The 72,089-nt window shown below is 35.1% G+C and overlaps 5 protein-coding genes across 10 annotated transcripts in view; 2 read left to right on the top strand and 3 right to left on the bottom strand.

Moving 5' to 3' along the window:
• Positions 1 to 2,381: 2,381 nt before the first annotated feature.
• Positions 2,382 to 6,440, top strand: LOC130989380 (protein KINESIN LIGHT CHAIN-RELATED 2-like). Its single transcript, XM_057913343.1, has 3 exons — positions 2,382 to 2,909; positions 3,384 to 5,471; positions 5,898 to 6,440. The coding sequence occupies exons 2-3, from the start codon at positions 3,451 to 3,453 to the stop codon at positions 6,106 to 6,108; spliced, it is 2,232 nt and encodes a 743-aa protein (XP_057769326.1). The 5' UTR covers positions 2,382 to 2,909; positions 3,384 to 3,450; the 3' UTR covers positions 6,109 to 6,440.
• Positions 6,441 to 7,667: 1,227 nt separating this feature from the next.
• LOC130989390 (L-aspartate oxidase 2-a, chloroplastic-like) lies at positions 7,668 to 12,325 on the bottom strand. 3 transcript variants are annotated; one of them, XM_057913367.1, is made up of 9 exons: positions 12,185 to 12,325; positions 11,930 to 12,098; positions 11,382 to 11,527; positions 10,466 to 10,820; positions 9,956 to 10,198; positions 9,711 to 9,767; positions 9,507 to 9,587; positions 9,128 to 9,189; positions 7,668 to 8,868 (listed from the first exon to the last, which is right to left on the bottom strand). In XM_057913367.1, the coding sequence occupies exons 3-9, from the start codon at positions 11,513 to 11,515 to the stop codon at positions 7,869 to 7,871; spliced, it is 1,932 nt and encodes a 643-aa protein (XP_057769350.1). In that variant the 5' UTR covers positions 11,516 to 11,527; positions 11,930 to 12,098; positions 12,185 to 12,325; the 3' UTR covers positions 7,668 to 7,868. The 3 variants fall into 3 exon arrangements, with proteins under 3 accessions (XP_057769350.1, XP_057769351.1, XP_057769349.1); XM_057913368.1 differs by having other exon boundaries at positions 11,382 to 11,524; positions 11,930 to 12,325; XM_057913366.1 differs by having other exon boundaries at positions 11,930 to 12,323.
• Positions 12,326 to 32,084: 19,759 nt separating this feature from the next.
• Positions 32,085 to 39,848, top strand: LOC130989406 (uncharacterized). Of its 4 annotated transcripts, none has more exons than XM_057913389.1 (16): positions 32,085 to 32,199; positions 33,248 to 33,414; positions 33,509 to 33,629; positions 33,733 to 33,877; positions 34,490 to 34,557; positions 34,647 to 34,700; positions 34,794 to 34,877; positions 34,964 to 35,049; positions 35,166 to 35,249; positions 36,138 to 36,268; positions 36,969 to 37,010; positions 37,654 to 37,730; positions 37,828 to 37,918; positions 37,995 to 38,076; positions 38,424 to 38,496; positions 38,591 to 39,848. In XM_057913389.1, exons 3-16 carry the CDS (start codon positions 33,532 to 33,534, stop codon positions 38,757 to 38,759), a joined length of 1,284 nt encoding a protein of 427 aa, XP_057769372.1. In that variant the 5' UTR covers positions 32,085 to 32,199; positions 33,248 to 33,414; positions 33,509 to 33,531; the 3' UTR covers positions 38,760 to 39,848. The 4 variants fall into 4 exon arrangements, with proteins under 4 accessions (XP_057769372.1, XP_057769373.1, XP_057769375.1 ...); XM_057913390.1 differs by having other exon boundaries at positions 32,134 to 32,199; positions 33,291 to 33,414; XM_057913392.1 differs by lacking the exon at positions 33,248 to 33,414 and having other exon boundaries at positions 32,181 to 32,199.
• Positions 39,235 to 42,895, bottom strand: LOC130989426 (carbonic anhydrase 2-like). Its single transcript, XM_057913429.1, has 10 exons — positions 42,624 to 42,895; positions 41,319 to 41,380; positions 41,020 to 41,169; positions 40,871 to 40,919; positions 40,633 to 40,749; positions 40,481 to 40,534; positions 40,293 to 40,378; positions 39,921 to 40,029; positions 39,688 to 39,846; positions 39,235 to 39,451 (listed from the first exon to the last, which is right to left on the bottom strand). The coding sequence occupies exons 1-10, from the start codon at positions 42,795 to 42,797 to the stop codon at positions 39,410 to 39,412; spliced, it is 1,002 nt and encodes a 333-aa protein (XP_057769412.1). The 5' UTR covers positions 42,798 to 42,895; the 3' UTR covers positions 39,235 to 39,409.
• Positions 42,896 to 67,989: 25,094 nt separating this feature from the next.
• Positions 67,990 to 72,089, bottom strand: part of LOC130989392 (phosphoglucan phosphatase LSF1, chloroplastic-like) — a 4,537-nt gene continuing 437 nt past the window's right edge. Inside the window, exons 1-10 of the mRNA XM_057913371.1 lie at positions 71,944 to 72,089; positions 71,657 to 71,763; positions 71,041 to 71,500; positions 70,585 to 70,656; positions 70,304 to 70,425; positions 69,837 to 70,052; positions 69,531 to 69,636; positions 69,266 to 69,378; positions 68,654 to 68,798; positions 67,990 to 68,449 (exon numbers count right to left, since the gene is read on the bottom strand). The exon at positions 71,944 to 72,089 is cut by the window's right edge and continues 437 nt beyond it. Of these exons, the coding sequence (XP_057769354.1) occupies positions 68,330 to 68,449; positions 68,654 to 68,798; positions 69,266 to 69,378; positions 69,531 to 69,636; positions 69,837 to 70,052; positions 70,304 to 70,425; positions 70,585 to 70,656; positions 71,041 to 71,500; positions 71,657 to 71,763; positions 71,944 to 72,089 (1,607 nt within the window). The 3' untranslated portion in view covers positions 67,990 to 68,329. The remainder of the gene's footprint in view (positions 68,450 to 68,653; positions 68,799 to 69,265; positions 69,379 to 69,530; positions 69,637 to 69,836; positions 70,053 to 70,303; positions 70,426 to 70,584; positions 70,657 to 71,040; positions 71,501 to 71,656; positions 71,764 to 71,943) is intronic.

Here is a 72,089-nt window from a genome sequence, read left to right as displayed (position 1 = left end):
CTATACTAATAATATTGAATGTTGGCAGCAAATATTTCACAGTTTTATTAAAACTGTATACCTGATGTTTCTTATTATACATCTTATAATAGATAGACGTAATGAAACATGCTCCAACTTTTAATTTTTATATTTTTTGTTATTTTATTTCTAGCAAAAGAGAGAAAGACAAAAATATTCAAGAACATTTTTATTCCATATTTTTTCGTTTGCTAATGTAATGAATAAAGATAAGACAACAAACTATTGAAAAACGAAACAAGGAAAATAAGATATATAGTAGCTTAATTAGGTTGTCAACTTTCTAATGGAATCAAAATAGTATTTTCTTTGTCCTTATAAGAAGTATCTACTTTTAAATAGTACGAATTTTAATAAAATAATTGAATATGTTGTGAGTGTAGTAAGAGTCTTATTTTATTGTGAGTGAAAATTTACCAAAAATAGACTGGATACACTTTATAAGGACAGAGATAATATTTAATATAAGTATAACTATAACATATGCATGCACCAAGAAAAAATAATTATTACGTATATATATGCTATAAAATAATATAATTTTTTTTATTGTCTAGCTAATTAGTGAATGATTGAACTACTTAAATATTTAGTTAATTACAACTTACAAATAATTCATTCATAATTATATAATTTTGTATAATATAAAATTGAATTAAATTATTTCTTTAATACTTTATGTAATTAGCACAATTTTCATAATCGACAGAATAGTGATACTAATTATATAAACACATGCACAAACAGAGACTAACTAGAGCAGTTGTGAATACTTCACACAAAAATAAGAATATGGAATCAAATATTATACTTTCATAAAGGAAAAAGAAAATATTATTTATATATTTGTGACTATTATGTAAACAATTGATTGATAAGAGATTTACATGATACCATGATTAAACAGATAGATAACTACTCCAAAAACGTCTTTTTTATCATACCACAAAAGAAATAAAACAATCAAGACTGCACATTATTATTGATAGCGCTAAAATGGTTGTTCTAAAAGCGTGTCATGATTTTACCATTTTGAATTGCACATTAATGATACACCGAACGCTTTTAATACCCGAGACCAAAGATTTTGGGTGGTTCGAGTCCCATGTGACTCGGCCTTTAAATTTATTTATTTAATATTATTAATTTATCAAAAATATATATATAGTTATGATTTTTCTAATTAAGTAAGTATATATTTGTGGGAGATTGTAAAGTTTCTTGTTAAAGTATATTTTAAAGATTATTCATGAAAGGTGCAACAATATAATTTCAATAACTATAAAACTATGTACTCCCTCCATTCAAATTTTTAGTATTCATATTTTTATTTTAGTCTGTTTCATATTTTATTTCACATTTTTGTAGTCATTTTTATTTTTAATAAAAGTAGGTGGGATATTTACTATTCTTTAATTATTTTAATATTTATATAAAATGTGTGACTCTTATTCCACTCACAATACACAATCATTTTATTAAAATTCGCATCATTTTTAAATGGATACTAAAAATTTGAACGGTGAAAGTATTATATTTTTTTCAAAATGTACTCGCTTGCAATAACACCAAACATATGATTGTTTTCCCAAATATTAAATCAGATTTCAAATATGTCACCGAACAAGTTGATGATAAACAAGAATTATAAGATTGCATGATCATGTTGGTCCCCTTTTCCCATACAAAAAGGACAAATCGCAAAACTAATGTCATAATTACATGCTAAAATTGTCCCTTTTTCTTTAATTAAGGCTCACAAAATTAGTGTCATTCAATCTTAAAATTGTAAATGAGTACTAACTATGCCACGAGAAAAAATGATACGAACAAATCTTTATGGATTGAGATTCATTTACCATGTTTAATGTAGTATCACTTTTAATTTTATTTATTTTTATATATATATATTTCTCTTATTTTTAATTTTGTATGTTTTAATTTAATTTTGTGATTATTTAAGGTTTATTTCATCTAATTTGGGTATATGATGATTATTTTTATTTAATTTCACTTTTATTAATTAATAATGAGTTAGTAAATTTAAAATTATGGTATTTTAATTTATTTGAGACAAAAATTAAATATAATTCATAATAGTATAACAAATTTTATTTTTATAAAAAATATTATTAAAATAATAGATATTATTATAAACTATAATAATATACATAAAATTATAGGACACTAAATTTCATCATAAATCTTTATACAAACACAAATATCCATTTTAAGAAACATCATGGTAGCGTGCCCAATTTAAAATAAAATGAAAAATCAAAATTTAATATATCCAGCTCAGCATAAAAAAAATACTATTCCGTTTATCATGGAACTTATTAGACAAATTTTCCCATAACAAAAAAAGAAAAGAAAAAGACAAGTCACAATAAAATAAATAAAAAATATGATAGAAGAGACCAAAAATAAACCGAAAAATACAAAAACGCAATTTCGGCGGTTGCCAACGGCGGAGGGCGGTGGCGGTGGCGGAAGATGATAAGTCCTCTTCAGCGTTGGAACATTTCAACTTCTTTGCTCCCACCTATACATACACACACACACACACTATAATGTATAAATTTAAACTTGGAATTATCTACCTACATTTGTCAAAATTTCCAATCATTTGAATCTCAATCATCAGTATATAAATCTTTTATATAAACTGGATTCTCGATTATCCAATTCTGCCCCTCCCTTCGTCTTCAAACCAACCACCATTTCCGTTTCTCTTCATCTCCTCTGCCCATCAATCTATATATATATTTATACATAACGCATGTGTTAATATACATGAACAACAAACAATCAAGGGCAGAGACAGAAACGCACGCGCATTGCCAATCAATCAATCAATCCCTCCTTTGCGAAAATTAATTATTAAGGTACGATCATGTTAACTATTTTTCTAGTATTTTGTTTTTGTTTCGTGTTATGATTTTTCTGCATCATGCAAAAATTTTCAAATAATTTTGATGCATTTTTATTGTGTTTTTCTCTGTTTTTTTTTGTTGTAGCATCTAAGAAAAAGATGATTCCTTTTGTTGTTGCGTCGCTTTTTGATGAAGGGAATGGATTTTTCGTTAGGTTCAAATTTTATGATTAGATTGATATATAATTCCCTAGATTTCTGGATAATAATATTTGTGTGGTGCAAAAGGGAAAAATGAAGGAAAAAAGGAAACATCTGATCTATAATGCATTAAAGAGAAGAATTTTGCTGTTACATTCCATTTTCAATGCATTTGATGAATTGGGATTTCGTTTTGACCTATCATTAGTGTTTCTGTATCGCTGCAATTTCCTAATGAATATCCCGTCAAAGCTAACTGCAACTTGTAAATTTTAATCATCTATAGGAAATACCAAATTAAAAAAAAAAAAAAGGAAAATCCGAGTTGGAGTTGATTCTTGAATCGAGTCACAATGCCTGAGTTCAACGTGGAGGAATTAAACAGTGAGAGGTTCGCCAAGGAGCAGGAGGAGCAGCAGCATTATGTTCCTCGCAAGGAGATTTTTATGGAGAGGTCTCCTCGTAGCCCGCTGAGCACGCACAGCCCCCCAATGAGCTCAGCGAGCCGTGACAGCGACTCTCTCGACCTAGCCATTGATGGGGTGGTGGACAACACCATTGAGGACCTCTACAACAATGTGTGTGAGATGCAGAGCTCGGATCACTCTCCATCCAGGCGCAGCTACCTCTCGTATGGTGAGGAGTCGCGCATTGACTCTGAGCTGCATTTTCTTGCTGGAGGCGAGCATGGTGTGGTGGAGATGAAGAAGGAGCTAGTGAGTGGGAGTAATGGAGGAGGAGGGGGAGAGAGAGAGGGGAAGAAAGTAGTAGTCATGGATGACAGTTTTGGAGAGAGATTTAGGATCAATCCTGCCGGTTTCAGCTGTGGATCGCCTACCGCACAGTCGCAGGTTAGGCGCCTCTCGTGCTTGGAGCTCCCTTCGGAGGCCTCCAAGAAGGCGACTCTGAGGAGCAAGACTCAAAACGGGAGGCCCCCGAACGGGAAGCAGCCTCATGCAAAGGGTGTTAAGAAATTGGGGACGGCTTCTTCTTTGAAGATTGAGAGGGGTAAAGTGCAGAGTGTGGCAGAGGAGAATGGTGGCGAGGCAAAGTTTCTTGGTCCGTATCTGCTGAAGCAGGCGAGGGACATGATAGCAACGGGGGTGAATCCTCAGAAGGCTCTAGATTCGGCTATGAGGGCTATGAAGTCCTTTGAGGCCTCTTCTTCAAGTGGGGAGAAGCCTGATCTAGACTACGTGATGTGTTTGCATGTTGTCTCCGCATTGTACTGCAGGCTCGGGAGGCACAATGAGGCCATCCCACTTCTTGAGAAGTCTATTGAGATTCCTGCGATGGATTTAGGCCAGAACCATGCTCTTGCTAAGTTTGCAGGGTGTATGCAGTTGGGGGATACTTATGCAATGCTGGGGCAGATCGAGAACTCGATTCTGCTCTACACCGCGGGGTTGGAGATCCAACGGCAGGTCTTGGGGGAGAACGATCCGAGGTTTGGTGAGACGTGTAGGTATCTGGCTGAGGCACATGTGCAAGCAATGCAGTTTGATCAAGCGGAGAGGCTGTGCCGTATGGCGCTGGACATTCATAAGGTGAATGGATCAATAGCCTCGCCTGAGGAGGCGGCTGACAGGCGGCTCCTCGGCCTGATTTGTGACTCCAAAGGCGACTACGAAGGTGCACTTGAGCATTATGTGATTGCAAGCATGGCAATGGCTGCCAATGGCCAGAATGTGGATGTTGCAACCATTGATTGCAGCATTGGCGATGCGTATCTGTCTCTGCTACGTTATGATGAGGCCATATGCGCGTATCAGAAGGCACTCAGCACGTTCAAGGGCAGCAAAGGCGACAACCATCCGTCAGTGGCTTCGGTGTTTGTTCGTTTGGCTGATTTGTACAACAAGATTGGGAAATTCAGTGATTGCAAATCCTACTGTGAGAGTGCTCTCAAGATCTATGCCAAGCCAGCGCCAGGGAGCCCACCTGAGGAGATCGCGAGTGGTTTGGTGGATATATCCGCGATCTATGAGTCCTTGAACGAGCCTCAGCAGGCGCTTCAGCTGCTGCAGAGGGCCATAAGAGCTTATGGGAACGCACCTGGCCAGCAGAGTGTTGTTGCAGGAATCGAAGCTCAAATGGGAGTGCTGTACTACATCTTGGGAAGCTATGTTGAGTCTTACAATGCTTTAAAGAATGCTACAACCAAGTTTCGCCTCACTGGAGAGAAGAAGTCCGCTCTCTTTGGTATTGCTCTCAATCAGATGGGGCTTGCCGCCGTGCAGCTCTTCTCAATCAACGAGGCTGCTGATCTGTTTGAAGATGCTCGGGACATTCTCGAGTCTGAATGTGGGCCGTTCCATGCTGATACACTAGGAGTTTACAGCAATCTTGCAGGAACTTATGATGCCATGGGCAGGTATAGTCATGAAAACTCTTCAATAACTAACTTATATATGCCATAAAATAATGTTCATCTCATCCATTTTGATGCAAATTTCGATATCCATACATGAATTATGATAGATCAAAATGTGAATTGTGAGCTCAATATGTATAGCATGATTGTTGATGCAATTGAAATCTTGAAATACTTTGTTTATATATGTGACATAATTAATGCTTCTCTCATGCCTATTTTGATATCCACACATGCAGGGTTGTGCTAAATTTGTTATAATGGATCAAAATTTTAATTTGAATATTTTTTGTGACATCAAAACATGAATGAATTTTCTCTCACTCATATTTTGATATCCATAAATGAAGAGTGGTGCTAAATTTTTTATAATGAAACAAGATTTGATATTTGAAACTGTTTTGGGAACTCAAAATATGAATACAGAACCACTGATGCAATTGAAATCTTGGAGTACATTGTTGAGCTGAGGGAGGAGAGGCTTGGGACAGCGAATCCCGACGTGGAAGACGAGAAAGAGAGACTGGCTATACTATTGAAAGAAGCAGGAAGGGCCAGGACCAGAAAATCAAGATCATTGGAGACCTTGCTTGTCAAGAACGACGCTGTTCACGGAAGCATTATCGAGGTTTCCTAAAAACATGATTATCTTTTTGCTGATAGCTTTTCTGGTTTCCTTTGTCGCCTAATGTACATGTTGATACGAAAGGGTTTTAGTTGCTTTGTTTCCTTACGCCTTCTGGTTACAGGATCGACGTGTGAAATGAGAGTTTTGCCCGTTTTTTGGTTAAAAAATGTCGATATCACCGTAGATGTAGAGGGGCTTTTGAGATGTTGCTGTCCAGTGTGTTCTGTACATTTCCTTCCCCCACATCTGCAGGGGTGGGGGGGAAGCTGGATTTCTTTGTCACTTTCCATTTTATGTAACTTTGTGTTTTGATGAAGTAAAGATGGAATTTCATTTTCCTATTGTTGGTGCAACCACTAATGATAATAGACATTCAACTGCATTCTGTGATGGATCAAATCAAATAAATGTGCTTCTCCTTCTAGAAATTGGATTTGGATTAGCATTTGACATGTCATCTTTGTGAGTGTGACATGGGACTTGTATTAGATGAGGATTTTGTAAGGGACAAGAACTGCTTAATCATTAGTATTATTAGGAGAAATTGGCTTGTTGCTGTCCCACCTGTGTTGTGTGATATTGATGTACAAATTTGCATTGATGCAAATGGATTAACAGATGTGGGAAGTGACAAAAGTATGGTGAAATTTATTAATTTTGGAGTTTTTGTTTTTGATTAATCTCACCTAATATAATATTGATTAATCTCACCTAATATAATATGGGCTCGTTTGGTACGGATGATTAGGACGTATAGTATACCTACGACTCCATAATATCTTGTTTAGTACAAAACACTTGGTCCTTTATAAATCAAAAGTTCAAAAGTATGATACTGATTTAAGTGATTATTTATACCACCTGTGAGGTGACATATTACAAATTATAATTATAACCGTTAAAAGTACATCATTTTTATATACAAATTGTACATAAAAGTGACATATTTTTGGCGAATAGATGAAATATTAGTTATATAGAGGATATCATACCAAATAACGGGTTGAATATAATAGAGAAATCCGACCCGAATGATTATTAATTACAATAATTATATGGTTAGATATTGGTCACATTTCGCATGGCAAATAGCTCATTGGACAAATGGCCTAACATTTGCCAACAATTTTGCCTACTTGTCTTAAGTTGGGACAAAGACAAACAAAGTGTCTACATAAATAGTTTTGAGTTAACTTGTGTTTGGACAGGACTTTATGATGCAGTGTCCGCAAAATTTCCAAAATTATTACTCACCATTACACTAACGACACATATAGAAAAGCTTATATTTATTCATTTCAAAATTTTGCGAATGCTTGTGAATTTAAATATATGAGAGATAACTGCATATTTAGTATATTAAAATAAAGGGTAAATATCAATTATTGTCTCAATCATTATAGAAAAATGCCTCAACGTAAATATAAATTATAGAAAAAAGTACCGACGCTTTAAAAAAAATCACATCTGTATCCCAAAAATTATTTCCGCCACCAAGCATCTAAGATTAACCAACCAAATTATAAATTCAATGAAAGCAGAGGAAAGAAAAGGGAAAAAAAATAAAATAGCTAGTTAATTGGTGATCTTAAATAAAAGAAATTAATGACTGTATCATGTCTCTACAATAATTTCAAGTTGCTGCACAATAATCCAACCTTGCAATATCTTTTCTGTAACAAATGCAGGCCACCTGAAGTTTAGGCGGGAAAAATCGACAAATTCGAGTTTTATTTTTTTTCCTCTTCTTTTTCTAGTAATACATCTGGTTACCTGTGAAGTTGCCTTGAGCTCCATGAACTGCTTACCGGTGAAGATGGGAAGATGATAGTGGGCAACCTCAAGCTTTCCTCGACGTGGGGGTAGTCGACCATGTAGTGAAGGCCACGGCTTTCATGTCGCGCTAGAGCGCTGCTTAAAACGATTTTGGCACAGCAAAACAAATTCCTCATCTCACATGCCTCCAGCCCCACCATTGTAGGTTCCCAGCCATGCTGGAATAGGTAAGTCTCCCATTCCAGTTCCAGCTCTCCGATCCTCATCTCAGCAGTCTGCAGCCTCGTTGTTGATCTGACAATTCCCACGTACTTCCACATGATCGACTGCAGCTCTCTCCTCACTTCCCTTGTCTTGCGGGAGATGTTGCTCAGCACTGTCTTTCCGAGTGATTTTGGCATTGTGGGCCGGGCCCACGAATGTGAAGCTCCACGATCAACTCGTGAGCTCTTCATATGGTCGATTGAAGGTTGAACTGCCCTTCTTGCAAACACGAGGGCCTCCAGCAATGAATTGCTAGCAAGCCGGTTTGCCCCGTGCAGGCCAGTGCACGCAACCTCACCAGCCACGTAGAGGCCCCTGACGTTGGTTTCCCCTTGGAGCCCTGCACGAACTCCACCACACATGTAATGAGCTGCAGGAACAACGGGGATTGGTTGTCTGGTTATGTCTAGGCCATGCTTGAGACACTCTGCTGCTATATTGGGGAAGTGGGAGAGAATTTTTTCTTGGGGCTTGTGACTAATGTCGAGGAGCACATACTTCTCATTACGCTTCTTGAGCTGATCGTCTATGCTTCTGGCTACAACATCCCTTGGGGCTAGCTCCGCCCTCTCGTCATACATGGGCATGAACCTCTCCATGTCCAAGTTGTAGAGGATACCTCCATCTCCTCTCACAGCTTCAGTTATCAAAAAGGCATTTTGCCGGGCCTCTTTCGGCTTAACTGGAAGCCCTTCATCAGCCAAAGCAGTCGGGTGGAACTGCACAAATCTGGTAGTGAAGTAATGCATCATTGTAAGTTGACGACCAAAATTTTGGCAAATTAATCACCAGTGCAGCCAGTAACGAAAATTAATGTTCGGGGCATATATTAAGGAATACCATATGTGGAACATAAAAACTGCTCCACATGGATGTAACAAATTCGAGACTAATCATGTATTCTAATATGGCCAGATTGCAGAATCATTTTACACATTCAAGAAGAAAAGACACATTCATGAATGGTATCTATACTAGAATAGCTTACTCCATATTGGAAATTACAGCATCAGCTCGGTGAGCCATAGCAATTCCATCTCCAGTTGCAACCTACAAATACAATGAAAACAATTTGTGTTTGTCTGTATGTTGAGATAAATCACAATCAACATAGATATTATGTTTCTATAATTGATAAAAGTCCGTAATAAAGAGGCATATCGAAAATTTGGTTTATTGCTCCTCTACTTTTTAGGTCCCCATATGCAACAGAAAAGCTTAATGATCATAGGCAATGTTGCAACTTACAAGACGAGATTATAACCGAAGAAAAAACAATTATTCAGGCTGAAGGTGCTTCCTACTTGGAATTTTCATCTAGACATTATCCCTGAAAGTTTTGAAAGAAAAAGAAGACGAAGTTTTACCTGAGGATTGGTAGTATTGGGATAGATATGTCCAGCTCCTCCTGATGCAAGTAGGGTTGCCTTCGAGATAAATCTTACCACCTAAATGTAGAAAACAAAGATAGAAATCATGAAATGACATACAGTCCTACATAAGCATTCTCTACAAGCATCACTAAAGAAAAAAACTACAAAAATGATATGAATCAAAAATCAATTAGCTACCTCTTGTGTCTCTGTATTCAAAGTATCAACGCCGAGACAAACAGTGTCAGAACCATCCTGCAACCCAACAAGCATAGATATGTCATTACACTAAATATGGTATTACTCATCCCTTCATACATCAGAGCATCAGTTCTACAATATCTGCTAGTGCCAAATCAAATGGAAGCAACAATGGTATAGATGCCAAATTAAATAACTATTCACACATTTACACACACAGACAAGCACGAGGACCAAATTACCTGAGAAGTCAGCAAATCTATAGCAAAATGATGCTCAAACACAAAGATATTAGGATCTTTTCGTACAGCTTCCAAGAGAGCCCTCTCTATCTCCCGGCCAGTCATATCCGCAGCATGTACAATCCTACAATGAGAATGCCCTCCCTCCCTTGCCAGGTGCAAATTCCCATCCTCCCCATGATCAAATGAAGCACCCATCGCAATCAATTCTCTGATTCTCTCAGGTCCTTCTGTACATACTACCTGCATGCATGATAAATCTTGTGAAAAAGACATCACAAGTCATTGATTTACAACAGCCTAAATCTAAAAAAGCAGCATAAACTACTTTTATCTGTCACATGATGCCATCCATATATATGTGCTACATGATTATATTGATTGAAAACCCATAGCTTGGCATACCATAAGGAGGAAGGCGTTGTGTATACAGGCCTAGAGAGAATTTTCACCATTTTTACAGCCAATAAATTAGAAATAACGGATCACGAAAAAGCATTAATAACATACTCGGACAGTTTCCTCATCACATAGATAAGCGCCTGCAACAATTGTATCCCGCATGTGACTCTCCACTGAATCTGATGGGCACAACACAGCACTGACACCACCCTGTGCATAGTTGGTGTTGCTCTCATGTGGTTCAGCCTTGGTTATTACTGCAACAGTTCCAAGTTTTGCAACTTCAAGAGCATAGCGAAGGCCAGCAACTCCACTTCCAATAACAGCAAAATCAAAATACTTATTATGACTCTCTCTCAGGTACGATCTGATCACTGCTCTGCTTTGCTTGCAATCTTCCTTGATATGAGGATGGAAATAATTGATTTTGTTAATCCGCAAGCCTTTAGACACCCCACGACACCTGAGGTATGCATCATACATTACCAGATGCAGATAAGATAAAAGACCCAATTTCGTATTATCTTCTTGCTTCTAAGAACAAAAGTCATAAAAACATTCAAATTATAGCTAGGTGACTGGGGTCCCCTTTTTCAAAACCATACAAAGTAAAATTCAGCAATTGTAGGAGTTAGCCAAAAACAAGAAGTGCCGCTCCCTGTAGATATAAATTGGTTAAAATGGGGACTAGAGTGATCAATCAACAAAAATGGAATGAAGTTTGCATCGATGTGGCAAGAGAAGACATCCTCTAGTGGTTACTCATAAACAACCTCTAATGATCGAAATTTCTGGAGGAAAAGTACTATTTGGTGTTTGCCTACACTAAAATCAATATAAAAAATCTGACCATAAAAGAATATTGTTTATGTCCAGAAAAGGAGAAAACTTCATAGCCAACAGAAGGATCTTACAGAATCACACCGTCAATTTTCAAACTTTTTATCTAACAAGCTAGAAACCAGGGTAAAATCCATATGACTATAATAAGGCATAAATTGTATGACTATTTGGCATGACATACCAAGAAAGCTCCTTCTGCATGCACAAGGGCACGGCTAAATTGCGAACAGAATAAGCCCGTCTGCTGCCATGTCCCCTGAAAAAGGCCTCTTGAAAATGTAGCTGACCGCTCCCGGAAGCTACACTTGTAGCCATTCAAATATCCTGCTAAATAAGATTTGCCAATTCATTTTATCAGCCACATACAAAACAAAACTAAACTTACTGTAAAAAAATTGTGAAGATTTGTACAAGTAATGCAGTAAACATCTATTGGGATTTTGAATCATGATATTGCTCCAGGTGATAGAATGATGTAAGAATTGCCTAAAACGCTTGTAAACTTGAGTTTTCTCGTCTGATTTTTTCAACCTTAAACATTCAAAATTCACAGAAAGCAGCTAGTGAAAACTCGAAATCGCAAACACGCATTTTCTGGGGAGCGGATCGCTAAATCACCCACATACACATAGAAACCAGATATTTTCCGGTCGAAATTCGAAATCTAACCAATAACATGCAGAATTGTAAACGGAAACTCCAAAAACAAATCCAGAAAATCGCGCATACAATTGATCTGCTGAGCCCGAAGCCGATGCGCACCAACGCGAACGAACGCAAAAATGAGGATGAGATTCGAGGTGTGCGCCTGAATTCCTCAGCAAATCAGTGAAGAATCCGGAGCGAAGAAGCGCGAATTCCGAACAATCTGTGTATCTCAATATCTATCCACAACGATCTGCGCATACATGCGTATTAAAAAAGAAATGGAAACCGCAGCAGAGGAAAAAGCAAAAAAAAGGAGATGGAAATGGAGGGGCCGACAGTTCCGAGGCGCCACAGCTGAGTGCGTGTGTGTGTGCAATAGTTCAAGATTGAAGAAGCTTCATTGAACTTCGCGCCATTAATCCCTACACTTGTAACTTCGCTGCTGCTCTCTCTCTCTCTATTTTTTATTTTTATCTCAATACTTATGGTTATTGTTTTTTGTACTCCTCCCTTTTATAAAAATATGTACTCCCTTTATCCCATGAATCTTGACGCGTTTTCATTTTTGAGAGATCTTACGAATTTTGACACGTTTCTATTTTGGGTAATAATTATTAACTTCTCTCTCTTATTTTATCACTTTTATTACTCTATTTTCCCTGCTTTATCACTTTTATTACCTTCTCTCTCCTACTTTATCACTTTTATATTTTATTAACTACTCAATGGAGAGAGTATTATTTTCTTTTTTGTGAAATATTAGTTGGGAGTCTGCAATTTCATACGATTTTAGTGAATCTTTTTTATTGTATAATTGATAGTTCTATAACATATTTTTCAAGTGTCAAAACCCCTCATTTCACTAGTTGCTAAAATATCTTAAGTATAAAATTTATTTAAAAAGTTATGTTTTCGGAGTTTGAGATTAAAGGATTGAGAGTTGAACTCAGGTTCACTTTTTTTATATAATACTCCCTCCGTCCCGCTCCAAATGTCTCTTTTCTTTTGAACACGGAGATTAAAAAATATGTATATAATAAATAAAATGGGTATAAAGTAGATAAAGTGAGATGGTGAAAATTGTTTAATTATTAGGTATAGAGAGAGAATGTATTACCAAAAAAAAAAATGGAACATTTGAAGTAGGATAACCCAAAATAAAAAATGAGATATTTGGAGTGGGACGGAGGGAGTAATGAACACGAATGAAGGGCAATGTTTATGATGTAGAAAAGTATATCATATAAACAAATTCCCTATTATTATTATTATTATTAGATAGTCTCGTGTTAGACGGTCTGACTTATCGTGCCTATACAGTTTCATGCTCGGTGTTGGATCCATAATATGAAAATGCGATATAAAATTTCATAAAACATAACATGAGTCATATCTTTACTTCTTTTTAAGTTAATTGCAATATTAAATTTAAAAAACCTGTGGCCTATGTATCATGTACGTCATCTAACAAATGTTAACCTGTTTGACGGATTTTTGATTGATCATAATAGATAAATAGAATTATATTATTAATTAAAATGTTGTGTGTTTATAAAAATATTATAACATATACTATAATTTACTTGAATCAATTTTAAAGGAGGTGGTTTTGGGTACAACCGACAGTACCTTACAACTGAGTTGACTCGCACCCAAACCCTGACACATTCAGATTCGAATCCGCATTTTGACCTAAATCGTGTAAATGACATTATTCAATCATACAAATGATACTGCATGTAATTGACACTATGTTGTTATACAAATGACATTGCGTATAAATGACACTATAACACTGTGTATAATTGACATTATTCAGAAATATAAATGACACATTCTGTAATTGACACTATAAAATTGTAAATGACACTATAATATTTTAAAAGATGCTATAAAATTGAAAATGATACTATAACATTTTAAAATGGTATATTGTCATTTATATAACCTAATAATGTCAATTATAGGCAGTGTTATTTGTATAACTGAATAACGTCGTTTACACAATTTGAATCGACATGTGGATTCGGATCAGAATGTGGGTCAAAACTGAGGCGCGGGTCAACCCGATTATACGATACATCTAATTGCACCTAAGTTTTTATGATTTTAAAGTATTGTACCTAGAAAATTTTGTATAAGATAGTTGTACGAGTCGGGATTTTAATTAGAACACGAGCCACGATTAAATCCACCAAATTTATATCCAAGTCATTAAATAACAACTTGTTCCACAGTCACGAAAAATATGGTCATATATATCTACAGGTTTCGTATTTTTCTAAATATGGATTAATTATTGGAGATGGCAAATTTGCCACGACCAACAAGTGGAAAATTGTGGAAAAAAGAATGTGAAAATGACATTAAAAGAAGTCTACTGAAAGCACGAAAAGGCTTTTAGACTTTATATCTGTCAAAAAACTACTAAAATATTAAAATTAATAATTATAAAGTGACCTTTTTATTATATCAAATATAAAATTTATAATTATAGTTACACAATTATCTGAGTTGTGAGTTTCGTGTGTTTAAAAATTGATAATACACCATAAATATACAAATGATTAAATGTCTTTAATATCAAAATATTTTATTTTTATTTAAACATATGATACGATCTTTAAAATACAACCATACAACACTAAATTTCAATTTGTTATAATTATAATATGAACGTGTGTTTTACCTCATTAAGCAGGGTCAGTTCGATTCAAACGCAAAAATTTGGATCGACTCGATCCAAATATGTTAATATTTTGAATTGGATGAAGATCATACATCAAGATTTAGAGCAAATTCGGATCTAGATCAAACCAATTCAATACATGTGCATAGTGAGATGGATCACATTAAAATATTTTTATTACAACAGTTAAATGTAGAAGTATTTTGCACGAGGAAATTTTAAGATAGTTTACTTGTAGAAATAATCAATAAAAGCAACTTTGTGATTTCCATTAGAGCATCCACAATGGTGAGTCCCAAGTGAGTGCAAATGATGATCTTCACTACTATTGCACTCACTTTTCATAATGAGAGAGCCCACCCTTGGCTCTCTAATTTTTTTTTAATTTTTTTATGTAAAACACGAAAATAGGGATAAAAGAGGGAGGTGGCAACACGCGCGGTGGCTTGCACCCGGAGCGCTGGGGCGCTTCGGCCCTCTGCACCGCCGGTGCGGCAACGGGAGCGGGTGCAATAAATGAGGGCTTGCACTGGCTATTGAGCCCCCATTGTGGATGTTCTTATACAATTAACAATATAATCTCAAATATAATTGTAGGAATATTAAAAGCAACTTTGTGATGATCTTCATTCTAAGAAGTATAAGGGTGTGTTTGTTTTTTATCCCTCTAAATGGAAGGATAACAAAAATGTATGCCTTTAAATGTCTCATTTCTTATCCTACATTTAACACAAAAGATAAGTTTACTATTTTTCCTTCCTTATTTTCACTTTAACGAGGGATAATATTATCCCTCCTTGAAGTGAAAATTAGGAATAAAAAATGGTGAACTAAGAACTTCTCTTTTGTGTAAAATGTGGGATAAGAAATGAGACATTTAAAGACATAAATTTTTGTTATCCCTCTTTTTCTCATCCATCAAATATTATTCCTCCTTGAAGTGAAAATAAAGAAAAAAAAATTATGAATTTCTCTTTTGTGTAAAATGTGGAATAAGAAATGAGACATTTAAGGACATAAATTTTTGTTATCCCTCTTTTTCTGTATAATTTCAAACCATGATAAAGGGCTGTAAAAATAAAAGGTGTGATGAAAGAGCGGGCCCCACAAAAAGAGAGGCATAGTCGATCAGTTAGACCCAACCATTGATTCAGGCCCAGCCACACCACACACGTATGGTGGGCCCAATGTACACGAAATTATAATTAAGTTTTAATGTTTCATAGTAATTTGTTTTATTAAAAATAATCTTAGATTTCTTTTCTGGTCAATCCTTACTGACTCGACTCACCTGGTAAAGTATTGAATTTTCAAAAAGAAAAAGAAAAAGGAGAAGGCTTGTGATTTGTATTCTTTTAAAGATACAACTTATACATAGTATGTCATGAAATTGTATATATGATATTCATTATATTAATGAATTAACTAAATAATAGATATACTATTATAAATTAAATTTTTTAATTCAAATAAAATACAATTTACACATCATCGTTGAAATCCAATAATATTATAAAATACTACCTCCGTCCATAAAAAATGAATAGTCCATTTTTTACATTTTGAAATGTCCACAAAAATTAGTCTCCTTCCATTTTTAGAACATGGAGGACTAAGCCATATTCTCCACTCATAATATAATTAATTATCATTATAAACATTACTTTTTAAGTGGAGTCCTTTCCCCTCTTATAATAGAATAACCATTTTTATTAAAACCGTGTTGTCCACCTTTAAGATTATTTTTTGTGAACGGAGGGAGTACAATCCACATATGGCGATCGATTTGCATTTATTCACTTTATTCCATAAAAATATTATCAAAAGGAACTACCACAAGCTGTCATAAAAGTAATTTTAAATATATACTGCGTAAAGAATTCAATAATATGGTAAAATAGATAAATTAAAAAAGACTATCTTTTTGCAAGTACTATGAGGCCAACCATAGAGTGAAACTCAGGCACTTGAAAGCTTGGAAAATTCTGCGCGAATGCCAGCGGTTCGCGTTCCACGGTAAGGATGTGCACTCGTTGAAGAAGCCGCCACGACAATATCTTCCGAACCAAGTATCATGACGAGGCCCCAAGATTAGAAAGCGGCCAAAACGCGACAAAGCCAATGAAAAGAAAGTGGAGTCCTCAACGGACAAGATTCAATAATACGATACACTGGAACGTGTCACCAAAGAAATCGAGATATTTAGCACCTCTCACAAGGAAGTCGCCAATCAAAAAAATAAGTTATCAAAGCAAAAACTAAAGCTGCCGAGGTGAAAATGGAGGCTTTCGATTACAAAATCCTCAATACGAACACTTCGAATATGTCGCGAGCAGAATTGACATTGCAAAAGAACATGCTCAAAAAAGTCCTCAAGCGTAGAGGATTGATATGGTCTTGATTTAAATTATTGTAATTTTTATTTTAATTAATGTAATTTTAAATTTTAATTATTGTAATGTTTAAATTTAATTTTAATGAAATGTTGAATTTTAAAATTAAAGAGTTAACTGAGATAAAATGAAAATGGAGAAATTAGAGCCCGTATAAAATCAATGCATTGAAGATGAGCGACTCTAAAGTAAAAATCACGAATTAGAGCCTCTTTTTAGAGCCTCCAACTAGAAATGATCTAAGATATATATACATTAAAAATATATATTTATTGTCGATGAGGCCTAACTCAAGTGGCAAAGTTGAGGCACCCAAAGACTCTCATTTGTGAGAGGTCTTGGATTCAATCTCGCCCGCGTACGGATAATTTTATCATTTTTGTATGAGTAGTGGTCCCGCCTGCGTGTAATATATATATATATATATATATATATATATATATATATATATATATATATATTATTAAACTGCGATTTATTAAAACGAAGAAAAAACCTAAAAAAACCCTTGAAAGCACAAGAAAAGCAGACTAAGGGCCGAGCCTCATTAAAACCTTTTTACGGAAAACCTAAAGGGAAAAACCATAAAAAGGAAAAAGAGTACTCGTCTAAAAAATGACAAGCAAGAGGGAAAGAGCGGAAGAGAGAGTTTCCGGAACTCCGGCCTAACCATCGTCCCCAAACAATCTCGGCTCTAACCCAACGAAGAACAAAACCCAAAAAACTCGGAAGGCAGAAGGCAAGTGAGACGCCGTCGCCTAACTGCCAACCTCAAACGAGTCCAGAACCAAAAAAGGAACGCTCCACGGCCGGTTATACGCCGTCGCCGTAAGCATCCCACAACCATCAACCCAACAGTCCCCAAGAAGAAAGTAGAAAACGGTAGCTACCCGGCCGGTAATACGCCGTCGCCGGAAACACCGTACTGCCGGGCCCACCTCGAAGGGAAAAACTAGAGGCAAAGTTTCGGCCGGAGAGACGCCGTCACCAGAAACTAACTAACCTCAAAAACTCACACTGAAGAAAGAAAAGCCAAAGGAAGAAGCAAGGGTATTTAACGGCCGGTAATACGCCGTCGCCGCAAACACCTCACCATCCTCGCCGTCGCGTAAAGAAGCCTATATATATAGGGAGATGTTCAAGAAAGAACCACTAAATAAAAAAAAAGAACGGAGAACCATTTTCAACCATTTGATCATCAAGATCTACGGTGAATGCATCATCATGTTGGATGAATGCAGATCCTGGGTTCGAATCCTGAAGGGAGCATTTTTTTTTATTTTTTTGAGTGCATTAATTTTAACAGCGAATGCATTAATTTTTACAGTGGATGCATTAGATTTGATGGTTCTCACGTTCTTACGAATAATGTAGTTCTCTCTAGAACCACACCCTATATATATATAGGGTTAGGTTCAATGAAGAAGGCCAAAATCTAAGAGAGAAGAGATAAGTAGTCTCATCCGTTGATCTTATATAATCTAACGGACATGATTTATTCACGCCATGTTCAACGGATTTTTTCGTTGAACATTCATCAAATATATTGAACATATTCAATATTTTTGGGGCTTTTGGGGTTCGACCCCCATATGTTCAACGAAAAATTCCGTTGAACATGGTGTGAATAAATCATGTCCGTTAGATCAGATAAGATCAACGGATGAGATTACTTCTCTCTTCTCTCTTACATTTAGGCCTTCTTCATTGAACCTTGGTCTATGTATATATATATGGGGGTGCACTCCAGTGAGATTGCTATTTTTCATGAGATCATGAGAACAATGAATAAACCAATATATAGTGATGAATAACAATATTAAAAAAATTGATAAAATTTTCGCTTCCTCCAAAATTCGAACCTTAATAAAAAAAATCGCCCTCCAAATAAATATCAACCATAAAATACGTAAAATCAATACCCTCAAATCAATCTAATATTTTACCACATATTTTACCAAATCAATCTATATATATATATAGCTCGCCCACTAAAATATAGTAATATCGTTTGGAGGCCTCTGAGAGGCAATGGTGGTGGAGAATTGGAATTTGGGAACCCCTCAAATTGCCTTTAAGAATAAAAAGGGTGCATATTTCTTTTTTGTTTTTTCTTCCACAAAATTGATATTTGCATCTTCCACTTTTTCCTTTATGTGATTCTCGCAATGCGTCATCAAATTCTATTGAACTTGAAGAAGTCGTTTGCAAGATTGACTGGGGTTTGGGCACCCCAAATAAAAGTTTAGCAACACCTATTGCTCACGATATAGTTCAATAATGATACTATTACTAATTTACTAGCAAAGAGCAAAGTCTTCAATTCAACTAATTAAACGCACTTCTTCAAAAAAACAAATAAAATAGATGCATCATATCAAATAAATCATACAGGGTGTTTGGCTAAGCTTGTTTTAAAGAGCTTATAAGTTGTCAAAAGTGTTTGGATAATTAAGCTTATAAGTTAGAGAGAGAATTTTTTTGCTAGAGAGAGAAAATCAAAAATAAATGAACTTGAATGATATATGATGAAAATAATAAATTGTAGTTGAAAAATATTTGTAAAATAATTGTTGCATATGAGATTATAGAAAAATAAATTGCGATAGAGGAACTTATTTTTTGGAGAGCTTATAAGCTCTTAAAACTTATTTTTGAAGTTCATAAGCTGTTTAAGAGCTTATTTTGTGAAACGAGAGTTTATAAGGCTATAAGCTCAGCCAAACATTTCAATTGATGTCATTTCAAATTTCCAATCAAATTTTCGAATAGAATCTTGTTGGGTCTATTGCCAAATAGGCCCACTTTGATCTTTTTAGAAGAATCAGTTTATAGAAGTCCGTTATCTTTCAAAAAAATAGTACTCCCTTCGTCCACGATTTAATGCCTCACTTTGGTGTAGGCACGGAGATTAATAAAGGTGAAAAATGTGATGTAGATGAAATATAAAGATAGTTGACTAAAATGATAAAGATAATTGATTAAAGTGATAAAGGTGTTGTGAGTGGGTCCACTAGTGATAAAGTGTAGTAAATATAGAATATAAAATAATAAAAGTATTTTAAGGTGGGTTCATTAGTGACGAAAGGTAGTAAATATAGAAAAAAAAAGAAGAGTAAAATGATACAAAAAGCAGAATAGAGCATTAAATTGTGGACGGATGGAGTATTATGATACTATTTTGAAGTTGGGCATCTAAATTATTAAACGAAAATAAAAGAATCGCCAAATGATATGTTTGTTAAAGGATGTATACACGGAATAAAGTGGTATTGGCATATTGCCTAGTATATTCATTGTGATAGAGTCCCAAAAAAATGGTAAGCAAAATAGTAGTACGAAATTGGTGCTATCTGCTAACCTATGAGGGCACTATTCTCATCTCTAAAGTCATAAGCATTTTCATAGGTGAAATTGATGCTACCTATGAGGGCACTATTCTCATATCTATTTTCATAAAACTACAGCTAACAATAACTATTTAATGGGGTGGTGGACAACCATCTCATCCATTAATTAAAAACAAATTTAATTCATCTCCTCAATCAACCAATGACCGATCATCCATTAATTAAAAAAAAAATAGTTCACTTCTTTTATGACAAATGTTAATCTGTTATTAGTTTATTAAATTTTACATTGATATTTAGTTAAATATTGAATATATATATATATATATATATAAATTTTCATCCAGGATTTTTACTTCTTTTAATTAGGTTAGTTCCCAGAATGAAATTTGAGTAATTTACGGGATTTGCTAATTAATATCAACTAGTGTATCTCCCGCGCTATGCGCGGTGATTGTAATCTTAGACTCGTATAAATTGTGTATGTATTTTATATTTTCTTCGTCCACAAAAAATAGTCCTAGAAAGAGATGATACAGATTTTAATAAAAATGGTTAGTGTATTGTAAATGAATAAAGGATCATACTTAAAAATTAATATAAATAATATTAATTAATTATATTGTGAGTGAAGAAAAAGATCCATCAGATCCATCATGTGATGCAAACTTTCCAAAACTATAATGAGACAAATTTTTTGCGGGCATCCTTAAATGGTAAAAATAGACTGTTTTTATGGGCGTAGAGAGTAATTATTAGTATAACCTAAAAAAAATAATTTTATTATCAAATTTATTATTTGCAAAGTGATCTAATATTTTAATATAATCATGTAATTTATGCAAAAATATAACATTTGTTTATATATAGATATAGTATCACTTATATAATAAGTTGCTAATGATATAAACCTGATTAACAACTACTTTCAGATTCAAAATTATAATTAATAGTCAAATCAAGTAATATATATATATATATATATATATATATATATATATAAGGAAAATATAAAAAAATAAAAAGTTACTTCATTCAAATAACATATTACTTTAAATAGTAATATATTGAATTTGATTTTTATTTTTTAACTCCTTATTTTTTTTAATTTAAATTTTATCCTTCCAATTAAATTTATTTCCACACACTTTTCTTTATAATATATATATATATATATTATGATACCATTTTATGATAAATTACATATGTCCTATTAATAACTTTAAATACTATAAAATAAATAGGAATACATAATTTTAAAAAATTAAAATATTAGAATTAGAAAAACTATAGAAAATTACTCAATTTTAAAATATAGATTCTTGTTTCTAGAAAAATAATATAAATAGTTTAATATGTTAAAACTTTCATTTACTATAAGTTGCTCATTTTAAATTCATTTTTTACATAGCATATATTAAATTAAGGGTTCTTTCATGATATTTTATTTAACATGTATATTAGATATTTTATCCAAAATATAATTATATGAAAATAACAAAAATATATTTTATATTCAAAATGAGATAAATGGGAAGATAATTAAAATTTTAAACAACTTCTACAACACAAGCAACCAACAAATTAGTGGTGCAAAAAAAAAAAATCGGCAGTTCTAGTTAGGTAGTGGATATTTTTTTTTCAATTCCAGTTATATGCTTCAAATTGGAATATTAAATATGGTGAAGTGGTGAATATATATTTCCCATATTATTATCATTCTACAAACTATATATATAGATGCAATATATTATTTTAAAGAATATTCACATAATTCTTTTATGATGCCATCGTTTTGTAATTTCCTTCATAAAATAAACTATAATTTATATTTTAATGTTTTTTAATAGTAATATTATTTTGTTCCATTAACAAAATATATGCATTAAATAAATCTAAATGCATAATATAATCAAAATATCATAAATAAAAAAAGAAAGAGAAATAAGAAACAAAAAAGTTTTTTTTTTTTTTGAGGAAGAAACAAAAATAGTTAAAAGAAATTAATAAAGCAATATACACGGCAGTTTTCTTTTGTTGGAAGTGGTCAACATTTTCAATAGTGGATTAAGCAATTTTTTTCCCATAAATTCCAATTATGTCCTTCAAATTGAATGAAATTACATTTACTTTGCTCTTTATATATATAAAGATTCGATGAATTTGAGTTTATGTATTTGATCTTCTGCGATAAACAATTGTAAATCATCAATATTTAATTCCACGAAAAATTATATCAGGAAATGATATGGATCGTTGATTGGAGTGAGATGAATGACTTAAATTTGATATTTATTCTTCATCTAGGGAAGTGATTGTCATAGAATGCAACCATATATATATATATAGGGAGAGGTTCAAGAAAGAACCATAAATAAAAAAAGAACGGAGAACCATTTTCAGCCATTCGATCATCAAGATCTACGGTGGATGCATCATCTTGTTGGATGAATATAGAACCTAGGTTCGAATCCTGAAGGGAGCATTTTTTTAAAAAAAATTTAGTATATTAATTTTAACAGCGAATGCATTAATTTTAACAGTGAATGCATTAGATTTGATGGTTCTCCCGTTCTCAGAAATAATGTAGTTCTCTCTAGAACCACACCCTATATATATATATATATATATATATATATATATATATATATATATATATAGGGGGCGGCTATTCAATAAACCATCCTTATTTTAAGAATTACGAACCAGCAAAAATGCATGAATTTTATGTATAACACGCATGAATAAACTGTATAAAGGTATGAATTGCAAAAAAATAATTTTTTGCTACCTTTGGGATTCGAACTCAGGACCATGAATTTATCCAACAAGGTGATGAATCAACCGTAGATCTTGATGATCTAAGGGCTGAAAATGGTTCATAATTTATATTTTAAGAAGCGTTCTTATTTTAGTCTTCCCCTATATATATATATATATATATATATATATATATACCTAGGGGGCCGCTCCAATGAGAGGGTGATTTTTTTTTCGCATGGTTCGAATCCTTGAAGGAGCAAAATATTTTAAATTTTGTTATTCATCAGTATATACTGATGAACAATGCAGTATATACTGCCTTGTTCATCTGTATATATGTCTTATTCATTACCAATTTTTTAAATTTTGTTTTTTCATCAGTATATACATCTTCTTCATTAGATTTACGTTTCATTAGTATTATATGTCTTATTCATTGTCCTCATGTTACACGAAAAATAGAGGATCTCACTGGAGCACGCCCCTATATATATATATGGGGGTGGGCTACTGTGAGAGCACATCTTAAAATAAGAAATAAGAGCAATTTTTAATATATGAATTTTATGTAGAACACGTATGAATTCGCTGTATAAATGTATGAATTGTGAAAAATAAATTTTTGCTACCTTTGGGATTCGAACTCAGGACCATAAATCGATCCAACATGATTACAAATCAACCGTAGATCTTGATGATCTAAGGGCTGAAAATGATTCTTATTTTATATCTTAAGAAATGCTCTTATTTTAGCCCTTCTTTATATATATATATATATTCATCGTGGTAATTAGTAATCCCTCTGTCCACGAAAAAGTGCCCTACTTACCCATTTTTTTTGTCTACGAAAAGGTGTCATGTTTACCTTTTTGTACATTCATACCCTTTACTTTTCAATTTATTTACAACTTATATCATCAATAAATCCACCATTTTATTTAATCTATGCAATTAACCCACACAATTAACTCACTAATTAAAACTACGAAACCAACTCCCCCAGGCCTAATCAATCTCATTTCCCTCAAAATTAAATTACTCTTTCTCTGAACTCAAACAAGTGGAAGAAATACACACAAACCCTCCAAATTGTATCTCCAATTTTATCTATAACCCGATTTAATGGCTTTTGGGCTCTGTATGTTTGTTGATTAGCTCAATGGAATAATAAAGGGTAAATATCATATTAAACCTTAAACTATTCTCGCTTTATCAAAAATACCCTGAAAGTAATGCTTTCTAAACCCTCAAAGTATCAAGGTTTTATCAAATATATTCTGCATCTATTTTCCCAGAAACGTGACGTGGCTCGCCGGATGACACAGTGTAATTTAAATTCTATTTTTTTTAATCCATGTCATTTTATATTCTAGTTTTTTTAATCCATGTCATCTATCCTCTCCCTCTCTCTATGTTAAAAGAAAACACAAGAATTAAAATAGGCATAAAAATTAAATAGTCTTTAACACTAAAATTGGACTCAATAAAGAGTCGGATTGTTTAAACTCTTGTTGGAACTTATTGAAATATCCTAATCCTTGTTTTGATGATACCAAAATCCATCGGCTTTAATTGTAATAGACTAGAACTGTTCGAACTCAAGTGTTAGAGTTCTTTTCTAGTTTAGTTTGCTGTTCTGAAGACTGAAGACTGAAGGACGAAGGATTGAAGACTGAAGACTGAAGTTACCAACTGAAGTATCAGTTCAAGAATCAGTCCGAAACTGATTACTTAAATGCGTGCCACGTGGATTCAGGGGACTGATACTAAAGTCAAGTATCAGTTAAACATTCTTCCTCGGACTGAACCTCCAACGTTCAAAGGAAGCCACGTACTCCAAAAGTACAGCCGCATTAAATGCAGAGATCTCAGGATCCTCCTTTCTCTACAGAGGTCATTCCTATTTGGTGGCTACTTTATCAGAGACGTTGCATCTCCTGCTTTTCAACATAGCCGTTCTCACCAAATAAGGAACCTCGAAGATTGAAGCCTCAGCCCAAATTCAAAAAGCTCTCCAACGGAAGAAATCTTGAAGACGTTCTCCGCCAACGAATCTATTCAAGACCTCTCCTATAAATAGCGCTCGAGGATCACTTCAATCTTCACCGATTCAACAACATAAGCTGAAACTCTGCCAAAATTGTTTCTCAGCCAAAGCTTAACCTCTACAAAGCTTGAATCGAAGAAGAGAATACCAAAGCCAAAAATCAGTCACTGCTGATTACACAAATTATCTTAGACCTTAGGCAAACCTCTGTTTACCCAAAGCCTAGGTCAAAACTAACTCCAAAGAACTTGTTCTTTGAAGTTTAGTTGGCAAGATTTCAAACCTCCATTCGAAAGATAGAATCGAGTGTTTGAGTTGAAAAGGAGTTCAGGAAGGTACTCTGACTCCGTGAGATCCTAGTGCAGGTTCGTGCTAGGAGTGAGAAATCCAGCGCGAGTGAAGTGTTGGTACTGAAGATTGGATCTTCAGTTGATTCGGTTGTGTGCACATGGCTAAGCACACGGATAGGTTTGCAGTGCACCATTAAAGCACTTGCGGAGTAAAGTTGTTGGTCTGATCAACCGACCGTGGATGTAGGAAGTGTTTTCCGAACCACGTAAAAATCTCTATGTTATTTACAACTTTCAGTTTTACATTCTTACTTGTGATCTTTCAATTGATAAACTGAATACTGATTAAATGCAAAGAAAAACCTAAGACTAACAACGTGCTCAACAAAGGCTATTACGAAACAAAGTTATTTATGCTGCGTATGTTATCAGTCTGACTGATCTATCCTGTGATAGTTAGGAAGACTTGTATTATCTATGTTTTAGCAAACTCGACTGAAGCCTTAACGTGCATCAGTTAAGTTCCAGTGACTTAACTGATAACTCATTACTGAAGAGTATTTCAGTATCAGTCGTCAACCTTGTTTGGTCAAAATTCCTTACAGTTAACAGGCGTCTAAGTTTGCGTGTAAAGTTTCATTTTGATCTTTATCTTGAGATCCCTCTGATTTTGAGTAAAAATAGCATATAGGTGTATTCCCCCCCATACACCTATTCGAGACCCTTCGGACCTAACAATTGGTATCAGAGCAGGTTGTTCGCTAGAACACTCTGTTTCTGATTAGGTTCTAATTGAACTAGATCATTTTTCTCAAAGGTCTCGAAAAACTTTTCTTTCTAAAAAGTGCTTGCTATTTGCCCTATCTGTTGTTACATGTTGTCTCTTTTTTTATGGAGACTAACCACAGCAGATTATCCTCTCTCTATCTATGTTTAGTATTGAAAAATACGACATATGGAAGTTTCGGCTTGAAAGCTTCCTCACTGCCCAACATTGCCGAATGTGGGAAGTCATCACCAACGGACCAATCATCATCACCGAAACCGTCAAAAGAGTTCCCGTTGACCCAAATCGGGATCCATACGATGAGGTCCAGATCAAGTAGAAGGCAGACTTCACTACAGAAGAAAGGAAGCAAGATGAGCTAGACAACCTCGCCAAAAGCATCATCTCCGGCACAGTTCCAGACAAGCATGTCACCAAGATCATCAAGTGAAAAAGTGCAAAGGAGATGTGGGACATTCTTGAAAGAATGTGCGTAGGATCCGAGGAAATCAAGGAGAACAAGCTATCCATAGCTTTCCAGAAATTCGACTCATTCCTCATGCTCAAGAATGAATCTGTCGACGAGATGGAACTCAGATTCAATCAGATCCTGAATGAAGCTCAATCCATCTCGAAGGACAAGTACACTAAACGAGAAATTAACTTGAAGATTCTTCGAGCACTGCCGCGAGGAGATTGGTAGATCTATTCAGTCGCTCATCATAACAAGCCTGGATTCAGTCAGCTCCCGACAAACAAGCTCTTCTCTGACCTCTTGGAAAATGAGTTCGACATCTAGAGAAATCTTAGAATCAAGAAGGCTGGAGGATCAGACGAAGATGGTCCATCAACCTCAAGAGAAACAGCACTGAAAGCTTCAGCAAGAGAAAGCAAGAAGCAGACGAAGGAACCAACGGAACTCAAGCCCGAGAACTTCTTCAGTCAATATGCTTTGTTGACTGAAAGATTCAACAAGATGGAGTCCAAATTCCGCAAGTACAAAAGGTTCCACAAGTAGCACTACAAAGGAAAAGAAAGAGAAAGCAACTCCAGACATTCCACTGATCGAAGCAGGGAAAGAAAGTCAGCCACCTTCGACATGAAGGATATGCAATACTTTGGATGCAAAAAGAAAGGACACTTTCGAACTGAATGCCCTGAACTGAAGCAGTTTGAGCGCAAAGAGCTGAAAGCCAAGAAAGATCGCAAGTATGCGAAGAAGAAAGCGATGGTTGCTGACGATGCTGGATCTTCCGAAGACATATCAGAATCATCCGACTTCAACTCTACCAGCTCAGATGATGAGAGCCAAGCCCTGATGGCCAATGAAACTGAAAGCGTGGCCGACAACAGCTACGACTATGGAATGAATGGCTCAGAGGTAATCTCTCACTCAAAAACTCCTTATACTTATAATTCCCTGGTATTTTCAGGAGATCATTCAGGATCTGGAGAAAGCTCAGCCGATGAAACTGACGAGTTTGATCAGCTCATGACTGATCACTGTCAGTTGAGGAAAATGTTCAAAGATCTCCTCAAACAGAATCAGAAAATGAAAAAGGAGATCAATGATGAACGAGCCAAGAATCAGACAATCATCTACTTTTCGGATGAAACTTGTCTTGATCAACTAATCATCTATATGTCGTATTTTTCAATACTAAACATGGTAGAGAAGATAACCTGCCATGGTTAGTCTCCATAACAATAGATAGGAACAAATTACAAGCACTACTTGAAAGAGAAAAGTTTTTCGAGACCTTTGAGAAAAAGGATCTAGTTCAATTAGAACCTAGCCAGAAACAGACTGTTCTTGCGAACAACCTGCTCTGATACCAATTGTTAGGTCCGGAGGGTCTCGAATAGGTGTATGGGGGGGGAAATACACCTATGGGCTATTTTTCTTTCCTCTAAAAACAGAGGGATCTCAAGATAGAGATCGAAACGAAACTTTACACGCAAACTATGACACCTGTTAACTGAAATGAGTTTTGACCAAACAGGGTTGACGACTAATACTGAAAACTCTTCCGTAAGGAGTTATCAGTTAAGTTACTGGAACTTAACTGATGCACGTAAGGGCTTCAGTCGAGTTTGCTAAAACAGAGATGATATAAATCTTCCTGACTATCAGAGGATAGATCAGTCAGACTGATATCATACGCAGCGGAAATAACTTTGTTTCGTAATAGCCTCGGTTGAGCACGTTGTTAGTCTTAGGTTTCTCTTTGCAGTTATTCAGTATTCAGTTTATCAAAAGTAAGAACACAAGTAAGTATGTAAAAACTGAAAGCTGTAAATAACACAAAGACTTTTACGTGGTTCGGAAAACACTTTCCTACATCCACGATCGGTTGATCAGACCAACAATCCACTCCGCAAGTTCTTAACTGGTGCACTGCAAACCGAACCGTGTGCTTGCTAGGTGCACACAACCGTTTCACTGAAGATTCCACTCTTCAGTACCCACACTTCACTCGTGTCGGATTTCTCACTCCTAGCACAACCCGTGCTAAGATCTCTCAGAGTCAGAGTACCTTCCTGAACTCCGAATCACTCAAACACTCTACTTCTTTCTTCTCGAAAGGAGGTTTGAACAACTTGCCAACTATACTTCAAAGAACAAGTTCTTTGGAGCAAGTTTGACCTAGGCTTCTGGGGTAAACAGAGGTTTGCCTAAGGTCTGAGAGAATGTGTGTAATCAGCAGTGACTGATTTTTGGCTTTGGAATTCTCTTCTTCGATTCAAGCTTTGGGGAGGTTAAGCTTTGAGCTGAGTAGCAATTTTAGCAGAGCTTCAGCTTATGTCGTTGAATCGGTGAAGATTGAAGTGATCCTCGAGCGCTACTTATAGGAGAGATCCTGAATAGATTCGTTGGCGGAGAACGTCTTCAAGATTTCTTCCGTTGGGAGCTTTTTGAATTTGGGTTGAGGCTTCAATCTTCGAGGTTCCTTGTTTGGTGGGAACGACTATCTTGATGGGCAGAAGATGAGACGTCTCTGATAAAGTAGCCACCAAATAGGAATGACCTCTGCAGAGAGGGATGATCCTGAGATCTCTGCATTTAATGCGGTTGTACTATGTGAGCACGTGACTTCCTTTGAACGTTGGAAGTTCAGTTCGAGAAAGAATGTTTAACTGATACTTGACTTTAGTATCAGTTCGCTGAGTCCACGGAGCACACATTAAGTAATCAGTTCAGAACTGATTCTTCAACTGATACTTCAGTTGGTAACTTCAGTCTTCAGTCTTCAGTCCTTCGTTCTTCAGTCTTCAGTCTTCAGTCTTCAGAACCGCAAACTAAACTAGAAACGAACTCTAACACTTGAGTTCAAACTGTTCTAGTCTATTACAAATTAAACCTAAAGATTTTGGTATCATCAAAACAAGACATGATATTCCATGGGGTTCCCAACAATTTCCTCCTTTTTGATGATGCCAAAACCTTACAACAGTTCTAAGCAAAACAAAGACTGAACTCATAGCACAAGTTCTAAAACAGAGTGAATATAGTTCCCCCCTTAACAATAGAACCTATAAACTTGTACTTAGAGTCAAGAGCACAACAGTTCTAAAACAGAACAAGGAAAAAGATATAAAAACCATAATCAGAGCCTGGACAAAAAGATATTGTCTTCAGGTTGAGATCAACAGAAGTTCTTTTTATTTCGATAAAATGACTGATGAGACATCAGTCGAGGTACAAAGCAAGACTTACATTGGAGTACAAAATACTAACGTGGTGTATGATGAAATTTTCGATAGATTGTAAGGTAAATGCAAATTTAATATTTTATTCAATCTTTAGAAGTTTCAAGTCATTATTAATATTATTTAATTTTTTTTCCTTATTTTTTCAATTACTGGTTCCAGCTACAAGCATGTGTTCTATATTTTACGTGCATGTTGTGCCAAGCAGAAGAGAGGAAAAAGAGTAGCAGGTGATAAACGTATTAGAGATGCACATCCCATGAGGAAAAACTTTGCATGTGTTTATTTATGTGGTCACCTATGAGTAAAATTAAAATATTGCAACTTCTCTTTTAATATTTTTTGGATAAATTTTTTGCTTGCATAGACATTTAATTTAAGTCAATTTTAAATAAATATTACATCTTTTACTTAAAAACGTATTCATTAAATGTTTTATTTTAGTGAAAAAAAATCTTCAAATAAAAAATATATTAAATAATTACAAAATTTTATGTTTTAATAGATCCACGTCGAAAATCGACGGGTTACCAACTAGTTTAATGATTAATAGAAAACGGAGGAGTATACTGTATATATCAAGTTATTTTGCTATACCAAGTTATTTTGCTATCAATAAAAACAAATGGGAGATTCCCATGGCCCACAGTCCAATTAAATTCAGTTATGGCGGCCCATGAAGAATCAAAGCCACCAATGCAAAAGTTTAAAAGGAGTCAACAAATTATTGCGATTCGAGGAATTTTGCTCCATAAAAAATGAAGGTCAATATCATCAATTGTGGGGCCTACCCGCAACGTTTCACTCATCATCACCATTTCTTCTTTTCTTCTCCACCTTGAGAAATAAGGGGTTTTTTAAATAATTCTTCAAAAATAAAAGAAATAATAATCTGAGAATTGGTTCCTCATAAAATGTATTGGCTCGAAAATTAGATGACTATTTCGAGCATTTATGGGTTTTCATATCTTTTATTTGTTGTAGTTTCTTCAAATATATACTACTATAGAGAAAAAAGGTCAATAGATAAATATTACTTCATCATTTTCATTACAAATGTCTCATTACTTTTAAGCACAAAGATTAAGAAATGTGTACAAAATAGATAAAGTGAGTTGGTGAAAAATTATTTAAATATTAAGTATAAAGAAATAATATATTGCAAAAAAAAATGAGACATTTGTAATGAGATATCCCATTATAGAAAGTGAGACATTTGTAATGAGACGAAGAGAGTAATAATTTATTATTTATATTTAGGCTGCGTTTACTTTACACGGTATGATTGGATATTTTTTTATTCTTAATAATAGGTTTTTTTCTCTAATCCCAACCTTTCAATGAGATAAGAATCAAACAAAATTAGCTTAAATAATAGAAATAATCAAGAGTCTTGGGATATTCTAAAGTTTCAATCCATCAAAATTAATAAAAATTTACTTTTACTATCTTTTATCAATCAAGGTTAATTTTTCAAAGTAAATATAAATATTAATATATCGAAAAACAAATGTCGTTTGAAAAAAATTGAGTTTTTTGAATTATTTTTTTCCTGTGGGTCATTTAGTCATATTGAAGAAAAAAATTACCAAAATGTTTCGTAACATGATATTTAAGTCATACATGATTATGGATTATTTTTAAGTAGAAATATGTGCATTTGAGGAAATATGTGCACACTAACAAATTTTATATTCAGAGAGTTAGTACATCAAGTGTGATTTCGATTCCAATTTTTTTGTACCAAAAATATCAAAAATCAAGAAGTTGAATAAATTAATTAAATATATTAACTATTGATCCAATTTTCTTTTATAGCTCATGATTATTATGTCATTATGTGTTTGGTTCTCGATTCACCCACCCTCTCGAATTATAAATGCATTTATAATATTAAAAAAAAAGGTTTTAATTAAACTTGACATATTCTCAATATTGTCAAACTCAAAAAAACTAGCCCTTCATCCGCGATTTCACCCCACCTCTCGTATTGGAAAAGGCATTCCTCTCACCATATTTATTTAGGGGCGTATTCAATTAAGATTTTTTTTTAGGGGTGTATTCAGTTAAGATTTTAATTTTTTTTTTTAATTTCATAGGTATTCAATTTAAATTGAAACAAATCCTTAAAAATCTGTTGGTATTCAATTATAACTCTTAAATATCCATCGAAATATGGTGATATTGATAATTTGTAGGATTCTAATATATCATGGACTTTAAAGGATTCTTAATGTCCTAATATAAATACAAAACTCTTCCAAAAATCTCACCTCTACGTAAGAGATTTTGATATATTCCGTGTTTCTCTCCATCGAATGTGAACAAGAAAAAGATATCAGGTATGTGAAAATTTTCAATTATTTTTCGTTTATGCATCTGTCGATTTTATAATTAATTGCTCCTTCGATGCATCTTCATTAGACAAGAAGTTGGGTAATTGATAGTATATGATTTCCCTAAAAAATTCACGTTGCCCCATCTCCAATCCATCTTCAATAATTAGTAGGTGCAGCACATCCCAAAAGCTTGAGTTATCATTTTAACCCAAACGATCAATTATCAGTTATTTAATAATGAAGAAATAAGAAATAAAATATTTTAAATTTTAAAATTTTCATATTTTTTTAAAATTCATTTTAATGATTTTTATATTATATTAAATTTAATATGCATATTGAATATTTTTTATAAATCAAATTTGACGATGTTTAGAAAAATATTAAAATATAAAAGAAAAAAGGAAAAAAAAGAAAGAAAAAAAATAGTAGGATTCCTTAAAAAAAATGGTGTGAGATGATAGAGAAAAAAAGAGGAGAAAAAATGGAGGGTATATAATATAGATATAGATTATTGAACCAAAAATAGTAGCCTATATTTTATGTTGTGTAAGTATTGAAGGTAGCCATTTTTGAAGCTTTTAAAGACATTGCAGAAATGTAACTACGTACAAATATTGGATAAAACTACGATGACGTGCGTTTTACACCAAACTATAATTAATGAATTACAGTTTATTATTTTTTTAAGAATAATTACAGTTTATTATTAGTAATAACAAATGAATTCCCTACAATCCATAGACTTATAAAATCTATGAAAATAAAGATAAAATAATCTAACTGCTAAACTCTACATATAATTAAAATAATTCATGGAATTAATAGAATCCACATATTATAAAAAATCTGTCAAAATCTTTTAAAATCTTAATTGAATACACCCCCTTAGTTTTACATAAATCTAATTTTCATGAATGCAATTTTCTTATGAAATTTATTCAATATTTCGGATATTATTATCCGAAATTTCATTGCAAATATATTATGAAAAAATGGGTTTTAAATTTCTAAGTCCAGTAGTTGCCCTCAACTCAAACCTTAACTCCAGCCCAAACCCATATTTGAACCCGGCCCATGACCGATCGTTTCAGCCCATTTAGTGACTGCACCAATTGCACACACGGAACGAGAGAGAGAGAGGGGTCCACTCACAGACACGTGATGCGGATCTGCTCCTAATCTGCTGCCACGTGTCCGAGGGTTGAAACAGTCGCGGTGAGAGTTGAGATAATCTCGCTTCCACAGTAAACAAATCCCCCGCCAATTTCCCTCCATTTCTCACAATCAAACCCTCAATTCAATTCTGCAGAAGAAAGTCGTAGCTCGCCGGAGATGGGGAATTTGTTCACGTTTCAGTCGCCGCCGCCTCCGCCGCCGATGGTGCTGGTCCCGCCGCTCTTCGATTTCCCTCCCCTCGCCGCCCGTACGAGGTCAGTTATTTTTCGTATTTTACGTGTTCATCCCTTTTTCTTCTTTTGGTTGTGTTTTCCTTTGTGATGAACGAGGCTGAATAGTTATGTTATGGCAATGTAGAATGCTGGAATCGTCTTACGACATGCTGTTTGGAAAGCTGGCCCTGAAATGCCTCTTCGAGGACTATTTCGAAGAAGCGAGGCACTTCAACACGAGAATTATGCTCAAGCCGATTGATGATCCGCATGTCGATTTGATTGCGGCTGTATCCGTGATTATATGGTCGAATTGCGTTTTATTATGCGATTAAGTTTCCAATTGCTCTTTTTTTTCTTCTTTTTTTTAATGTAGTTTAGAGATTTCAGTGGGCGAATGAAAATAGGAGGAGTCAAGGGATGCAATTTGGAATTTTGGATCCATGATCATTTGGTGATGCGACTAAGAAGTGTGATAGTTTTAACCTTATTTGAGTACTTTGAATTTCAAACGGATAAAATGAAAATGTATATTAGATGGCATGGTCATTATTAGTGCAATCTTTAGTGTTTATTCGGTGAAATGTGCTTGTTGGTGACACTCCGGCTAATTGGGTTAGCAAGGTTCAAATTTCTCTCTAGCTGCCTTCGGTGGCATAGTTAGCTGTTTCCTTATCAGTGAAGCATTGATTGTTATGGTAGTGATTATTTAAGATTCCTTATCTTGTAGCTTTTTCAATTTTGAAAGACTATAAATGGCGATGATCAGTTACTTTAGGCTTGGAGTTTAGTGGAATGGCAGAGAGGCAACCATACTATGTGACTTTAGGTGAATAATGTTGCAGTTAGTTAGCTACTTGAAATAAAGGCTGTGATATATTACTGTTCCTTAGCATGTTCAGGTTGCTGGTCCACTCGATTACAAGCCAGATGAGAAAATTGCAGCAAATGCACAGTTTCGTTGGCAAAGGTTTTGGAATCTACTTAGACACGTGATTTAATTGTTATTTCAGTTCTTTCTTGTTGACATGCTAAAAAAGGTCCACTGTTTCTTTCTAGTGATGTTCTCGATCCTCACACATTTGTCGATCTCTCTGTTTCAAACTCAGATCCGTAAGAACTATTTCTTGCATGAAACCTTTTTATCTGCTTCTGTATCGAAAACACTGGATATTTATGCTCTCTCTATTTGTTGTATATATCCAGAACTTTAATGATGAGATCCTGTGCATACTACCCCAAGTTTGGATTTGGAGCATTTGGCATCTTCCCACTTCTTTTAAAACAAAGGTTACTTTTGGATTTTCAATTCAAAGAGTGATGTTGAGAAGTTGGTATATGCTTGTCCAATGTTTATGACATCTTTGACCAATCAGAAATTCTTCTGAAGATTATGGCATCATGGGTTTGAGATATGGGTCTTCTAATCTTTCAGTTGGAGCTACATTTGTCCCATTTCCTGGTAAACCCACTTAGCGAATTACAGATGGCTCTGGATTATATATAATCATTCTGTGGGATATATGTTTACACATGTGAACAAGAGGAAGTCTCTCAACTTAGTTGTTTCTTTCGCAGCAGCAACTGATGAACTCCCTAAAAAGGCATGGTTAGTAAGTAAGATGGGAAGGTTAACTGCTGGAGTGCAATACGAACCAACATGTATGTTATTTTTGGAACTAATACCTGTTTCCTTTCTTTCCTAGAACTTCCACAAGAATATTAATTTCAAATTATTAAATTTGTGAACTGTGAACCACTCCAGTCATTTGTTTAAATGCACATTGTTCCGATGCAGTACTGTTTTTTCCTTTACGTTCCGCATGCCTTTGATTTACTAATAACATAAGTAAACACATCTCTTATATAGAGCTGAAGATGTTCTCTTTGTTGGTTGCAAACTTGCAATGAATGGTTGAGAAGGTAATGTGAAATTAAGTTGCTTCTTTTTTAGGTATATTAAAACAGATTAGAATTACTCCCTCCGTCCACCAATGACCAATTCATGCCCTACTTTCCTTTTTGGTCCGTCCACCAATTCATGTCCTATCCATTTTTAGTAACTATTTATACATTTTTGAATTGGTGGGTCCCAATTAACAATACACTTTTTCTCCACTCAACTAATAAACAATATACTTTGTGGGTCCCTTTCTCCACTTAACTAATAAACAATACATTTTTTCTTAAAACCCGTGTTTCCTCCCCTAGGTCATGAATTAGTGGACGGAGGGAGTATTAATTATTGTCTAGCCATGTTCCTTAGACGAGCATACTTAATAATGCTTATTCTGGGATATTTTGAAACACGGTAAAGTTGGCTCTTTACAGTATATTGAATTCCATAGCTGTCGTTGATACATTTTTTTAGGATTGTACATGTGGTTAAGTGTAGTTTGGATGCGTAAATGTTTTCCGAGCCATCTTCATTGAAAAGAAATGAAATACTGCGGATATTAAAATGTTAAAACATTGCTTTCGAAGCTCATTTCTATTCTAAAAAATTATAATGGTGATTCAATCACTTATATTGTTCTTGATGTGCTGTAGTTGGAAGCACAGACGGACCTAGATACAAAAACTTAGCAAATTGGAGCTGTGCAATGGGTTATGGACTAGGATCAGGCAGCCCATTGAGCCCATCATTCAACTTTGGACTCGAACTTGCTAAAAACTCCCAGGTTTCTTTTTATAGTTTTAGAGTACCTGCTCGATTTTTCAGTCATTTTTGCCTTGACAATCAAACTCTATTTCTAAGTCAAGTTCTGATATAAATTTTACATTGGCTGAGCTTTGTTTTTGGATGTCACTACAAAATGATTGATAACTACTAATAGTCCTCCGAGGAAAATTTTCTGTAGCTATAACATGTTACATCAATATGAATTCTTATGATGAGAGCTCAAAACAGAAGCATTGGCTAGCTGGCTAAGATAAAACAATATTTAGGTTGTATGTCATGATTAATAAATTATAACAGGGCCTTCTCCATTGGTATGACCATATAACATCTGCAGCTTTTTGCTTTCATAAGTTTTCAATTCAGTTCGTAAACAAATTTTGAGATGTCAGATGCAAGGCTGATACTAATTTGCTTTCCACATATAACTATCTCATTTTACTAGTAGGTTTCATTTATCTTATCTGGTAGCATGGAAAAGATAATGGATGGTCGTGGTGAAGGTATCCAAACTCTTGCTTGTTTGTTCTCGGGGTGAATTTCACAGTCTAAATGTACAGTTCATGCATGTTATATCTACAATTTGATCATATTAGGGCACTTGTATGAGGAAATCTCCATTCCCTTGCTTATCATTCATGTCTTGCTCTATTCTGTCTATACTTCCTACTCACAACTTTGTCTTTGTAAATGATCTGCAGTTCATTGCTTCTTTCTACCAGCATGTGGTCGTCCAAAGACGGGTCTCCTTCTCTCTCTCTCTCTCTCTCACACACACACACACACACACTGTCTGTCCTTTCTCTCTTCATAAGCTATTGTGTGTGTTTGTAATTGCATGTTTTTGGTAGTAGTATCTATTATTATTTCGACTCTACTACTAGTTGGGTTCGTCATTCATTATCCTAAACAATATGTCATAAGCAGTTCATTTTATGCTTCATCAGTCACTTTATGTATACTAAATTCAAATTGCATTTAAGGAATATTGTGTTCCGTGACATGGCCCGAAGCAAATTGTTTATTAGTTTCAAATTTCGCCATTTAAAAAAAAAAAACTTTACCAGGAATTGAAAAGATTTCTATCCATCTTTTGATAAAGGGAAAAGATGGATTACTTCTAGATAAATCATGCATGAGCAATTTCAATATATGAAACTTTGTCAATTTTTCTATAGCTATACATATATTGAAACTATAGACCCTTTAGACAGAACTTTGTTTTTGAGGAATTTTTTCATTTCTGGAATGCACTAATCTCCAGAAGGTTACACTGAGAAACATACTCATACACCGCCATGAATTTCCTGGTTTATTCTATAGTTTATTTTTGTGATGCATAATGTTTGAGCCAGGATTTACTAACAAAAAGATGATTTCATGAAGGTTAAAAATCCATTGGAGCAAAATGAAGTAGTTGGAATCACGAACTACATTGACTTTGGTTTTGAGTTGCAGACAAGGTATTTCCACCTATTACCTGTGTACAATTGAACACGGTAGTCCATGTTATACTTAAACAAGTGAGTAAATAGAGTTCTTCCAATACTTTCTTTGAAGGGTTGATGATGCTCAACAAGCAAACAATATTCACGATTCCAGTTTCCAAGTTGGTGCATCTTGGCAAGCTAATAAGAACTTTTTAATAAAGGTAACACTTAGATATGTGTATCGTACTGTATTCATCTTGTTCAATAATAACATGTTAAGTTACTCGGTTTTCTCAGGGTAAGGTGGGACCTCTAAGCTCCTCAATAGCCTTGGGTTTTAAGTCATGGTGGAAACCTTCTTTTACATTAAGTGTGTCAGGTACTGCTCAATTTTCTTCATGGTAATTTTTATTGAACTTTTCCTACACTGGCAATATTTCTACATTAATATTCCCTCCTAACACGCTTGCATGCATACACACACACAAACATGTTAGTATTAGTCATGGTTTCGCCTCCTGCCCCATTTGAGGTGAAATCAATGATTGTTGTGGGAACTAGACATAAGCTGAAGGAGCCTATCAATGCCAACTACAACTTAACTACATAAACATACACCGATTTGCTTCCTCCTTCTAACCTATAGTCTCTTTGAATCATCATATGTTGGGATATTTACATGTAATAATCTCTGCATCTTTGATCATGAAAAACATTTGCTCACAGCTGTTAGAGACCGCACAAAGAGGGTGACAGCTTTTGGTCTCGGTATCCAAATCGACAATATTCGGGAAGGAATGTAAGTCCACCCAACCTGTAACTCCCTCCTCTTAAAAAGCTCAATGAGCTCCTCATATGTTTCGTTGAATTTTATTTTATGACTTGACACGCAGGTATGAGAGGGCTGATCCCAATTTTGTGATGCTGACGCCAAGCAAGGAGCATCTTGCTGAAGGCCTTCAGTGGAAAATTGGGGAGAGACCGCTATTTGAATCAGATGTTACTTCTGGCAATTTTAATGGCGTGCCCAAGGAATTAAGGCCCTTAAACAAAATGCTGTGATCGACTGATCATGACGTTGTCTCTCTCTCTCTCTCTCAAATACACTAGGAATTTTATATCTGTTAGAATAGAGATTATATTTGTTTTCTAATTATTCTGATGAAGGAATCTTCTTCAAAATGTTAGTCCCCCCCCCCCCCCCACCCCCATCCCCCTATTTTTATACGCAGAAAATAGAAAATGTCACTCCATATTTCGCAATGGAACTTTCGACTGTCTCAATGTTGGGAGCTCACTAGTTGATCTGCTATCCTTATTTTTGAAAGAAAATAAAAAAGAATTCCAAAATTTGGTGATTACATAATATTAGATGCGCAGAAATTTAAGATTTTGGTAGCGGTCCTCCATGATTTGGTATCACTTTTGTTATTTTTCCTAGTAAGTTTTTAACTTGCTATCGTAATTGATACATCATAGAATTATCCATATCTCGAAATATTATCGCAATCTATAGTATAACGTACTCGCAGAGATGGTCATGAGAATTTTGATTCTGCATTTTGGTGAAATACTTATCATTCTCCAACACAAAAAAAAGGAAAAGGATTTTTAGCACTCATTTTCTTTCCACAAAAGTAATTATTATTACTGGCAGATTATGGATACAGAGAAACCCCATCACTCTGCAGATTGGCATCATACCAATTTTCCTAAAAGAGCTTCCAGTGCATAATTGTGGCCACATCTTTTACCTATCAAAAATAGCCAAAATAAACCAAAAAAACGCCCACAATAAATACATACCCGAAATCTCAACTCTTATTTGATAAACGAAAAAAAAGGTTATACTATATTATGATACAAACGAAAAAGGAGTCTCGTCCTTACATTTATTACCAATTTTTGTGATATACGAGGAAATAAAAATACAAAGGCAAGATTGTAGGATGATGAGAGAGAGTATGACTTTATAAATTAAAGTTCATACAGAGAGAGATGGCGATAGGTTGAACTCAAGCCCCCACAGCTCGAAACTTCCCTTGACAAAATCGTAGTAGCCACCCTTCAATGAAAGAGTCTTCTTCACCAATCCTTCCCTCACAAATGGGTAGGAGAGGAGGTTTCCCAGCGACACGTTCACCGCCTCCTGCCAGGATTAAATAAAACATCAATGAAATAAGAAATACATATGATATGTTTGTGTTTTAATGTGTAATGGACCTTTTCACATGTGGTGCATAGCTCGCCGAATGGTGCGTCTTTGCCGCAGTCAGCCAGCGTCTTGTTCTTCGCAGGTAATGCAATCTTCACCCAGTCCTCGATGAAGTCACTAAACAAACATACCATCATCACTCTCTCTCATAAACATTAATTATTCAAAAAACCAAGTTATGTATGAGCTTACACAAGTTCAACTCGATTTATTCAAACTCATCAATTAAATACATTAAGTTTGAATATGGTACATTATTGATAAGTAGCTATGAATGAAATAAATAAATATCCATGATTTTATAATTAAATGATCTAAGTAAGCAACTTCAATAATACTAAACATTAGAAAAAGGTGAGTTGTCATGAGATAGTGCTTACGTGGAAGAGGATCCATCATATGGGAAGGACATGACTCCCTTGATCCCTCCACACGCACTGTGCCCAATCACAACAATCTCCTTCACCTGCACCAAAATTAATACTCCATCTCAATAAATTCAAAACTCCACCAATATTAATTAAAGTTTGGTGTTAGAAATAGATGCCAAATAATTAAATTTGTTCACCTTCAGATGCAGAACGGCATACTCAACAGCAGCCCCCACTCCAGCGTATTTGGTCTGAAATGATAATTATCATCATTTTTAAAATGACTTATTTTAGTTATTTAACAACAGAAAATGATTAATAAGCACCAAATATTAATTAATTTTCAAACCTGGTCGAATGGTGGGACCAGGTTAGCGACGTTACGGACGACGAATGCTTCACCTGGTTGAAGGTCTAGCACGTGCGAGGGGCACACGCGCGAGTCTGAACATGCGAAAACCATGTACTGCATATATATACGTACACAATTACATTAATTTGCTTCTTTGAGAAATATTCTAAAAAAATAGGAATTCCATATTAAATTAAATTTTACAAAAAAAAAAAAATTACTATAAATTATGTACCGTGGGGCTCTGGCCTTTGGCGAGTTCACCGTACAGAGCTGGATTTTTCCTGAATTAAATTTTTAAGATCAATGCGATGTTAGCAATTCATTTCTTTTAGCATTGTAAATAAATAAATTAAACCAAGTTTGATCGATGTGTTGGCTTACTCGTATTTCTCTTTTTTGAAGGTGACGAAGCCAGTTTTCAGCCTCTCAACTGACTCCGATGAGATGCTGGCGCTGCCGTCAGCTGTTTTAAGCTCCGCCGTGATCTCCTCGATTTTCGCCGCCGCCACCGGTCCTAGCCCTCCATTCTCACTGCATATATATCACACCTTAAATCATGAATTTCTTCTCTCAAATCAATTTTTGGTTTTGTTTCTAATTAAAATACAATTTCTGGCAAGTATATACCTCACGACGAAGTTTGTGTGTGTGTGTGTGTGAGAGAGAGAGAGAGAGCAAACCTCAGAAGCTTCTGGAGTCCAGCAATGGCTTCTTCGTACGAGTCCTTTCCCATGTCTTCTTTCTGCAAAATTTCAATCTTATTAGAAAATTTTGAGAGAATTATGTATGAATATAAATTTTAGAGAAGAAAAAATGAGCGGAATTTCTAGAAAAAATTAAACCTAACATTTAAATTGGAGTGTAATTAATTTACTTTCATATTTTAGAGAGGAAAAATGAGCGGAATTTATAGAAAAAATAAAATTAAAACTAACATTTAAATTGGAGCGTAACTAATTTGCTATATATATGAATGAATATGAATTTTAGAGAAGAAAAATGGGCGGAATTTATAGAAAATTAAAAACTAACATAAAAATTGGAGCGTAATTCTAGTGAAACTCGGTAATTCATGCAGTGTTATAATGCGACAATGCATAGACGTAAGGTTGTTATAGATATACTATATATAGCAAGTTTTCAGTTCACTGCAACGCATTCAACCAACGACACGTATTAAATTTAGTGCATGCACTAATTGGAACATTCTCGTGAACTACTCACCTACTTATGCATGCAAGTGGCATAATTCCTGATCATAGACTTACAAATTTTATCTCAACTTTGTTATATATATAGATAGATATAGATATAGGGAGAAGTTACTAAATAAAATAAATATGAAGAATCATTTTCAGCTATTCGATCATTAAAATTTATGGTGAATGTATCGTCTTGGTAAATTAATGTATCATCTGAGTTCAAATTTTGAAAGGAGCGAATTTTTTTAGTCCAGGTCATTTAACAACAAATATATTACTTCTTACAAACATATGCAATAATTTTAATGATTCTCATATTTTTTATGAAAATTATAGTTCTCACTATATATATATATATATATATATATATATATATATATATATATATATATATATATATATATAATAGACGATGACTAGTCAGATGAAGTCTCGCATTAATATTAGTAGTAGGCTTTCACAACACGTGTTACATACGTATTAGTGAAAATCAAATATATAAGTGAGAGAGAACTTGAACGTCATAATGTGGCATATATTAGTGAGAGAGATGTGTATTTATTTACTAAATCGATTTTTAATCGGTATTTATTAGTGTGCCCGTGTAGCAGTGTTTATATAAACGTAAAATGCACCTCTTAAAAGGGAGTTGAAAGAAACCGGTTAAAAACCGGGTTTTAACCGGTTTCTTTCAGCATTTTTTCATGACACCTACAAAACCACTAGCTGGTTAAAAATAAATTTGTATTAGCAATTTTCTTGTAGTGGATACATTGTACGTACCAAGAGTGGGTGGATGATCGGAGGCGGAGCTGCGAAGACGGGCTGGTTCCGGATGAGGCTGGGCGGAGAGGAGTTGAGGCGGGCGGTGATAACGGGGCGGAGGGCAACTCTAGAGCGGGAGGAGGCGGTGGTGGTGAAGATTTGGGAGGCGAGGCAGCCGTTGACAGTCGACATTGCTCAATGGGGGTCGGATTTGGGCGCCTTTATATTGAGAAAGGTGGGAAGACAGTTCTAGAGAGAGAAATGCATGCATGTAAATTTAAATACAATGGATAATGAAAGGGAAAGGTGAGTGAACCACAGCTTCTCTATTACTCGGAGATTAGGTTTGGATGCTGGGTTTCAATTTTTGACCTCAAATTTCATCTTACGTTATATGGGAGTGATCAAGAAAGATAGAATAGTGGAAGAAATTTGAAATGAAATAAATGATTTGGATGAATTTCTACACTATATATTGTTTATGGCGAATTTAATGGCACTTGTAAGATTTATATATCTCTTTTTTTATTCTACCTCTCAATTGATTAATATATATAGTGTCGAATATATCTAAAGATAAGCTAGAAAAGTAATTATTAGTACAAATTTTATTATCCGAGTGAGCGCAAGATTTATCATGCATGGCGTAGAAGTTATATGAAACACGGGTTTGTGTATTATAATTACTCTTGATCATATATATACCGTTTTTTTAAGTAATATATATGCCATTAATTACATAATTAATGGCATACATCACATAGTTAATGCAGGTACATTAGTTAATTGTAATTACAGAATTTTTTTAGGCGAACTGTAATTACAGAATTAATATTCAAATATAATATGTACGAGGTTAGGAGCTAGTTTCTATTTGCAAATACTATCAAGTCTATCATAAAGATAATTAAGTAATTAACTAATAATGTATGTACTCCCTCCATCTGACTCCCTATTTTCTTTTTTAATAATAAATTTTTATTATGACTGAGTTCATATATTTTACATTATAAATTTTATTGTATTAAATAATCGTGTCGAAAATAATTAGTTGAAGTGATGAAATTGAAGTTGGGGTATATATATGATTTGACAAGAAAAATAAAATATCTAGCTATAGCTCGAGGTGACATGTATTAAGAGATATGTAAACGAACACAAAATAAGTGGATATTAATTTTTTGAATAAAATAAAGAAAAAAGTTGAAGCAAAAAATACGCGGTGGACCGAAGAGTGAGTGAATGATGTGGTGAAATATTGGTGATGAAAAGATAAGACCCTATCTCTAAAACTTGGTTGCAATTCTGCTCTACATCTCCACTTCATCTTTTAACATGATCAAAGGCTTCTCTACCAATGTCATTCATTTCGATTTTTTTTTATAATTTTATATTTATTTTTATTATTGTATGTTCTATTATATATGTATACTATGTGAGTGAGCCATAAGATGTACTTTAGTAGAATATATGAAATGCGAATTTCGAAAAAGGAATTAATTCAATAGTTGGGTGTGTGAATCAAATGAATATATAGTTATATCTCTTGATCGATCATTAAATTTGTACGGCATAATAAGACATCTGGGGGAGTTTTGTTTGGTAGATCGAGATAGATAAGATTGATAGGATTGGAGGAGTGATTAAATAATTCATCCAATTTTGGGGTGATAAATAATCACTTAATTGGATGGTTAGATGCAGGCCGTATTATCAATTATAGGTTCAATCATACAAACCAAACACTTGATTAAAATGAACTATTTTATCAATCATGTTTTATCACTCAAACCAGCATTAAGAAGGCGAATTATGTAAACTATTACATTATAATTAGAACACTACTTTAAAAACAGTATTGCTTTATTAATTTTTGTTTTTGATATCTTAATATTAAAATAAAGAAAATTAAAGACCACAGTATAGTTGACTCGAACCCAAAAACTTTGGCCTTGAGAATTAACCAATAACCACTCCACCGCTTGGCAACACATACTAAAAAAAAAATGCTTTAGATGCATATGAGAGTCTTTAGAAAATTAGCTCAGATTTTATATTCCTTTGCTAATAAAAATCTTTTTGTTTTCATCAGTACACATATGTATACACATACAGATTGTGCAAATAATTTGGATCAATAAAATGAAATAGAAATCAAGATTGAATCAAGAGATAGAATAGTTACCCAGTGTAAAGTTTTGAACACATTCTCCACTAGAATAATAACCAAACTGGGTTTGGAATATAACAACAGACCAATCTGCATAATAATGTTTCATCGTGTATTATATTAATTCGAAGATAAATTGAATAATATCTGGAAGAAAAATAAGAAGAGGGGGTTTAAGATGCTGCAAAGTTGAAGCTGAGATTTAATAGCATGTTGCTTTGTATTTCAAGGTTTTGGAGTGCTTCAAATTATGTCAACATTCTTATGACATCCTTTCGACATATGTGTCTAATATATTAAGAATAAACATGTACGGGGTTCGGGGGCTGTAGACCGCGATAAATTTTTTGTTGGGCATTTCGTTTATTTAAATATTTTTTATTAAAAAAATTAATAATTATAAACAATATTTTCATAGATTATATATATAGTTTCAATACATTAATTACAAAGAACTTAAGAATAAATACTTTGTAAGCTAGTTGTTTTTGTTGAAAAAATAATGACAATTAATTTTAACGTGTATATTCATCTATTAATTAAAAACATTGCAATATCTTCTCGCTATCAATTGTTGAGAAAATCTTCTATTCTCTCTATTTATTTATTATTTATGAATAATAAAAACAAAAAAATATATTTTTTTTTTAAAATTCGGGGTGGGCTTCAACCCACCCTAGCATGTACATAGCCCCACCACTGATATTGGATACTACGTATATTGGAGTTGCATATGATTACACGAATATAATTTTATAATTAAAAAAATCTTATGTTATAATAATGCTTCTTTTTATAAATGTGCTAGTTGCATAAATAATAATTTAAACTTGCATAACTTCTTGTCCTTTTCTGCATAATAGTTAAATGTGAATTGCACATCGACATTTTTATATATGGGGTGCGGTTATTGTGAGAACCACACTTATCGTGAGAACATAAGAACCATTAAAATCAATGCATCTACTATATAAATTAATGCATTCGCTATTAAATTTAATGCATCCGAAAGTAATAAAATTTTTGCTTCCTTCAGGATTCGAACCCAGCATCTGCATTCATCCACCAAGATTGTCACAGCCCGCCTTAACTAAGGATAGTTAAGCCGAGTGATTTACGACTAGGGATGGGGTTAAAGAATAAGGGAAAGAAAGGGGCGTCATTTGAAACCGTAAATCTTACTCAACCTAAGAAAAATCGTCGTATTTACTCATTAATACTCTTTTGAACAGTCTATGAAAGACAACATAAAACTTAATTAATATCATTAATCAAGTTATACATCATATGAAACCATTCTCTTAAGACTCAAAGTATGACATAACATACTATAACATCAACAACATCTTGCAGCGGAAAGTAGCTAGACATATGTATGAAGACATATTCTAGACAGGTTAACTATTTATTAACAACCCTGGAGACTCCGCTCATTGCAGCACCATCATCACATCAGCTCAACCTGCACATTTAGAAAACATATGCAGGGCTGAGTACAAAAGCACTCAGTGGGCACGTATGCCTAGGTATAAAAATACATGCTTCAAAACTGTAAATTGTCATGCCATCATAATCAGTACAGCAAGGGAGTTTTTCGCTAAAAAGGCCCAAGCTTACTAAGTTCATTTGTGATTCTTAAAGTTCGTCTGATCAGACTAAGTTCTTTTGTAATCTATCATATCTGAAACTGTGTGCCGGAGAGGTGGCCACCTCTCACGGTCACTTGACCGGCCAACCCGCTAGATGACTCACGGTCACTGGTGTACACTAGCCCTGGCAGGATAGCTATCAACTGCTCAGGACCCGAATTCGATTGCATCATTGGCAAAGCCAAAGCAGATAGATATCATACTAAAATTTAAACATTTTATGGCAAGACAATACTTGAAATAACTTTAACTCAAATATTTTGTAACGAAATAACTTGCTCAAATGTAACATTAAACTCATTTGATAGATATATATAAAACTGAAATTAACAGTTAAATCATCTCATGCATTCATTCGTATAAGAGGCCTACGACACGCAGGGGATCTCTATATACGTATAGTAAAAGTAATGCCCACCTCGTTGTGTCTCTGTATCAATGAGTAACGTCACTCTCTCCCTCAAGTCGTTACTTCCCAAAAGGACCTTCATCGTTATGAAGAATTGGTGAGAAGTTATAAAAGAAACCTCGATTAATAATCTAATCTCTTTTATGAAACATTAGTATCTCTAATGTTCATCTCTCTTGATTGTTAATCAATATAACAATTATTATCTCTCGTCATTACTCATTAATTATAACATCCTTATGTTATAATTAGCAGCGCTTCAATTAAAAGAAATATTTAACACATCGAAAAGTCCACTTTCTTAGCAGATCTATTCGCTCTCATCTCGTCTAATTAACCGATTAGAAAGTTAAACTTTCCATTAGGCATGTATTTGAGTCACGGGTCAACAAGAATTGACTATGCTCAAATTCTAATTTCACTAAAAATTTCGGCATGACCTATTCATATATAATGTCAGCCACAAGATTTCAACGCGTGAATCTCACTACGTGAACTCGTCTCTCGACTCAAAACTTAACATCTTGACATCTTTTCAACGCAAACCAAACAATTCAAAATCATCAAAACTCTTTATCAGTAAACTATCATTTATACTCGACACCAATTGTTCGAGTGTCAGATACCAACATTTATGTGCGTTAATCATAACTCTCACAACTCACACCATTTAGTCATATCGTATCATCCATCAAAACAAATATAATCAAGTTGTTTTCTAGAAAGTTTTGCTGTTTTTGTGTCATCTTTAAAAATTCATAACAACCAACTCAATCATCATAAACTATCATACCAATTGATCTCAAAAACTTCATGAAGTGTAGTTCACTCTAAAAATGGTAGTTAACCAAAAAGGTTAAAGGTTTTTGGAGATATTGCTCTTTTAGTGCAGGCTGTCAAAGATTGACAGTTTCTGCCAATTTTGTTTAGGCCATTAGAAACCAAGGCAAACCTTAATAAAATTCCATCAAATTTAATCATCCAAAACTAAAGGTATCCTTGAAGATTTGGTTAAATTTTCACAAGAGAAAACGTTCATATGATCTGCCAAATAAACAATGAAACTCATACACTTTTACTGTTGGACAAATATGACAGCAGAACAGGGCATTTTTGAAATAATAAACTGCTCTGTTTCAGAGGTCATAAAAATCGAAATCTTATGTTTTTAGAAAAGTATTGAAGTCTAGTTTCGTTTAAAAAAAACGGTGATGCAAAATCCTTCATGGATTAATAGATATAAACGTTTTTGTGAAGTCTACCAATAGTTGACAGATTCTGTCAAGGATTTTTCAAAATATCTTTAAAATAGCAAACATCATCCAAAAGACATGAAATTTTGCAGAAACGAAATACACATATCATAGATAAACATACTAAAATTTCAGAGCCATCAAGCAATGAAAACTCATCGAAACATAAGCTTGAAACTGCTGTAAAATTTTGACAGAATTCCAGTTTTAATTTCGTTCAACAATTATCATCCATAAATTGTAAATCAATTAGCATGCTCATGTGATATCGTAGAACACATATACGCAATAATATTCATTATGCAACGTCTCAAACTTCACGAATTTAAATAATCATACTCTAAAAATTTATACAATTTTCGTGCTTGGAAAAATACGAATTTAATATATATCGATTCTAGCATACCCCTAAGCACAAATATCAAGTCAAAACGATCAAACAAAAATCGAAAGACAAGCTAATATGTGAAAAACGGGGCTGCCCTCATGGGTTTCATAGCTACGGTTCGTTCCGTTCTTACTCCCTTCATTAAACATGCTCAACATCTACCCAAGAACAACATACTAAAATTTCACGACGATCCGACGTCGTTTCAAAATAAAGTCGAGAATCGACGTTTTTCGACGTCGACGAAAATCGAAAAGAAAACCATCAAAACGTAGGTAGAGATCTTACCTACTTAGATACGTGATCGAAAAGATGATCGGCGCTCGTCTCGGTGCCCAAAACGGAAGTCAAAAGCTCTAAGCTAATGTTTTCGTATATTTTCATATATCGATTCGTAAGACCAAACTCCCTTATTTATAAGCGAAGAAGACAATTCTAAATTGTCTTGTCTTCCTTAGTCAACAATTACGACTAAGGAATTCACACTTGAGTCAACAATTACGACTAAGGAATTCACACTTGAACTGTCTTACTTAGTATTAGAATATATCAAATATATCCTAATCTAGTCCATAATATCTTTTAGTTTTGGTGGGGTAGCCTTAGATATTTAAGATATTAACCCGTTAGTCGTTAAATATCCCGTTTCGTCTCGTTTTAACGACTAATTACCCACATTCTTCGTTACTCACCCTCTTAACTCCTACTCACTTTCATTACACTCGTAATTCTATATAAATATAGAAAACGCAAGCTCGTTCTCGAAATTCTGATAAACGAGCTCGGTTCGTTTATCGAGAAATCCCGATTTACTATTCACTCGTCGTCCAAAAATAAAAACTTTCATTATTGGACTCGTATCGAAAAACTAAGAATATTTCTCGACGACATGCACGTAAGATTTTGAAAGTCGACAAAAAGACGAAATAGCAGTATTTTACTATTCATCGTCAAAAAGTCAAAAATTTCAAAAACGTCTTAACGGACTCAGATCTCACTTCCGAGTTCACCGTTCTCATTCAAATAATTATCTCGAATTATTCAAATACTCAAACTCAATTACGGATATAAAATCCCACATCATTCTCACATCATCGAAAGAACATCTCAACATCTTAAAAAAAAAAAAAAAATAATAACAAGAAAACTTCATATAACTCCTCATCTATTTACAAAGTAAATCAAACAAGGGATCTAAACCCTAATTACTCAAACTCAAGCAATTAAACACGTCATCAAAAGCCCGGGTATTACATACCCTCCCCCTTAAAATAAATTTCGTCCCGAAATTTGTACCTCTTGTAAATGTTTCAGGTACTTCTCTCACATCTTATCCTCAAGCTCTCTTTCCACTTCTTTCTAACTATCATATCTCCATTGGACCTTATCCAATGCAATCGACTTATTACTCAATTGCCGAATTTTATAATCTAGCATCATCTGAGGTCTCTCTTCATAACTCAAGTCTGGTTCTAAGATCATTTCTTCTTAGTAAACCACATGGTTTGGGTCGAAAATATATATCCTCTCAATTGTGACACGTGAAACACGTTATGCACATTTCCAAAGCTAGGTGGCAAAGCCAACCTATACGCTATTGGACCTATCTTTTGCAATATCTCGTAAGGACTTATAACTCTGGGTCTAAGCTGTCCTTTAACTCCAAATCTATTCATCCCCTTTGAGGGTGAAACCTTCAAGAAAACTTTGTCTCCAATCTCGAAACTTTGTCTCACATCTTATAGGCAAACTTAATTAGTGGCAACACATTCTCCTGATGTACTCCTCTATCAAGGATAGTAGTTCTTATCATATCTTCCATCGTCTGCTATGCTAAAATTCATCCTTGTACCCAACTCTTTTTGTAACTCATCCAAAAACGTGATGATTTTTTTTTTTTTTCGGATCTCTCTCTGAGGTGTGATCTACACCGGTACTCAATGCAATCTTATAATCTCACGAACGTACAATTGTGCTAACTTATCTGGTCCATACGCGATTAGGATCGGTATGAAATGTGCAGATTTTGTTAGTCGATCTACAATCACCCAAATTGTTGTATTTCCTCTTTGACTTTTGGGTAAAGCTGTCACAAAATCCATTGCTATGTGATCCCATTTCCACTCGGGAATCTCCAACGGTTTTAACTTCCCATAGGGTCGTTGGTGTAATGCTTTCACTTGCTGACAAGCTAAGCATCGCTCTACAAACGAAGCTATGTCTTGTTTCATTCCGTCCCACAAAAATCTCTTTTTTCACAACCTGATACATCTTTGTGCCTCCTGGGTGGGCGGTGTAAGGCGTGTCATGAGTCTCACTCATGATCGTATTCTTAAGTTCATCATCGCGGGGAATGCATCATCTCCTCTCAAATAAGATAGCATTGTCTGATGTTTTTTTTTTTTTTTTTGTAACTCTTGAGATCTCCTGCTCTTATCCTTTCTCGTAACTTGTTCATTGTCTCATCTTTCCTTGTGTTTCAATCACCATTTTCCTCAAACTAGGCATCGTCGCAACAATACTCGCTATCGTCTCTGGTGGTTTTATCATCTCTATCATCATCTTATCAAAGTCCTTTATAAGCTCATCCTCTCTCATGAGAAGACATCCTAACTTTGACGAGACCTTTCGGCTCAATGCATCGGCTACTACATTGGCCTTGCCAGGGTGATAATTAATGTCGCAGTTAACATCCTTTACTAATTCGAGCCATCTCCTTTGCCTCATGTTAATATCCTTATGCTCGAAAAAGTATTTCAAAGTTTTGTGGTTCGTGAAAATCTCACATCTAACTCCGTAGAGATGATGTCTCCAAATTTTCAGGGCATGCACAACGGCTGCAAGCTCTAAATCATGCGTTGGATAATTTATCTCGTGGGGTCTAAGTTATCGTGATGCATAGACTATAACTCTTTCTTCTTGCATCAAAACACATCCTAGCCCACTCTCTAACGCATCTGCGTAGATGGTATACTCTTTATCCATTTCTAGGACTATCAGCACTGGTGCTGTAGTCAATTTCCTTTAAGCTCTTAAAAACTCTTTTCACACTCCTCTTTCCAATTGTATTTAGCTTATTTTCTAAGTAATTGTGTCATCGGTCTTGCTATCGTGGAAAATCCTTCAATAAACCTCTGATAGTATCCTGCTAAGCCTAAAAAGTTGAGAATCTTGTTAGGCGTAGTTGGTGATCTCCACTCATGTACAGCTTGTACCTTGACGGGGTCAACTTTAATTCCTTCAGATGATATAACATGTCCTAGTAAAGTTACTTCGTTCAACCAAAACTCGCACTTGGTGAATTTGGCAAAAACTTCTCAACTCTTAGCGTTTCCAACATCGTTCTCAAATGTTTTGGCGCTCCTGCTCATTCTTCGAATAGATGGGAATATCATCTATGAAAACTAGGACAAATTTATCCAGTTATTGATGAAACACTCGATTCATGTGATCCATGAAAAACTACTGGTGCCTTCGTCAAACCGAATGGCATAACTATGAACTCATAGTGCTCATACCTCATTTGAAAAGCTGTCTTAGGTATATCATTCTGTCAAAATTTGAACTGGTGGTAATATGATCTCAAGTCAACTTTCAAGAAAAATGCGCTCCTCGTAATTGATCAAACAAGTCATCTATCCTCGGCAAAGGATATTTGTTCTTGAGTGTCAATTTATTCAGCTCTCGATAATCTATGCACATTCTCAACGTGCCATCCTTCTTTTTGACAAAAAGGACTGGTGCTCCCCACGGGGATACACTATGTCTAATAAAACCTAACTCGAGCAATTCTTGTAGCTGAATCTTCAGCTCTTGTAGCTCCTTAGGCGCCATTCTATAGGGTGCCTTCGACACTAGTGCTGATCCAGGTTCTAGGTCGATAGTGAACTCCAACTGTCTTGTTGGTGGCAATCCTGGTAAGACCTCGGAAAATACATCTCTATATTCCCTTACCACTGCTACATCCTCAAAGTTTTTACTTGATTCTCCTTCATCATTCAAGTAAACTAGGTAAGCTTGTGCTCCTTTCTTCTTTACCAATTTCGACGCCTGAAGTGCCGAAATGATTGGAACTCTCTTCTTTCTATCAATGCCGTGAAAACATGTATGTTCCTTCCCAGGTGGTTGGAAAGTTATCTGTCTCTTCTTACAATCAATCGGGGCAAAGTTCTCTGCTAACCAGTCCATCCTTAGAATAATGTCTACGTTCCACATAGGCATTAAGTGCAAGGTTCTTGCTTTCATCTTTAGTGATCCTAACTCAAGCTCTAAGTTAGAAATCATGTGAGAAACTGTAGTAGCTCTTCCTATAGGAGTGATTACTCTCAACTCGAGACTAGCTCGTTTTGGTTCGAGTTTGAAGGTAACATGCTTCAAACAATTAACGAATGCGAGGCTCCTGTAATAAACAGGATTCTAACTAGTGCATCTAATAACTTGCCCATACTACCTTAAAGTCCTGCCTTAAACCGGCACATAAAACTCAGACATCTCTTCATCAGTATCCATCTTCTGATGAGCAAATCGTGATAGCTCACAGAATTCTCAGTTATACTCTACAATCGATTTCTTTCCTTGCATCAAACTTCGATAATCAACCTCTCGCTGCTTACTGTACTCCTCGGTACATACTTCTCAAGAGTAGCCTTGAATTGTTCTCAGGTGTAGTTTACCAGTTGCTCGGGTGTTAAAGTCCTCTGACGTGCCTCTCACTAGTCTTATACATCAAAAGAATCTACTAGGATAACTCAAAAGTTGTAAGGGTTCAACCCTAGAATGACATCAAAACAAATTGTTCAAGAGACTCAAATGAATGACCAGAGGGTGGAATGAAGTAACTACCAGGTCGAACAAAAATGACCTAGAGTAAGAACCCATCTGGCTTTTCAACCGAAAGTTGAAACACGTGGGTTTATAAACCCAAAACACGTCTACTGAGATTTGGATCATGCGGACTGGCCAGGTCCAACATAATCACTCCCCAGTCACACGGGATATACTATCCCGAACTTGGAAATTCCGTGTCTTCTAAACCCTCAACATACTATACATAACAAAACTTAAGTTCACACCAGCAAGCTAAAAGCTTAAACTCAGGGTCCTATGTTCTAGACTCTTGTTTCGAAAGTTCAATATTTTTTTTTACTCTCCTCTCATGTTGCGGTGGTGGTGGCGGAGTATTATCCCGCCTATCCTTCACATCACACTCTTGATGACATCTTTGAGGCATTTTTGAAATCACAAAAGGAAAACTCAACTCGACCAACGCTCTAAGCATCCTCAAAACTCAAGTTCAATTTACTAACTCAACTTTAAGGAAACCCTCACGGTCACCTTAACATTCATCTGTAAGGCAATAAGCACTCACGAAATGCTAACAAAAAGACCACTCTGGTCAACCTAATATATCCATCAGTAGAATGCCTCTTTTTAGAGGGCTTACATAAAGGGGTTATTTAAACCCTACAAAAACCATAGTATCTATCGTAATGTCCCTTCTAAACCGACACCATTAATAGTACTATGTCTCGGTCTGGACCTCCTACGGTAACTGCTACCAGTCAACTCATCTAGTTGCTACTTTAGCACACTAGGAACATCCATCTATTTAACATCAGTAGGGTACTATATTCGCATGCTTATCTATCATCATGTCAAAATCTCAAGTACCAATATCTCCTAAGTAAGTTATATACATCGCAATGTAATTGCAACTAATCAAAAACGAGGGTGTACCGCGCATACTCTCAAGATCATCCTTAGCTCTAGCCTACATCGACTTCTCTTCTCATCCTCATCAACTCTAGCCATCCTCGGCTACTTCTCATCCTCATTATCGTTTATCATTTTATCATCTTTGGTAACTGATACTCAAGGATCGACTCGATATCTACTACACTCTTCTAGAGTCTCTGGTAGAAAACAAGCATCCGGTCATTAGATCCGCATAGAAAATCTGGGTATCTGTAACAAATCTCATCTCCTGTGGGTCCAATGCTCAAGACAACATGTCCCATCATATTGAGTGGCTTTCTTCCTTGCTCAATCCTACCACTCGATTGGTAGCACGGGGACTAGGTGCACGATGCCATCCAGTCTAGTAACAACCATAAGGCTTTCATCCTTTCATAGTCTATGAACATGTGTTTGAAAATCTGCTAGGGTATCTCTGTACCACATACTGTACGCCTCGTCCTCGTATCCGATCTTTCCTGAGTTCGATCTCACAACAGTCCACTTTCGTGCAGTGCCAACAGTCCTGGCCAACCTATAAGGAGAACTTAAAGGTGACTCTAGGAACTAACTCTACTTGGCTCCAGCAGCAGAAATAAACAAAACATAACTCAGCAAAACTCCTACTAAGTAGTACTGTTCTCTTAAAACTCAAGCTCAAAACATCTAAATTCTCATCTCGTCCCATCTTTACATAGTAGGTAACCTCTCTAAACAATTATATTAGATCCCTTAATCTAAATAATCATGACTCAGTAAGACAACTCAAACAATTCTCTCTCAAAGCCATCTCCAAAGACTATGGCTCATGATACCTTCTCAAGTACCATTCAGGTTGCGTGAGCAAAACTCGCGTTACAAAACATCTCAAACATATCGTACAATATCTCATTGCAGCATGCTAATAACTCATCATTAATCATGCTATTATACTCAAGCTCATAACTCAAACTCATAACTCATAACTCATAACTCATACCAACAAGTACTTAAAGCAATTGCTAATTCTCTCAAGCTTTAGCTCTAAGTTCTCATTTCATCCTTCTACTTAGTAGAAAATCTCTCTTAACAATGACATTAGATTCCTTCATCTAAATCATCGTGACTTATCACAACTGCTCAAACAATTCTCATCACAAAACATCTCAAATACATCACATCATAACTCATAATTATGCATCCTCAATCATATAACATCATATGATATAAACTCTCTCATGATTCATCATGTAACATCAACATCATACTCTTACAACATAATAACTCATTATTAATCATGTTGTCATCCTCAAACTCAAACTATGCACCTTCAAAGTGTAACATCATAACTCATCATATAACCTCAACATCATGCTCTTCAAAATTTAACGTCAAATAAACTTTGAAATTTTACATACCTCGTTGAGCCTGGTGTGATGGTGCGCTGAGCTCACGGTTGTTAATAACTATTAGTCTAGTGACTCATTCTAGACTAAACTCAAGACTTCTAATTCAGAGCTTTCCTTCGCTCTGATACCACTCTGTCACAGCCCGCCTTAACTAAGGATAGTTAAGCCGAGTGATTTACGACTAGGGATGGGGTTAAAGAATAAGGGAAAGAAAGGGGCGTCATTTGAAACCGTAAATCTTACTCAACCTAAGAAAAATCGTCGTATTTACTCATTAATACTCTTTTGAACAGTCTATGAAAGACAACATAAAACTTAATTAATATCATTAATCAAGTTATACATCATATGAAACCATTCTCTTAAGACTCAAAGTATGACATAACATACTATAACATCAACAACATCTTGCAGCGGAAAGTAGCTAGACATATGTATGAAGACATATTCTAGACAGGTTAACTATTTATTAACAACCCTGGAGACTCCGCTCATTGCAGCACCATCATCACATCAGCTCAACCTGCACATTTAGAAAACATATGCAGGGCTGAGTACAAAAGCACTCAGTGGGCACGTATGCCTAGGTATAAAAATACATGCTTCAAAACTGTAAATTGTCATGCCATCATAATCAGTACAGCAAGGGAGTTTTTCGCTAAAAAGGCCCAAGCTTACTAAGTTCATTTGTGATTCTTAAAGTTCGTCTGATCAGACTAAGTTCTTTTGTAATCTATCATATCTGAAACTGTGTGCCGGAGAGGTGGCCACCTCTCACGGTCACTTGACCGGCCAACCCGCTAGATGACTCACGGTCACTGGTGTACACTAGCCCTGGCAGGATAGCTATCAACTGCTCAGGACCCGAATTCGATTGCATCATTGGCAAAGCCAAAGCAGATAGATATCATACTAAAATTTAAACATTTTATGGCAAGACAATACTTGAAATAACTTTAACTCAAATATTTTGTAACGAAATAACTTGCTCAAATGTAACATTAAACTCATTTGATAGATATATATAAAACTGAAATTAACAGTTAAATCATCTCATGCATTCATTCGTATAAGAGGCCTACGACACGCAGGGGATCTCTATATACGTATAGTAAAAGTAATGCCCACCTCGTTGTGTCTCTGTATCAATGAGTAACGTCACTCTCTCCCTCAAGTCGTTACTTCCCAAAAGGACCTTCATCGTTATGAAGAATTGGTGAGAAGTTATAAAAGAAACCTCGATTAATAATCTAATCTCTTTTATGAAACATTAGTATCTCTAATGTTCATCTCTCTTGATTGTTAATCAATATAACAATTATTATCTCTCGTCATTACTCATTAATTATAACATCCTTATGTTATAATTAGCAGCGCTTCAATTAAAAGAAATATTTAACACATCGAAAAGTCCACTTTCTTAGCAGATCTATTCGCTCTCATCTCGTCTAATTAACCGATTAGAAAGTTAAACTTTCCATTAGGCATGTATTTGAGTCACGGGTCAACAAGAATTGACTATGCTCAAATTCTAATTTCACTAAAAATTTCGGCATGACCTATTCATATATAATGTCAGCCACAAGATTTCAACGCGTGAATCTCACTACGTGAACTCGTCTCTCGACTCAAAACTTAACATCTTGACATCTTTTCAACGCAAACCAAACAATTCAAAATCATCAAAACTCTTTATCAGTAAACTATCATTTATACTCGACACCAATTGTTCGAGTGTCAGATACCAACATTTATGTGCGTTAATCATAACTCTCACAACTCACACCATTTAGTCATATCGTATCATCCATCAAAACAAATATAATCAAGTTGTTTTCTAGAAAGTTTTGCTGTTTTTGTGTCATCTTTAAAAATTCATAACAACCAACTCAATCATCATAAACTATCATACCAATTGATCTCAAAAACTTCATGAAGTGTAGTTCACTCTAAAAATGGTAGTTAACCAAAAAGGTTAAAGGTTTTTGGAGATATTGCTCTTTTAGTGCAGGCTGTCAAAGATTGACAGTTTCTGCCAATTTTGTTTAGGCCATTAGAAACCAAGGCAAACCTTAATAAAATTCCATCAAATTTAATCATCCAAAACTAAAGGTATCCTTGAAGATTTGGTTAAATTTTCACAAGAGAAAACGTTCATATGATCTGCCAAATAAACAATGAAACTCATACACTTTTACTGTTGGACAAATATGACAGCAGAACAGGGCATTTTTGAAATAATAAACTGCTCTGTTTCAGAGGTCATAAAAATCGAAATCTTATGTTTTTAGAAAAGTATTGAAGTCTAGTTTCGTTTAAAAAAAACGGTGATGCAAAATCCTTCATGGATTAATAGATATAAACGTTTTTGTGAAGTCTACCAATAGTTGACAGATTCTGTCAAGGATTTTTCAAAATATCTTTAAAATAGCAAACATCATCCAAAAGACATGAAATTTTGCAGAAACGAAATACACATATCATAGATAAACATACTAAAATTTCAGAGCCATCAAGCAATGAAAACTCATCGAAACATAAGCTTGAAACTGCTGTAAAATTTTGACAGAATTCCAGTTTTAATTTCGTTCAACAATTATCATCCATAAATTGTAAATCAATTAGCATGCTCATGTGATATCGTAGAACACATATACGCAATAATATTCATTATGCAACGTCTCAAACTTCACGAATTTAAATAATCATACTCTAAAAATTTATACAATTTTCGTGCTTGGAAAAATACGAATTTAATATATATCGATTCTAGCATACCCCTAAGCACAAATATCAAGTCAAAACGATCAAACAAAAATCGAAAGACAAGCTAATATGTGAAAAACGGGGCTGCCCTCATGGGTTTCATAGCTACGGTTCGTTCCGTTCTTACTCCCTTCATTAAACATGCTCAACATCTACCCAAGAACAACATACTAAAATTTCACGACGATCCGACGTCGTTTCAAAATAAAGTCGAGAATCGACGTTTTTCGACGTCGACGAAAATCGAAAAGAAAACCATCAAAACGTAGGTAGAGATCTTACCTACTTAGATACGTGATCGAAAAGATGATCGGCGCTCGTCTCGGTGCCCAAAACGGAAGTCAAAAGCTCTAAGCTAATGTTTTCGTATATTTTCATATATCGATTCGTAAGACCAAGCTCCCTTATTTATAAGCGAAGAAGACAATTCTAAATTGTCTTGTCTTCCTTAGTCAACAATTACGACTAAGGAATTCACACTTGAGTCAACAATTACGACTAAGGAATTCACACTTGAACTGTCTTACTTAGTATTAGAATATATCAAATATATCCTAATCTAGTCCATAATATCTTTTAGTTTTGGTGGGGTAGCCTTAGATATTTAAGATATTAACCCGTTAGTCGTTAAATATCCCGTTTCGTCTCGTTTTAACGACTAATTACCCACATTCTTCGTTACTCACCCTCTTAACTCCTACTCACTTTCATTACACTCGTAATTCTATATAAATATAGAAAACGCAAGCTCGTTCTCGAAATTCTGATAAACGAGCTCGGTTCGTTTATCGAGAAATCCCGATTTACTATTCACTCGTCGTCCAAAAATAAAAACTTTCATTATTGGACTCGTATCGAAAAACTAAGAATATTTCTCGACGACATGCACGTAAGATTTTGAAAGTCGACAAAAAGACGAAATAGCAGTATTTTACTATTCATCGTCAAAAAGTCAAAAATTTCAAAAACGTCTTAACGGACTCAGATCTCACTTCCGAGTTCACCGTTCTCATTCAAATAATTATCTCGAATTATTCAAATACTCAAACTCAATTACGGATATAAAATCCCACATCATTCTCACATCATCGAAAGAACATCTCAACATCTTAAAAAAAAAAAAAAAAAATAATAACAAGAAAACTTCATATAACTCCTCATCTATTTACAAAGTAAATCAAACAAGGGATCTAAACCCTAATTACTCAAACTCAAGCAATTAAACACGTCATCAAAAGCCCGGGTATTACAAAGATGACGCATCCACCGTAGATCTTGATGATCGAATGACTTAAAATGGTTCTCTGTTCTATTTAGTGGTTCTTATTTGAACCTCTCCCTTTATATATGTTCATATGATACAATTCGCGTCGAATTGGGAAAAATTGCTATGTTTGTTATAATAAAAAAAATAATGCTAATTACCCAATAACATGTTAATTAAATATAGCATAATTAATGTGCACAAATCCCTTAATCTACTATGTAAAACTACCTCATCGACCTTAATTTAAAAATCTGCAATTTATAAAGCCTAAATTGACCTGTTATTCTGAACCGCTAATTAATTTTTAAAATTAATGACTAATATTGGTTCTTAGTTCTCACATTAATATTGTTTTTAATTAGTAATTACATAAGATATAGTATATAATTAAAAAAATGATGATCCGTCCATAAATTAAGTATCTATTTGGTGTTCGACATGAAAGCTAAGAAAGCTGAAAAATGTGTTGTGAGTGAAATAAAAGGATAGTTGACCAAAGTGATAAAGTTATTGTGTGGTGGGTTCATTAGAGTTAAAGTGTAGTAAATATATAATATAAAAATGATAAAGATGTTGTGAGGTGAGCCCATTAGAGTTAAAGTGTTGTAAATATAGAATATAAAATGGATAAAATTGTTGTGAGGTGGGTCCATTAATGATAAAAGTAATAAAATTAAAAAATAAGAGAGGGTATAAATGTCCATAAAGAAGAATAAGTACTTAATTCATGGACAAATATTTAAAGATAAATTAATACTTAATTCGTGGACGGAGTGAGTAAGACACGTAAAATATGGCGAGGGATTTCCTAGGCAAAGTAAAAAAAAACATATAAAAACTGGTTTATGTGTTGAGAAAACAAAAGCAATTAGTCTTAAAACGTATCACTTTCATAAAAGAAGTCAGAACAGATGTTTGAAAACAAAGTGGAAAAGTGCGCAACAAACATAATACCAATATTTCCTAGGCAGACTGCCTCATTTTGGAGCCAAAGTAATACTCCCTCCGTCCGCCAAAAGTATTCCACTTTGGCCGGGCACGGAGTTTAATAAAATGTGTGATGATGTTGATGTAGTGGAGAAAGGGTCCCACCATTTTATGAGATGTGTGGTTGAGATTGAATTTGGGGTGAGTTTTTTTATAAATAAAGAGTATTTGTAAGGATAAAATATAAAGGTGGATGGTGGGACCATGGCTTAAAAAGGAAAGTGGAATACTTTTTGCGGACGCCAAATATAGTAATTGTGGAATACTTTTGGCGGACGGAGGGAGTAGGAGAAATATGGAAAGCTATGCATCGAGCTGCTTTTGTCAATGATAAGCGTTCGTGTTTACTCAGTGGCCTCTCCATCACCCCCACAGAGCTTGCGTCCTAATACATTACATCATCAAACATCGTATGAGTTAGTGTGACGTCCGGGGACGAAGTGCGGAGTGACCACCGGTGCAAAGAGGCACAGACAAGGAGCGGCTCTGATTAAGACTTCCAAGCACTGCTATAGTTAACAAACATAGTTAACAATATTGCAACATTTGGATAACATTCTGTAATTTTCATAAATTCAAGAATTTCAATAGTGGAAGTTATTTTATTTGATAATTTCATTTGTAATATTTTTAATTCAATAAATAAATCATCTAACTCATATAATGAGTAAAAGTAGATTTAAAATTAACACATTAATGTCTTAATTTTTCACTATCCAAAAATTTTAAAGTTTTCGAATCAAATGAAAAACCAAATATATGATCAAATGATTTCATTTCTTTAAATCTACATTTTAAAGAAGTAATCGTTATGTCCACAACAACTACAAAATATTCAAATTCTAAATCACATTTTATTAAAAATATTGGCTCCATATTCATATTAGATGCAAAACTCTTAGCAATAGTCAAACTTGTATTAGATATTAGACCTTCTAATTGTTTCATGATAGAGTCAATGCGCATAGTATACACAAAAAATGATATTAGACCTTATAATTTTTGGGGGCCCCAAAATTATTCAGGATGAAATTTTTTGGGCCTCATTTTTTTTTATTCAATACTAATAGTATACACAAGAAGAAAGTTAGGCCAATAATAATAATAATAATATATATAAGAGAATATAAAAAATTTTGGGCCCCCAAAAATGATGGGCCCTGGGCGGTCGCCCATGTTGGCCCGCCCTCAGAGACGGCCCTGCCAAGCAGAGGGGCGCAGGGATGAACCGGAACATACCCGAACGAGAGAGATTCTGAGAATATGCAGGTATGAGACTGCATATTCGAGGAGAGCTTAAAGGATTTGATTGAGCTACTTATACCAACAAGATGCATCTTCTTTTCTGGTGCCTATGTGGAAGAACAGAGAGACGGCAACACTGACCTGCTTTGGCGAACCACGACGAAGGCCGGAGCAACGGCGGTGATTTCAGAGCCAGGAAATAATTTCCAGGGCATTTACAGATGCAGCCACGACGGTGATTTGCGAGTATGCAACTCGTAGGACCCCAAATCAATGAAGCAGTCGCGACTTCGGCTCGCCGAAACCTCTGAGCCGCGGCGGCGCTGAAGAACTTAATAGCGGCGGCCTCGCTGAAAGTTCACTGTCAAAGCGGCAGATTGAGGAAGAGAGGAAAATTAGGGCTCGCCCCCTTTCCGGCTCGATTATGTGGAGTTGAGAAGAGAGTCCGGGCATAGGAGCGACGCCTAACAGCAACGCCGGCTCGCTCGAAATTTCAAGGCGGCATCGGCAACTTCTGAGACAGAAAGTAGGGCTCGTTCCAGTGAAAAATTTTAATGGAATCGACATGTGAGAAGTGATGGTGCAGACTAGTCGCCGGAGTTAAGAGACGAGGCATGGCTTGACCTCTAGTTAGATTTCTTGATCGCTATTTCTGGGAAGAAGAAATAAATGGGGGTAGAAATTGGAAGAATATAAGAACTAAAAAAAATACTAACGGGTCAAATGACCGTTAGTTAAATGGATTTAGTTGTTTAATTTATCGGACTTTGGGGGCCTATTTGATCTATTGTTGACTATGGAGAGCAATACGCTATAGGAGACTCTACTATAGGGGACTATCAGCACCTTAACCATTTCTTTAAACTACATAAATATTTGGGACTTGAATGCAATATTTCAGATTGAAAAAGGTGTTGGTCTTATGGAGTTGATATGTTATGCAAAATGCGATTTGCACTAAGCTGCAAAATTGTATGTTGAAGATGAAGCCCGATGATTCTTCTTCTCTTCTTTCACTGAAATTTTGTGTGTGTTCTTTCAAGTTTTCATGAATTAAGTTATTTTCACTCGAGTATATTCTTTGTGTACATAATAAATTTTTATTTTTTCTGTCAATTAATTATTCTCTTATACTTATAATGAAGTTTCTTCTATGTATTCTTTCAAGTTTTTATCTTTTTATGATGAACATATTGAATGCGTGTGTTATTGATGTTGTTGCAAATTAATTAGTAGATAAAGTCATGAATTTGATGACACACAATTGTTTGAAAGAGTATTTGATGAACACATGTTTGTTTGAATAGAGCATCATGCCCTAAAATTTTGGAAGAAAAATTGTAAAAAAAATTACCTTAAAAACCGTGCTTTCATATAATATATAGATATAGATTATTTGGATATGAATAACATACATTCTTGACGGGTACCAACATTTATCAACATGCTTACGTGAACTTATTTTTTTCCTTCTAATTTATAATCTCTTAATTTTGTATATGAATGTTTATTCTTCAATATTCAAGTCTCTAATGAGACTGATGACCAATTATTATGATAAATTATATTTATAAATGTAAATATACGTGGATATTTAACACGTGTTACAATACAATTTTGTGATGCGAACGATTAATAATACATAGCAAATTTAATATATTACTTTGATATAAATATTATTTTAATTTTTATAACTATAAATACAACTAAAATAATTATTCGTTAAATTTCGACGGGTTACAAGCTAATTAATCAATTAATTAGAGAACAGAAGGAATATAACAAACATGCCATCTTTTCAATAGAACAATCACCCCCACTTATCTTATTCAAAAAAAGTAATGCCATTAAACAAGATAATTATAACATTAAATTTTAAGAACCAAGCAATTAAATTGGATGTTGCATGAAATAAAATAATTATAATATATTTATGCGTTCCTTATAAGCGGATATTTTTAAGAGTGGATTTTGAAAATATGCTATTTGTTTTAGTAAATTTAAAAATTATCCATTAAGATAAAAATTTAAAAAAAATGGCAATACTTACCATTTTACCCTTTACCTTAAAAAAAATCTTTTATTCCCTCCTGCCCTGCCCACCCCCACGACCCTCTCCTCCCCCCTCCCACCCCCGACCACCCACCCTCAAGCCATTTTTTTAACTCCCTTCTGCCCTGCCCCCCCTTTCCCCATCCGCCCGACCACCCACCCCCCCAAAATCAAAACAACCAAAACAACTAGTTGTGGTTGTGAATTCGAGAATTCACAACTAAAACAACTAGTTTGTGAATTCAAACTTAAAAACTCAAATTCACGACTACTTGAATTCATAACTAGCAATAGAGTTGTTTGTGAATTCGAGATTTAAAACTCGAATTCACAACTAACACTAGCAATTCAGTCGTGAATTCATCAAATTGGTTGTGAAGAATTCACAACCAAAACAACTAGTTATGAATTCGAGTTTTAAAACTCGAATTCACAACCAACACTAGCAATTCAGTTGTGAATTCTTCGAGTTGGTTGTGAATTCTAGTTTTAGTTGTGAATTCTAGAATATTAAGTTGTGAATTCGAGAATTCACAACCAAACCAACTAGTTGTGAATTCGAGCTTTAAAACTCAAATTCACGACTACTTAAATTCACAACTAACAATAGCAATTCAGTCGTGAATTCATCAAACTGGTTGTGAATTCGAGAATTCACAACCAAAACAACTAGTTGTGAATTCGAGCTTTAAAACTCGAATTCACAACCAACACTAACGATTCAGTTGTGAATTCATCGAGTTGGTTGTGATTCTAGTTTTAGTTGTGAATTCATATATCTAGTTGTGAATTCAAGAATAGTAAGTTGTGAATTAATAGATGTGGTCGTGAATTCAAAAACATTAAGTTGTGAATTTATAAATCTGGTTGTGAATTCAAGAAAATTAAGTTGTGAATTCATAGATCACTACATGAAAACGCGGCTTTAACGACCGAAAATTCGGTCGTTAAACCCAAAAATTCGGTCGTTAAACTCTTAACGACCGAAAACTGGTGTCGTTGTTTTGTTTGTCGTCTAACAACGATCGAAAATTAATTTTAACGACCGTTTGTTTTGTCATTAAAACCGTGGAGATGGACGATGATCTGGGAAATATAACGACCGAAAAAAAATGGTCGTTAATGCGTGAACTAACGACCGTTTATTTTCGGTCGTTGCGTAACGATCGAAATTCGATCGTTGATAGCCGTTTAATCTGTTAATCGTCGGCGACATTTAACGACAATTTGTGATATTAACGATCGTATTTTCGGTCGTTAAATTTTTTTTTCTTTCAGAATTGTATTTCCTGTTTTAAGTAATATAGCAATATATAAATGATTCAAAATAATGAAGATGATCAAAGTAGAAAGTCATCAAATAACAAAGTAGCAAATTATAAAATACGTCAACGAGGAGTTTAGGAATTCAGTAGTCAAAGTAAGAAGTCATCACATAGTGTCTACAACAAAAGAGATTGAACATAATCAAAGGTTCGGGTGGGTCCCATCAGAGGCATCGGAGGGGGATGGTGCTCGATATCCTCGCATGAGCATTGCGATCTGGGCCTGCATCCCCTGTATAGCCCTGTTCTGAGCCTCCTCGTTCGCTCTCCTGGCCTCTAGCTCCTTCACTGTGGAGTTCATCTCCTCCCTCAATGTGGTGACCTCAGCCCTCGAGGCAACATCGAAGGGAAATTGGGAGGTGCTGGTGGACTGCGAGCTCGACGACTCATCGCGTGAAGTAATCGCCCTCGACATCATCATACCTAATCCCATGATGCGCCCCCTCGTATCAGGAGTGACAACCTCTCGGAAGATGCGATCCACATCTGAAGGCGTGACATCTTTCTATGTCTGACGAAGCTCTCTCAATCGCCTCTCGATCTCCAACTATAATACAAAATAAGTTAGAATAGTTGTAAAATAAATTATTTGAACAAAAGAATTTAAATATAGTAAATTAACGTCATACCTCGTGCTGCGCAGGTCGTCCAACGGTATATTGTCCATTCTTATAATGGATCCGACGAAAAGTAGCCTAAGAAGCCTCGTCAAAAGGAATATTGCTCTCTCGAGCCTTTAAAAACACACACATTAAAGGTAAAATTAACAATTTAATAGACATAAAAACTTCAAATAAAACAATGTAAAGTTACCAGATGCTCAGCATGATCAATAGCACTACGCGACCCTTCATGATGGATAGCCATCCCTGTACCCGGACCGCATGGCTCTGAGCGGTGATTCCTGGACGCCTGAGCGTCCTTGCCTGAGTCTCAGACAATGCCCAATAAGCCCTCCAAGCAGCCTCAACGTTAGGCTGAAGATAATCAATCTTCTTCTTCTGTATCAAAAGGACCTTCTTGCAATTAAGATGAAGGTTAATATTTGATTTTAAGAATTAAGATTCGAAGAAAGATGAAGATTGGAAATTAAAGAAGGATGAAAATTAGGATTTGAACATGATGACTATTAGGATTTGAAGAATGATGATTGAGGATTGGAATTCCAACACAACAACAAAACCACAGCGGTATTTTATTGCTACCGCCTCCGCCTCTCCCCCACCGGCGGCCCAAACTCCAATATATACACGTATACAATTAATAAAAACATGCATAATCGCCTCTCCCCCACCGGCGACACAACCATGCTATAATTTAAATTAAAACATGCTCAACGCAATTAATCATATAATCAAAACATGTTATTCGCCTCTCCCCCACCGGCGATACAAATGAATAAAATAACATTTACACTCTAAATAACTAAGAATGTAACTAAGTTCTTCAAGCCAAATAATTCTAAGTTTTACTAACTAAGTTCTAAGAATGTAACTAAGTTCCTCAAACTAAAATGATTCTAAGTTTTACTAACTAAGTTCGAGTAAGTAAGTTCTATGAAATAAGTTCTATGGTTCACATAAACAATAACACAATTCACATGTAATATGACATTAATTCACAAAATTCACATATATTTTCAAAATAATTCACATATATATTCACACTGGTTCACATAATTAATTCACATATATATTCACATTTATATAGTAATTAACAATGTCTAACCTAAATTAATAAAATCTAACCTATATTTCACATAATTAATTCATATATATAAAATCAACCTAAATTATACAAAATTAAACTAAACGGAAATTGCAAATTCCGGCGATGGCAGGGAGGTCCGGCGATTGACAGGGACGCTTCGGCGAGGGCAGGGGCTGGGAATTAGGGCTTCATTAATTTTCAAATGTATTCTTGCATAAACACACACAAATTAACTCACACTTACAGGCAACAGACGTCGACGGCGGCGGTAGCAGGAGGCGCAGTTGGCGGCGGCAACAGCGTCGTCGGCAGCGGCAGGGGCATCGACGGACGGCACCAGGCGACGGGGAGGGAGGATGGTAGGCCACGGGGTCTCACGGCGTCGGACGGAGCAGGTGACGACGGCTAGGGTTGGACGACGATGGCAGCGGCTGGGAACCAATGGGCGTGGGCGTCGGTGGAGGTGGGCGTTCTTCGGGGACGATAGCAGGCGGCGCTGGGGAGGGTTGGGCGGCGGGAATCGACGTGCGTGGCAAAATCGGCGACGGGGGGCGGAGAATCGGCGTAGGAAAGAGAAGGGAAGAAAATGGGGAAAAAATTACAAGCCATAAGTATATCCCGCTTCAATAACGACCGAAGACTAAATTTACGATCGATTTTCGGTCGTTAGAAAGTTTAATTTATCTTTTAACAATTTCGATATACAACGACCGAACGAAATATTCGATCGTTAATAATAATTATTTAATGGTTAATTTTCAAATTTCTTTCACGTCACAGACTCACAGGTGACAGGACAAGCCATTTTCTTTATCTGTCTTTGATTCCAAATCAAGATTATTTCTTAATTATTGAACGCAATTCTTGTTCACTACTCAATCCAATCCACACAATTATCCTATTCGAAGGGACAAATGTTTATGGTGGTTAAAGTTAAAAGAAAATTTGGATGCTTTAATTCAAGGAATAAATTGTATTCGAATTGATCACTCCCAAATAATCATGATTCATGCATCACATGAGTTATGTAAAGATGAAAAAGAAAAAAAGAACAATTTCTTTAATATAAATATCAGAATTTGCACTGCAACATTAAAGAGAAGGAACACTACTGCTTTGTACATATCAAATATGACTTTCTTTCTATATGACTTTATTGCTATAGTACATTAAATAAGGAGCAGCTCATTTGCTACTGAGAAATGAACTTCGTGGAAATCTAAAACCTAAATAACATGCATCAATCAACTGATCAAGTATGAAGGTGTCAGCTGATTTACTCACAAACACATTTTCGAAGAATATGTGAGCCACCGCGATCTTTTCCTCAGTCTTCCAGTAGAAGGATGTTTTCAGGTATTATGAATCGGCCGTTCCAGCCTTCATTTTGGGGCCAGCCTTATAGGACAAACACCGAAAGCCACACATCGAGCTGCTTTTGCCAACATAAAGCGCTCGTTTTCAGTCAATGGCCTCTCTATGACCTTCATAATGTTTGCGTCCTAATGCATAGGGAGTCCGAGAACCATCAGTACTTAAATGAATGAAAGATGTGAAACAATTGTTATTCTATATAGTTACAAACTAGATACTAATTAAGCAACAACCAAGAGGTCAGAACTTTTAGATTTCTGATAAACTTTTCATTATGCATTTTGTGATTTAGAATTTCCATTCTTTTTATTGTCGTTTTGAGTATATCGTACCTTCTCTTGTGATTGAATGGTAGGTTTCACGCTGGCAGTGTCACCAACTACAATCACATTGTTAAGATTCCCACTCTGATCCCTTTCGGTAGGTGAAGACGTTGAGTGTCTCCAGTCCCCGTTAGTTATGAATTTGTAGTAGTACCTGCCACAATTAAATACGTTTCAAGATTGCAGAAGTTCGCTCCAACCAATTTCATGCAGTCATTCTAGATCCTAAAATATATACTGACTCCGACGGACACTACATTTACAAGAAAAGAAAGCCAGTGAATCGGGAGTTTTGAGACATAAACACAATGGAAGCCCAAGGCCTTGTAAGCACTGACCAGCAGGAATTGCCATGAGCCACGTTCCAGAGCTATGCATGCTGAGATATATCTCTATATACAGTTGTTTTACGACAGAATTAGTAAATTTATATTTGCCGCTTTAAGATGTTGGAGCTAGAATAGAGCTCAGTACTTGTCAAAGACAAATATGTGACTTCGCATGTGTGTGTTTGATGTTTGCAGCAAGCAAAGTGCAAATATCAATATCTAAAAGCTCATTAACAAGCAGCTCGAAGACCTTTAGTTAGGATTTTGAAAAAACAGAATTAGCTAAACTTACTTCCCCCGAGGAAGTCTAATTTCAACTTCATGTCTCGGGCCACCTTTATGGACTGCCTTGATTGGTTCTTTCCAGTTTCCAGTGAAATCTCCCACCAGATGTACTTCTTCCCCCTGAAAAAGAAAAGGACAATTATAGGACAATCCGACAATGAGAATGAGATTCATACTGACTTAATGCAATCATATTTATGATTTATTGGTCAGTTGCACGTTGATCACACGTTTATTCTCATCAGTTTGTTAAATAGCACTAATCTACTCACCTCATGTCCGTTCCACACAAATGTCACTGCATGTGTTGCAGGTCCTTCATGTGTGCCATTTTCAACCATGGCTATGAGATCCCACGTTGCCCAGGCAATTGCCGGCCTGCATCAAACCGTCTTTATTCAATTAAAATTATGGAGTTAAAATTAACTACAGAATGAAAAATCACCATTTGCTTTGCTTAACATCTTAACTAGTAGAGCACCTATCAACACAAAAATTGAACACACTAGATTTCCACATTGTGCTCCTCATTAGGAACAAAGCATACATAACAAGATTGATTATCACAAGGTAAATACCTATCAGGCTTGCATGAATGTAATCCAGTAACAAAATCGTAGGCTGCGTGAAGGGAAGTATCAGTCATCCAGTGAAGATATGCAATCACACAAGCAGGTGATCGGTCGAATCCAGTTGTGCAAGTGACATAAACACGATGATTTTTCTTGAGCAAACGTAGAAGCACACCCACACAGAACGGCAATTTCTTTCTCATATCAAAAGAATCTGCATCTCTGAAAATTTGAAAACAGTAGTTAAAATATTGTTGGAAAAAGTTACAGCAACACGGATAAAACATTTTGTACCAGTTAGCTCCTATATCTCTGAAACGAAAACAAAATATAATAATCTCTCACACTTTTTATTTATTGGTTACTTGCTATTTTAAATAAGGCCGACAATTTGGAATCAACTTTCAAGCAGCAATAGGGGAAAGACAGCACCGGTCGATTACACTTCCCTTAGAAAGTGAGAGTGCCATTACCTTATTGGATAGTTAACCATTAGGATATTAGAGTTTTGGCATGACTCATTAATTGAATTCGAATCAAGTCCCCAGTTCGCAGCTTCAGCCATGCTCTGGAAATTCAGCACAGCAGTGACTCCCTGTGGCAGGCATTAGAGACTATTTTAGGAGGTCAATAAAACATGAACAAGAAAAGTATTTGGACAGCATCTGTAATATACAAGTCTGATGAGAAAGCAAAGAACAGAAAAGTTGCAAAAGCAAGCGCTACCAAATAAGATGAAGGCATGAGAACTTACCACAGTGGTAGATAATGTCTGTACATCCTCTTTTGTTTGAATGCATGATCCAACATAAATTTGTTCGGTGATCTGCACGAACAGAATGGAGTTCAATGTTTGAGCCCATGGACTTCAAGAACCCTGATTTAGCTAAAGAATTGTCACGGAATACACAAATTCTAAGAGGTTATAACTTATAATAATAAAACATAGAAGGAAGCTACAAGTCCCAATTCACTAAGAGATGCAGGTATACAGCGGATCATGGCAATACATTTTGGTGCAACAAGAAAAGAATGTTCGCTCTTTTTAGTTGGGAAAAGAACATTGTTATGAGTAAGAACATGCACATAAAAATATTGCCCTCTTTGAAGAACTTCAGTAGCTAACAGCAAAACTTCTATATAGTAAGACACTATATAATGTCATACTTGATCAATCCAAGGATGATGCGCCAATAGCTCAAGAGCACACCTTACTATAGTGCATACCGAGAGAATGGTTATAATAGAGCTCCTCCTTCGAACGCTCTAATGCATTCGCGTACTCTTCCAATGGGAAGTTTCCGTGCCCCCATTCAGCATTTTCAGACACCACATCAGTAAAAATGGCTATTAGAGGACTACATGGTAGAGCAGCGCCATTCCTAGACACTTGGGGCAGACCATTCCTGTTTTGATCATTTAAACACTTCCAGCCTTTGGAACTTAAAAACTTGGGGCAAAATACTGCAAATCCAGAGTTCCCACTACTCTCACTTGATTCCTGCAAATTTGATGCCCCTATACTTTTGTTCCAAGTGGCAATGGGAACACGTCCTCGATTAAACATGATATCAATATCATCCATAGGAAAGAGCTGATGGGTTGGAAAAGGAGCAAACGGTCTCTCAAGAACAAGGCTATAAGCACCAGATTTCTCCTTTCTAAGAGTCCTACACACAGTCATGTCGAATGAGCTCAAATGGAAGCTTAGGATGAATTATTACATTAACAATAATTTTTTTGAAAGCAACAACGAAAAGATACACTGGCATTCTAGATGTCCACAGCAATATCATAATTTCATAGCAAAGATTGGACATTCTTACTCTGTATCACTGAAGTCCTTGATCTCAACAAGCTTCCCGTCTGAAGATTGACCTGCCTTTTTCAGAGTATCGCCCACCATAATCAATCCCAACTTCTCAGCATTACCCTGCATCAACACTAGTTCAAATTACTCACCAACATGAAAATCCTTCACAAAAAAAATTCACTTCCACGATCTCATTGTACTGAAAAAAATCAGCCATCTAAAAACAGAGCCATCTAAAAATAGAGAATTCCGGCACGATCGACCACAAATTAATTTTTAAAAAAATTGCAAAATCATTACCCCTTTCTGGAGCGCAAGCACGAACACTTTTCCGTCAACCGAGAGAGCGAAACGGATGCCGAGCGGCTTCTCCAGCGTCACCATGTACTCGTTCGGATTCATCTTCATCTCGGCAAAAATCCTAGAAGTCCTCCGCGCCAGCAAGC

Source organism: Salvia miltiorrhiza, chromosome 6 (genome assembly GCF_028751815.1).
Source record: "Salvia miltiorrhiza cultivar Shanhuang (shh) chromosome 6, IMPLAD_Smil_shh, whole genome shotgun sequence".
NCBI lineage: Eukaryota > Viridiplantae > Streptophyta > Magnoliopsida > Lamiales > Lamiaceae > Salvia > Salvia miltiorrhiza.
This window is presented reverse-complemented; position numbering and strand designations above follow the sequence as displayed.

Bases quoted from the DNA above. Each gene is read 5' to 3' on its own strand.
- LOC130989380 (XM_057913343.1), top strand. From the start codon at position 3,451: ATGCCTGAGTTCAACGTGGAGGAATTAAACAGTGAGAGGTTCGCCAAG. The intron at 5,472-5,897 runs GTATAGTCATGA...ATATGAATACAG, and splicing joins ACTTATGATGCCATGGGCAG to AACCACTGATGCAATTGAAA.
- LOC130989390 (XM_057913368.1), bottom strand. From the start codon at position 11,515: ATGGCTACAAGTGTAGCTTCCGGGAGCGGTCAGCTACATTTTCAAGAG. The intron at 10,821-11,381 runs GTATGTCATGCC...TGCATACCTCAG, and splicing joins ATGCAGAAGGAGCTTTCTTG to GTGTCGTGGGGTGTCTAAAG. The intron at 9,190-9,506 runs GTAAAACTTCGT...TTGTATTTGTAG, and splicing joins CCAATACTACCAATCCTCAG to GTTGCAACTGGAGATGGAAT.
- LOC130989426 (XM_057913429.1), bottom strand. From the start codon at position 42,797: ATGTCGACTGTCAACGGCTGCCTCGCCTCCCAAATCTTCACCACCACC. The intron at 40,379-40,480 runs GTGAACAAATTT...ATTTTGGTGCAG, and splicing joins ATGCCGTTCTGCATCTGAAG to GTGAAGGAGATTGTTGTGAT. The intron at 39,847-39,920 runs GTCCATTACACA...TAATCCTGGCAG, and splicing joins TATGCACCACATGTGAAAAG to GAGGCGGTGAACGTGTCGCT.
- LOC130989406 (XM_057913389.1), top strand. From the start codon at position 33,532: ATGGGGAATTTGTTCACGTTTCAGTCGCCGCCGCCTCCGCCGCCGATG. The intron at 35,250-36,137 runs GTATGTTATTTT...GATGTGCTGTAG, and splicing joins AGTGCAATACGAACCAACAT to TTGGAAGCACAGACGGACCT. The intron at 37,919-37,994 runs GTAACACTTAGA...CGGTTTTCTCAG, and splicing joins ATAAGAACTTTTTAATAAAG to GGTAAGGTGGGACCTCTAAG.